Source organism: Aegilops tauschii, chromosome 6 (genome assembly GCF_002575655.3).
Source record: "Aegilops tauschii subsp. strangulata cultivar AL8/78 chromosome 6, Aet v6.0, whole genome shotgun sequence".
Taxonomy (NCBI): domain Eukaryota; kingdom Viridiplantae; phylum Streptophyta; class Magnoliopsida; order Poales; family Poaceae; genus Aegilops; species Aegilops tauschii.
In genome coordinates this window covers 16,301,652-16,373,740 of record NC_053040.3, presented here as the reverse complement: position 1 = coordinate 16,373,740, position 72,089 = coordinate 16,301,652, and the positions used below count along the sequence as shown (strand labels likewise).

Below are 72,089 nucleotides of genomic sequence, written 5' to 3'. Positions count from 1 at the left end.
AGTCTAGATGATTTTGCACAGTTGACTGGGGTCTTGTAACTGAATTCATACAACTGCTACACGGGCAGAGCACATCTGATTTCGGACCACCGTACTCAGCTCTGATAAAGTTCATGAAGTTTTCAACCCCCTCGACATATGCAGCGGAGAATCTTCGAGCAGAAGTTATCCAAGTCCTGTCCATCTGTTAGACATACAAATTAGTTCTTCTACTAGATATTACAGGAAAAACATATATGCTTTTTTATGAAGTCCAGAAAAAAATACCTAGGTCAATGTCTAAAGCTATGGCAAGATATTTGGACGAGCAGATCTAAGTAACGAAATATATGTAAAGCTAATTCAGCAAACAGATTTGAGTGCCAAATTATGGCAGGCTGTTTCGGCAGTCAATGAGGCCGAGCACACAGCCATCAAACTATCGAAGGCCATCGCAGCAACAAAGATCGAGTATAAAACGGTGTAGAGCTATTTCACCTAACATATTGGCTACTAGACCATGGCAATCTACGTCACAATAAATATATGGCAGGATATTTTAGCAACTAATCGGCCTTGGCATGCCATCTCAGCTAAGCAGATTGAGTGCAGAACAGGGCAAGGAAGCTTCTTAAGCAGAGCGTATTGACAGTAAACTACTTCGGCAAACAGTGAGATTAACAGCGTCTATCAGCTAACATTCAACGCTACACCGACATGAACGGGGCCTCAGTCTAGAATGCGCGTACCGTGGGAGAAGCTGACCATCGTGCGTCTCCACATGAACGTCGCCAGCGGTGGCGGCGTTGACTGTCGTGTGCCTCCACAAGAACGTAGCCAGAGGTGGCGGCGCGGCTAGAGGACGGCAGTCTACGAGAGTGTACTGTGGGAGCGAGAGGATCGCCGAACCGCGGCGCCGACGTATCGGCGCGGCGGGGAGGGCGGCTTTGGCGGAGCGAATGGAGTGGAGGGGGACAGGGGGGAGGGGGGTTTGGGGAATATTATTGGCTAGTTGGCCGAAGGGCGGTTGAATGGATTTGGGGGGAATTTTTGTGTGTGTGTGGGGGGGGGGAGGATTTTCGCGCAGTGGGCGGGGGGAGTTTGGCACATGGTCGGTTTCTCCAAGTGCAGTCCCACGTGTCAGTGAAGAGGCAAGCCGAAGCGCGTTCCGTTTGCGTGAGCCGTGTGCAGGACCGAACGTGTGTGGGGTGCAATGCGACCGCGACAGGAGTGTTGTGAGTGTATCGCCTTTTTTCCTTTTAAACTAGGTGCTTCGCCCCCTCAAAAAAAAAATTGTTGCTTCGCGCGATCCATCGATACTACTACTAGTAATCCGGTAATCCCGACTAAAACGGCGCGACCGGGTCTTTTCCCGCGCGATATGCTGGGAGGTTGGCTTAGTTGGTTTTTTAGGAAGAGTAATGCTACACCTACGTAATCCCAGTTACGTAATTAACGTAATGTGAAACGTGTGAGCTGTTATTGTAGATTGGGGGAGGGAGGGGCCCACCACCATGAAAATCAGGGGAGGAGAGAGAGAGGCAATTTACGTGAACCCTTTCGTAGGTTCCCGTAGATGTAGAAAGATGTGAAATGCGTGAATGTGTAGTGGACGTACTATTGGAGTGCCTAACATAATTTGTGTATGTATAGACCCTATGTGTTTATTTTACTTCGCATGTTAGATTTGTCTCGGTTCAATAAAAAGCAGAGTTGGTGATGATGGTGTGCCTGTCATCCTGCAATATAGGCCGTCCGATCTATATCTAACGGATAGGAAGGAAACTATGACAATTTACCCGCACTCCTCTCCACATTTGCAGATAAGGCTTTCCCTCGTTCATCCTTTTCTCCCACAAGATCTTGATCTTCCATGCAACGCACGGGCATCTTGCTGGTACTCCTACAATATGTATATTATTGTGAAAGTTCATATACACCGGCCGAGATTAATGCAAACACGACAGATTTTCATTACATTTCGAACTTTTATAGGACAGAAAAATAAAAGAAACCTGACCCTAAACCTATTCTACGGTGGCGACCGACGTCCTCCATCTGCGATCTCTATGTACGGGGGCGGGGTTCAAGACCCGTGAAGTGAAGGTGCGGTCTTCGGCGAGGAAGAGTAGAACACGGGATACGGACCGGCCAGTTGGCACACCATGCCCTGCCTGTTGGGGAACGTAGCAGAAATTTAAAATTTTCTACGTATCACCAAGATCAATCTATGGAGTCATCTAGCAACGAGAGAGAGGGGAGTGCATCTACATACCATTGTAGATCGCGCGCGGAAGCGTTCAAGAGAACGGGGTTGATGGAGTCGTACTTGTCGTGATCCAAATCACCGATGATCCTAGCGCCGAACGGACGGCACCTCCGCGTTCAACACACGTACGGAGCAGGGACGTCTCCTCCTTCTTGATCCAGCAAGGGGGGAGGAGAAGTTGATGGAGATCCAGCAGCACGACGGCGTGGTGGTGGAAGTAGCGGGATCCCGGCAGGGCTTCGCCAAGCGCAAGCGGGGAGGAAGAGGTGTCACGGGAGGGAGGGAGGCGCCAGGGCTTGGGGTGCTGCTCCCATGCGCCTCCCCACTATATATAGGGGTGGAGGGGGCTGGTTTCTTGCCCTCCAAGTCCATTGGGGCGTTGGCAAAGGTGGGGGAAAGAAATCTCATCATTTCCCTTCCCCACCGATTGTTATCCCCCTTTTTTAGGGATCTTGATCTTATCGCTTCGGGATATGATCTTATTCCTTCTAAGGTGGGATCTTGGTGCGCCTTGACCAGGGGTGTGGGGCCTTGCCCCCACTACCCACGTTCATGTGGGTCCCCCCATGCAGGTGGGCTCCACTTCGGAACCTTCTAGAACCTTCCCGGTACAATACCGAAAAATCCCGAACATTTTCCGGTGGCCAAAATAGGACTTCCCATATATAAATCTTTACCTCCGGACCATTCCGGAACTCCTCGTGACGTCCGGGATCTCATCCGGGACTCCGAACGACTTTCGGATTTCCGCATACTAATATATCTACAACCCTAGCGTCACCGAACCTTAAGTGTGTAGACCCTACGGGTTCGGGAGACATGCAGACATGACCGAGACGACTCTCCGGTCAATAACCAACAGTGGGATCTGGATACCCATGTTGGCTCCCACATGTTCCACGATGATCTCATCGGATGAACCACGATGTCGAGGATTCAATCAATCCCGTATACAATTCCCTTTGTCAATCGGTACGTTACTTGCCCGAGATTCGATCGTCGGTATCCCAATACCTTGTTCAATCTCGTTACCGGCAAGTCACTTTACTCGTACCGTAACGCATGATCCCGTGGCTAACTCCTTAGTCACATTGAGCTCATTATGATGATGCATTACCGAGTGGGCCCAGAGATACCTCTCCGTCATACGGAGTGACAAATCCCAGTCTCGATTCGTGCCAACCCAACAGACACTTTCGGAGATACCTGTAGTGCACCTTTATAGCCACCCAGTTACGTTGTGACGTTTGGTACACCCAAAGCATTCCTACGGTATCCGGGAGTTGCACAATCTCATGGTCTAAGGAAATGATACTTGACATTAGAAAAGCTCTAGCAAACGAACTACACGATCTTGTGCTATGCTTAGGATTGGGTCTTGTCCATCACATCATTCTCCTAATGATGTGATCCCGTTATCAATGACATCCAATGTCCATGGTCAGGGAACCATAACCATCTATTGATCAACGAGCTAGTCAACTAGAGGCTTACTAGGGACATGTTGTGGTCTATGTATTCACACATGTATTACGGTTTCCAGTTAATACAATTATAGCATGAACAACAGACAATTATCATGAACAAGGAAATACAATAATAACCATTTTATTATTGCCTCTAGGGCATATTTCCAACAGTCTCCCACTTGCACTAGAGTCAATAATCTAGTTCACATCACCATGTGATTAACACTCGAAGTTCACATCGCCATGTGACTAATACCCAAGAGTTTACTAGAGTCAATAATCTAGTTCACATCACCATGTGATTAACACTCAATGAGTTCTAGGGTTTGATCATGTTATGCTTACGAGAGAGGTTTTAGTCAATGGGTCTGCAACATTCAGATCTGTGTGTGCTTTACAAATCTCTATGTCATCTTGTAGATGCAGCTACCACGCGCTACTTGGAGCTATTCCAAATAACTGCTCTACTATACGAATCCGGTTCACTACTCAGAGTCATCCGGATTAGTGTCAAAGTTTGCATCGACGTAACCCTTTACGACGAACCCCCTTTCCACCTCCATAATCGAGATAATTCCTTAGTCCACTAGATACTAAGGATAAGTTCGACCGCTGTCATGTGATCCCTTCCTGGATCACTATTGTACCCCTTGACTAACTCATGGCAAGGCACACTTCAGGTGCGGTACACAACATAGCATATTGTAGAGCCTACGTCTAAAGCATAGGGGACGACCTTCGTACTTTCTCTTTCTTCTGCCGTGGTCAGGTCTTGAGTCTTACTCAATACTCACACCTTGTAACACAGCCAAGAACTCCTTCTTTGCTGATCTATTTTGAACTCCTTCAAAATCTTGTCACGGTATGTATTCATTTGAAAGTACTATTAAGCGTTTTTGATCTATCCTTATAGATCTTGATGCTCAATGTTCAAGTAGCTTAATCCAGGTTTTCCATTAAAAACACTTTTCAAATAACCCTGGATGCTTTCCAGAAATTCTACATCATTTCTGATCAACAATATGTTAACAACATATACTCATCAAAAATACTATAGTGCTCCCACTCACTTCTTTGGAAATACAAGTTTCTCATGAACTTTGTATAAACCCAAAATCTTTGATCATCTCATCAAAAGCGTTCATTCCAACTTCGAGATGCTTACTCCAATCCTTAGAAGGATTGCTGGAGCTTTGCATACTTGTTAGCATCTTTCAGGATTGACAAAACCTTCTGGTTGTATCATATACAACCTTTCCTCAAGAAAATCGTCGAGGAAACAATGTTTTGACATCCTATCTGCAAGATTTCATAAATAATGCAGTAACTGCTAATATAATTCTAACAGACTCTTAGCATCGCTACGAGTGAGAAAGTCTCATCGCAGTCAACTCCTTGAACTTGCCAGAAAACATCTTAACGACAAGTCGAGCTTTCTTAATGGTGACACTTACCATCATTGTCTGTCTTCCCTTTAAAATCCATCTGTACCCAACAGCCTTACGACCATCAAGTAGTTCTTTCAAAGTCTATACATTGTTTTCATACAAGGATCCTCTCGGATTTTATGGCCTCGAGCCATTCGTCGGAAACCGGGCCCACCATCGCTTCTCCATAGCTCGTAGGTTCATTGTTGTCTAGCAACATGACTTCCAAGACAGGATTACGTACCACTCTGAAGTAGTACGCATCCTTGTCGTCCTATGAGGTTTGGTAGTGACTTGATCTGAAGTTTCATGATCACTATCATAAGCTTCCACTTCAATTGGTGTAGGTGCCACAGGAACAACTTCCTGTGCCCTGCTACACATTAGTTGAAGTGACGGTTCAATGACCTCATCAAGTCTCCACCATCCTCCCACTCAATTCTTTCGAGAGAAACTTTTCCTCGAGAAAGTACCCGTTTCTAGAAACAATCACTTTTGCTTCCAGATCTGAAATAGGAGGTATACCCAACTGTTTTGGGTATTCTATGAAGATGCATTTATCCGCTTTGGGTTCGAGCTTATCAGCCTGGAACTTTTTCACATAAGCGTCGCAGCCCCAAACTTTTAAGAAACGACAGCTTAGGTTTCTCTAAACCATAGTTCATACGGTGTCGTCTCAACGGAATTGCGTGGTGCCCTATTTAAAGTGAATGCGGTTGTCTCTAATGCCTAACCCATAAACGATAGTTGTAATTCGATAAGAGACATCATGGTATGCACCATATCCAATAGGGTGCAGTTATGATGTTCGGACACACCATCACAATATGGTGTTCCAGGCGGTATTAGTCGTGAAACAATTTCCACAATTTCTTAATTGTGTGCCAAACCTGTAACTCAGATATTCATCTCTATGATTATATCACAGACATTTTATCCTCTTGTCACGACGATCTTCAACTTCACTCTGAAATTACTTGAACCTTTCAATAATTCAGACTTGTGTTTCATCAAGTAAATATTCTCAGCATCTACTCAAATCATCTGTGAAGTAAGAACATAACGATATCCACTGCGTGCCTCAGCACTCATTGGACTGCACACATCAAATGTATTACTTCCAACAAGTTGCTCTCTTGTTCCATCTTACTGAAAACGAGGCCTTTCAGTCATCTTGCCCATGTGGTATGATTTGCATGTCTAAAGTGATTCAAAATCAAGTGAGTCCAAATGATCCATCTGTATGGACTTTCTTCATGCATATATACTAATAGACATGGTTCGCATGTCTCAATCTTTTCAAAAACGAGTGAGTCCAAAGATCCATCAACATGGAGCTTCTTCATGCGTTTTATACCAATATGACTGAAGTGGTAGTGCCACAAGTATGTGGTACTATCATTACTATCTTATATCCTTTGGCATGAACATGTGTATCACTACGATCGAGATTCAATAAACCATTCATTTTAGGTGCAAGACCATTGAAGGTATTATTCAAATAGACAGAGTAACCATTATTCTCCTTTAATGAATAACCGTATTGCGATAAACATAATCCAATCATGTCTATGCTCAACGCAAACACCAAATAATTATTATTCAGGTTTAACCCCAATCTCGATGGTAGAGGGAGCATGCGATGCTTGATCACATCAACCTTGGAAACACTTCTAACACATATCGTCATCTCACCTTTAGCTAGTCTCCGTTTATTCCGCAGCTTTTATTTCGAGTTACTAACACTTAGCAACCGAACCGGTATCTAATACCCTGGTGCTACTGGGAGTACTAGTAAAGTACACATTAATATAATGTATATCCAATATACTTCTGTCGACCTTGCCAGCCTTCTCATCTATGAAGTATCTAGGGTAGTTCTGCTTCAGTGACCGTTCCCCTCATTTCAGAAGCACTTAGTCTCAGGTTTGGGTTCAACCTTGGGTTTCTTCACTAGAGCAGCAATTGATTTGCCGTTTCATGAAGTATCCCTTCTTGCCCTTGCCCTTCTAGAAACTAGTGGTTTTACTAACCATCAATAATTGATGCTCCTTCTTGATTTCTACTTTCGCGGTGTCAAACATCACGAGTTGCTCAAGGATCATCATGTCTATCCCTGATATGTTATAGTTCATCACGAAGCTCTAATAGCTTGGTGGCAGTGACTATGGATAACCATCACTATCTCATCTGGAAGATTAACTCCCACTCGATTCAAGTGATTGTAGTACTCAGACAATCTGAGCACATGCTCAACGATTGAGCTTTTCTCCCTTAGTTTGCAGGCTTAAGAAACTTGTCAGAGGTCTCATACCTCTTGACGTGGGCATTAGTCTGAAATCCCAATTTCAGTCTTTGGAACATCTCATATGTTCTGCGACGTTTCAAAACCGTCTTTGGTGCCACAATTTTAAACCGTTAGCATCACACACTGAACTATCACATAGTCATCAAAACGTGTATGTCAGATGTTTCGTAACATCTACAGACGACGCTCGAGGTTCAGCACACCGAGCGGTGCATTAAGGACATAAGCCTTCTGTGCAGCAATGAGGACAATCCTCAGTTTACGAACCCAGTCCGCATAATTGCTACTATCAACTTTCAACTAAATTTTCTCTAGGAACATATCTTAGTAGAACTAAAGCGTAAGCTACGACATTATTTGCAAAGACCTTTTGACTATGTTCATGATAATTAAGTTCATCTGATTATTTAATGAACTCCCACTTAGATAGACATCCCTCTAGTCATCTAAGTGATACATGATCCGAATCGACTAGGCCGTGTCCGATCATCACGTGAGACGGACTAGTCATCATCGGTGAACATCTCCATGTTGATCGTATCTACTATACGACTCATGTTCGACCTTTCGATCTCTTGTGTTCCGAGGCCATGTCTGTACATGCTAGGCTCGTCAAGTCAACCTAAGTGTTTTGCTTGTGTTCCGAGGCCATGTCTGTACATGCTAGGCTCGTCAACACCCGTTGTATGCGAACGTTAGAATCAATCACACCCGATCATCACGTGGTGCTTCGAAACAACGAACCTTCGCAACGGTGCACAGTTAGGGGGAACACATCTCTTGAAATTTTAGTGAGGGATCATCTTATTTATGCTACCGTCGTTCTAAGCAAATAAGATGTAAACATGACAAACATCACATGCAAATCATAAAGTGACATGATATGGCCAATATCATCTTGCGCCTTTGATCTCCATCTTCGAGGCGCGGCATGATCACCTTCGTCACCGGCATGACACCATGATCTCCATCATCGTGTCTTCATGAAGTTGTCTCGCCAACTATTACTTCTACTACTATGGCTAACGGTTAGCAATAAAGTAAAGTAATTACATGGCGTTTTCATTGACACGCAGGTCATACAATAAATTAAGACAACTCCTATGGCTCGTGCCGGTTGTCATACTCATCGACATGCAAGTCGTGATTCCTATTACAAGAACATGATCAATCTCATACATCACATATATAATTCATCACATCCTTTTGGCCATATCACATCACATAGCATACCCTGCAAAAACAAGTTAGACGTCTTCTAATTGTTGTTGCATGTTTTACGTGGCTGCTATGGGTTTCTAGCAAGAACGTTTCTTACCTACGCAAAAGCCACAACGGTGATATGCCAATTGCTATTTACCCTTCATAAGGACCCTTTTCATCGAATCTGATCCAACTAAAGTGGGAGAGACAGACACCCGCTAGCCACCTTATGCATCAAGTGCATGTCACTCGGTGGAACCTGTCTCACGTAAGAGTACGTGTAAGGTCGGTCCGGGCCACTTCATCCCACAATGCTGCCGAATCAAGATAAGACTAGTAACAGCAAGCAAATTGAACAAATCATCGCCCACAACTACTTTGTGTTCTACTCGTGCATAGAATCTACGCATACACCTGGCTCATGATGCCACTGTTGGGGAACGTAGCAGAAATTTAAAATTTTCTACGTATCACCAAGATCAATCTATGGAGTCATCTAGCAACGAGAGAGAGGGGAGTGCATCTACATACCCTTGTAGATCGTGCGCGGAAGCGTTCAAGAGAAAGGGGTTGATGGAGTCGTACTTGTCGTGATCCAAATCACCGATGATCCTAGCGTCGAACGGACGGCACCTCCGCGTTCAACACACGTACGGACCGGGGACGTCTCCTCATTCTTGATCCAGCAAGGGGGGAGGAGAAGTTGATGGAGATCCAGCAGCATGACGGCGTGGTGGTGGAAGTAGCGGGATCCCGGCAGGGCTTCGCCAAGCGCAAGCGGGGAGGAAGAGGTGTCACGGGAGGGAGGGAGGCGCCAGGGCTTGGGGTGCTGCTCCCATGCGCCTCCCCACTATATATAGGGGTGGAGGGGGCTGGTTTCTTGCCCTCCAAGTCCATTGGGGCGTTGGCAAAGGTGGGGGAAAGAAATCCCATCATTTCCCTTCCCCACCGATTGTTATCCCCCTTTTTTAGGGATCTTGATCTTATCCCTTCGGGATATGGTCTTATTCCTTCTAAGGTGGGATCTTGGTGCGCCTTGACCAGGGGTGTGGGGCCTTGCCCCCACTACCCACGTTCATGTGGGTCCCCCCATGCAGGTGGGACCCACTTCGGAACCTTCTAGAACCTTCCCGGTACAATACCGAAAAATCCCGAACATTTTCTGGTGGCAAAAATAGGACTTCCCATATATAAATCTTTACCTCCGGACCATTCCGGAACTCCTCGTGACGTCCGAGATCTCATCCGGGACTACAAACGACTTTCGGATTTCCGCATACTAATATCTCTACAACCCTAGCGTCACCGAACCTTAAGTGTGTAGACCCTACGGGTTCGGGAGACATGCAGACATGACCGAGACGACTCTCTGGTCAATAACCAACAGCGGGATCTGGATACCATGTTGGCTCCCACATGTTCCACAATGATCTCATCGGATGAACCACGATGTCGAGGATTCAATCAATCCCGTATACAATTCCCTTTGTCAATCGGTACGTTACTTGCCCGAGATTCGATCGTCGGTATCCCAATACCTTGTTCAATCTAGTTACCGGCAAGTCACTTTACTCGTACCGTAACGCATGATCCCGTGGCTAACTCCTAAGTCACATTGAGCTCATTATGATGATGCATTACTGAGTGGGCCCAGAGATACCTCTCCGTCATACGGAGTGACAAATCCCAGTCTCGATTCGTGCCAACCCAACAGACACTTTCGGAGATACCTGTAGTGCACCTTTATAGCCACCCAGTTACGTTGTGACGTTTGGTACACCCAAAGCATTCCTACGGTATCCGGGAGTTGCACAATCTCATGGTCTAAGGAAATGATACTTGACATTAGAAAAGCTCTAGCAAACGAACTACACGATCTTGTGCTATGCTTAGGATTGGGTCTTGTCCATCACATCATTCTCCTAATGATGTGATCCCGTTATCAATGACATCCAATGTCCATGGTCAGGAAACCATAACCATCTATTGATCAACGAGCTAGTCAACTAGAGGCTTACTAGGGACATGTTGTGGTCTATGTATTCACACATGTATTACGGTTTCCAGTTAATACAATTATAGCATGAACAACAGACAATTATCATGAACAAGGAAATACAATAATAACCATTTTATTATTGCCTCTAGGGCATATTCCCAACACTGCCGCCTCCCATGCCCTACTCATCCACGGAGGAGTCCCCGACCTCGGCGGTGCCGGACGTTGGACGGCGGCAAGTAGGACGCGTGGCTGATGGTGCTCCCGACGCCGGCCGCCAGCGTGGCCACCGCTTGTGCAGTCGCGTCCGCGTCCGACTACGCCGCTATTGCGTCGTGAGCGGCGACTTGAGCGAGGGCGGCGACCTCGAGCTTCATCCCCGAAGACAAGCTCTCCCGCAGAGCGTTCGCACTTGCGGTCATGGCGGATGTGGTGCCAGGTAGGAGGACGATGCGCTATGGTGTGGAGGTTAGCTGGGTGTTGCCGCTTTAAGTAGCGCATTCCGGTGAGGCCAAGCGTCCGGGTGCGTCATTAAGTCGCCAGAGTTGGTTCCTTAGGCACCGAGCCTCTTAACGACGACATACGAACGGACGGCATGAATGCGGGCAGCTGGCGCCGGCTGGAAACGCACCGCGCGACGGCGCGAGGGACGCGGGTTTTGGTGTGCCAGGGTAGTCAGCTGCGATCGTGGCAACGTTGGAGATGCCCTTTGCTCACATGCGATCCCCGCATGTCATTGAAAAAGCAAGATGACCCGGCATGGTCTCAGGTCCGGAGGATGCAGTTGGCCGCGCTACACCACTCCGCGGACGCGTCGCGGCGCCCCGTGCATCCTCAACGAGCCGGGTGTTGGGGTGTGTTTGGATTGTGGCCAAAGTGCACCTTACCAAAATTTTGGTCATGACCCAAAGATTGGTCTTTGTTTGGATGGTTGCCATTTTTTTGGCATGCCAATGAACTCTAGCCAAGTCTAGTTCATTTTTCTTGCCAATGTCGGCCAAATCATGGGCAACCAATACCTCAACCAAAATTTTGGTCATGACCCAAAGATTGGTCTTTGTTTGGATGGTTGCCATTTCTTTGGCATGCCAATGAACTCTAGCCAACTCTAGTTCATTTTTCTTGCCAATGTCGGCCAAATCATGGGCAACCAATACCTCAACCAAAATTTTGGCTACCCAATGCTTTGATGGGGCAACCTTGGGCACAAACCAAACATACCGTTGGTCGTGCCACAGCACTAACGCCACCCTCGGCACACTGAAACCGACCGTGTCTAGCGACGAAATGAGCGTGTCGCTCACCGCGGTCGCCGTGTCCAGAGGCGGTGCTGGAGCTGCGCCTCGTTGTTGGCCCCAACGACCCACATGAACGGTTGTCGGTGGCGAGGAGGTCGTGGGCCAGCTCCTCCATTGGACTAGTCTACGCTACGTCGTCCCGACGGGTGTGCCCCACATGTCGGTTTCCCTGTTTTCCCGTCCATATTCGAGCGTCAGTGCTCTGCGTTGCGCATTAGGCCTTTCACTATGTAGGCCAAGCGAGACAACTTATTGTTTATTTGAGCCGTTCAAGTATAATCATGTGGCGTTTGCTTATTTCTCATTCCTCTCCAACCCTCTTCTCCATCGATCATGTCGCCCTCCAGTCGAGTCCATCCTCCCGCATGCCTCATTTGAACATTCCGCCGAGTATCATTTGCATGTACCCACCCTAGTCCTCTTTCAATAGATCTCCGGACCCCGAGATGAAATCGAGAGGGAACGAGTGGGGGCACGTGATACCTAAGGCGGATTCAAAATTTTGAACCGGTGATCATAGCATTCGCAAATCATATATAAAGGGTATTCAATGTTCGTTTCGTTTTTGAACGTACAATATACTCCCCCTATCCTTTCTAGTTTACATATAAGTTTTATGTGTAGTCAAAGTATCTCTACTTTGATAAAAAAGGTATCAACATTCAACAACGCCCAATCAATATTGTTAGATTCGTACATACTCCTAGATTTGTACTCGAGATGGTTTCCAATTTGACTATTGACAAGATTAATAGTACATGAGATGTATAATGTGAAAATTATATCATTGGAAACTCCTTTCACATACGAATTTGACCGTATACTTTGTGTAAGTTGCATGTCATATATTATTACTCTAACATTTGGTCAAAGTTAGCCTCGAAAAACGCATTAGACCCTGTATGCTTTGTGTAAGTTGCATGTCATATATTATTACTCTAACATTTGTGTAAGTTGCATGTCATATATTATTACTCTAACATTTGGTCAAAGTAGTATAGTGGAAGTGGATCCTCTGACGTAGGTATCCCTGCCTTACCCTCCCTTTCGGTCACTTACTGGCGGACCCCATGCTTGCTAGGCCCCGCATGTCAGTTACTCAATGGGTTCGGCCACATCAGGGGATCCTCATCCGTAGTATACTCCCTCTGTTTTTATTTACTCCGCATAAAATGGAGGGAGTGGTGGTATAATAAATGACGCGGGCGGGGGAGGGGGAGGGACGTCGGTTTGCTCTCAACTGCGGTCCCACAAGCGAGCGAAAACGCAAGACGAAGCGCGTTCCATTCGGTGAGCGACGTGGAGGGTCCAGCGTGCCGGGCTGCAACGCGAACGCGACAAGAGTGATGTACAGTCAAAACCGATTGATCGGTCGTCACCGGAACCACTATTCACAACAGAACCTTCGCTGCTCGGCCTACGCCAGCCACTGCCCTAAAACCACACCAAATCTCCAGCCCATTCCCCCACCTTTCGATCCCCTAGCCCGCATCAAGCGTCCCCTAGTTCGCCGAAAAGCCATGGTGCGCCGCAAGATCACTTACTACAAGATGCTAACGCCGGAGCGTCGCGCAGAAATCACGGCGGCGGTCGGCGCCACAGACCTCCGTTCCCAAGCTCGCTTTGCGGCGGGCCAATCCCCGAGTTCTCTGGAGCCAAGCTACGAGGAGGAGGAAGCCGATCCAATGTTCATGGCGGAGGTCGCGGCGCAGAAGGCCCCCGATGGGTATGAGACGATGGACGTCGACTTCGTGCCGGCGTCCGAGTCCCCCATGGTGCAGGCGGACCAGCGGTTCAACATGGCGATACTAAAGGAGGACCGGGAGGTAGAGGCTCAACTCGACGCGGAGCGCGCGCATGCCGCTGCCATCGAGGCTCTCCTGCAGGCGGAACCGGATGTCGTGGATGTGAACCGGGTGGCGGAGGCTCAACTTGAGGCGGAGCGTGCGGATGCCGCTGCCATCGAGGCCCTCCTGCAGGCGGAACCGGACGTCCTGGACTTGAACCGGGCGGCAGAGGCTCGACTCGACGCAGAGCGCGTGGATGCCGCTCTCATCGACGCCCTCCTGCAGGCGGAACCGGACGTCCTGGACTTGAACCGGGCGGCAGAGGCTCGACTCGACGCGGAGCGCGCGGATGCCGCTGCCATCGAGGCCCTCCTGCAGGCGGAACCGGATGTCCTCGACTTGAACCAGGCTGTGCTCTCGTCCGTGCAGAGCACCCGCACGCTCCGCTTGAACGAGTAGCTGGAGGCCGAGGACAACCACGGTGCGGAGACACACGTCAGCAGCGATGGCTGGTTCGCGCCGGCAGCCAAAGATGACGAGGCCGTCTCTTTCCGCGAGCAGTGATAGTTTTTCATTATGTTGTTGTTTTTATGGATCTTTTGCTGTGTAAAAACAGATATTTGTTATGCAAGTCGCCTGACTTGGGTCAGTCTACCATTTCAGGCGGTTGGATGAATATCCTACGTCTCCTAATCCTTCTTTCCTTCTTCCTCACCTCTTCTTCTTCCCCAACAGACCACCGCACGGGCCGTACGGATACTCCCCAACATGCGGTTGGATAAACATACTCTATGAACGAAAATTATGTGTCAGCGATAGGATGGCTGAGTCTGGTTTGTTCACATGCGACAACACGTGTCAGTGAGGGTGCGTTCCCTTGGTTGGGTTTGCGGCGTGCAGGAGCGACTGTGTGAGGGTGCGGTGCGACCGCGGCGTGCAGGAGCGATCGTGTGAGGGTGCGGTGCGACCGCGACAGCCGTGCGCAAGTGTACCTCCTTCTCATTTTGAAAACTTTAGGCAAGCTTGGCAAAAATGTGTGGCGAAGTTTGGCAATGCAAGGCCTAGACCCAAACAGGATAAGTACGTACGTACTAGGAGTACTAGTGTTAAAAAAGAAAGGCGGGGTTTTCCTTCGCGGGATTTAATCGATACAAATCCTCATTTCACGTGTCAATTAATGCGTACTTTTTTCTCCAAAGACCAAAGAGCTAACCATCCCACTCCTCATCGCTTGATTAATGCAGCGCCATGCAAACCAACCTTCTCACTTCCGCATGCATGCAGGGGATATTAATGTCTTTGGTTGCTAACCCCATCAATTTTGCCTCGATTAGTGTTAGTGGCCCTTTGCAAATTGTAATTTTGATATACTGGCCTTGTGTAAAAAAAATGGAGGTAGTAACTATATTTGACTTCCTTCCCCATTGCGGTGACGTCGACAATATCTTTTTTTTGGTGGTTTGGCGAAGTGCGTTCGACGGAGAACACCATTGAGGGAGACCACGGTAAGTCGTTCGCAAGTGCCGCCTGCAAGCCGAGACAACCGCCTTATTTGCATCCAGGAAGTCCTTTACTAGTACTACTAGGAGTACTAGTGCGGTGAGATGGTTTCTCGAAGAAGACGATGGAGAAGCGGAGTCAGCGAAGAGTGAAATGATGGTTGCTTCGTCCGTGCTTTTGTGATTTGACGCCTCACTGCTTTGTGATTTGTGATAGAAGGGACAGGGGAGTAGACTCTGTGCTCTATACTGTACTACATGCGTCCAAGCATGGGAGAAAGAGGAGAGACGTTGCATTTTTCTATTCCTTCAATCAATCAATCAGGGAGCTTCGGTTCCATCTTTTTGGCTTTGGCAACACCGTCCACAATGGTTCCCACGATGCCAAAAGCTATTTTCACATTTGGCTACACATTGTGGATGCCTTTAACCGTACCACTTGGTTTTGCTCCTGTGTGCTATCTATACAAATCTCAATTATATTGATCTAAAAAATTATAGAATCAAGATTAGTAAAAAGGAGGTGATTTTGCCGCGCGGATGGCGGGGGAGGTTTCTTATTTGAGCAATGCTACATCAACGTAATGGTTTACGTAAAGTTACGAACTGATGTGATGTAGGACTATTTGATTGGATTAAAGGAGAGGATTAGGCCCACCCCACCTGAAAATCAGGGGGCATATATAGATTAGATGGAAAGTATACGTAGCAGCTACGTAGCCCTTTGTAAGTCTAGGATTAGGCTTCTTATTTTCGGAGGACGTTGTCCTGGCGGTTTGCTAACATGCGGTCCCACGTGTCAGTGCTTTACCAAGCCGATCCGCGTCCCACATGAGGCAGAACAACGGCAGAAGCAACACGTGGTTAAGTTGAAGAAGATGAGGGAGAAGCGGATTCAGCAACGAGTGAAATGATGGTTGCTTCGTCCCTCCAACTTAACCGCGGGAAAGGTGCAGCTCGTGATTTGACGCCTCATTGCTCATTACTACGCCGGCGCCATGACTGGGGTGCTTCACCCCGGCTGCTCTGCACTGTATTCCGGTATGGCACGTGGACCCGGTAGCTTGATGTCCCACATGTCGGCGAAAGGGACTAGAAGATTTATGAAAGCGAGCGCTCCACTCTTACGACGGAGGAGTAGACGACACGACGGCCCAGTGAACTGTCACTTGTAGTACTATAGTTTTGCTGTTTCGCACGATCCATCGATACAAACCCGATTAAACAGGAAAGGGCGGGATTTTTCCCACGCGGTAGATGATACTGGCAATACATTTCAAAGGCAATTTTAATGTATGCAAACTGAATAATTATAAGTAACAATATGATATCTAGTAAAACTAAAAACACATATGATTTATTGTGTTAGAGTGTAGCAGTAGTGCTGTATTGCATAGTTGTTAGATGTAACATGCGAGAACGTGTAAAGATGTAGTTTTGGAGGGCCTACAGAGAGAAAAGCGTAATACGGTCACCGAACTTCAGAATAAGCTGATTACGGTCACTATATACGTTTTGCGGTGATTATACGGTCACTTGCTCATAGTTCAGCATCGGATTGCACTCTGTTGACCGGCCAAATAGTCTGCGTGGCGCCATGTTGACTAGTTAAATTGACCACGTTCCTTGTGGGTCCCACCTGTTAGTTCGCATAGGCAAAAGGTCAGATAAACACAAATTTACGCAGGCGCGACAAGGCTCCAACCCGTGCGCGGGAATCACCTGGTTGTGTATGTGTCTCTCAGGGCCTGATGTGTGCGCATGCACGTGTAGGTTGAGCACTTGAGCGTGAGAGTGTGTGTTGGTCGTGTGGTGTACTGGTGTGTGCATGCATGCGTGCGTGTGTGCGTGTGAGTGTTGTGTGCGTGCGTGTGAGTGTTGCGTGCGTGCGTGGCTGCATGTGTACGTGTGAGTGTTGCGTGCGTGCGTGGGTGCATGTGTTTGTGTGAGTGTTGCGTGGATGCAGTTCGTGTGCATGCGTGCGTGTGTGTATAATCACCACACCAGCTCCTGTGTGTTAAAACAGACGGCTCAGCATACCAATACAAGGCCACCTTGTCCGCTGTGCCCGCGGTCATGACTTCGAACCACCGTCCAAATATTTTTTTGTCGTTTGTTTTCATTCTTACTAGCAAGATGCCCGTGCGTTGCACGTAACATCAAGATGCATTTGTATGACTTGTTTATCTTGTGAGAGAAAAGGATGAACGAGGGAAGGCCTTATTTGCAAATGTGGAGAGGTGTGTGGGTACCTTTTTGCAAAATTGCCATAGTTTCTTTCTTATCCGTCAGATATAAATCGGACGGCCTATATTGCAGGATGGCAGGCACACCATCATCACCAACTCTGTTTTTTATAAGAGTGTATTTTATGTATTTTATAAGAGTGTAGACGTAGAGTAGATACAAGTCGACAGGTGGGCATGATGGTAGTGAGGTAATGTGATGCAACACTAGAGGTGCCACGTGGAGCGTTTAACTGGTCAACTAGTCATGTCATGAGCAAATACAGAGTTGTACGGTGAGCTCGTGACTGTATAATAACCACTAAACGTAAATGGTGACCGTAATAAGTGGATTCTGAAGTCCAATGTCTGTATCGTGCTTTCGCTTCAAATACAATGATCGTCATTGCATATATCGCGAGAGAAAGATGAAACATGCGTGAATTTTCTGGGGGCTTACTTTTAGAGGACCTGGAGATAGTTTTGTGTGCATACGTGAAAGGGGCGTACAGGGGGGGGGGGGTATGCGATGGAGAGAGAGATGCTCTTCGTTTCTCTTTATTATGACTAACTTTGTATATAGTATAAAAATATACAAATTCACAGTGCGGAATAAATGTCATTGTGGGCACCATGCAATGCCAATTAGCGTTCGTACTCCTCCATATAACTTTGTAATGTTATATATATGTAGAAACTCTAAAATAATTTTTTGGCCATACTTTATTCAAAAGGAATGTTGTATGCGAAATAAACGTGAAGAGAGGGCTTTTTAGATCAATGGGGTACGTGATGTAACATGTGTGAATGTGTAGTTGATGCATTTGGCGGGGCCTAGAGAGGTATGTGTGTGTATTACGTATTCGAGAGATGCATGGATAGAGGGGCCGACGGGGGGGGGGGGGGGGGGGCGTGGGAGAGATAGCACGAGAAATGAGAGTGGTCTAGAGAGAGAGAGACGAATATGATGTCACGACAAGAGATTCCATTCCCTTGAGTGTGTATATGCAAGGGGGGAGGGAATAGAGGCACCAGGAGAAATTTTCTGTGTGTGTGGTGTTTGTGTTGGTATGTGTGGGTGTGAGAAGTTAATGAGACGTGGGGGTAGAGGGTGTGTCACCGCGTGAGGTCCGGTGGGTCGAGGTGAGGCCCTTCGTTCGGTTCCGACCTGCGCCACATTGGTCGGCCCGTGACGCATTTAGGAAGACCCATGGATGACTAGTCGTACAAGACAAAGATAGCAGAATTGTGAAGGACTCTATGTCCACTGACAAAGCCGGCTAGGATTTGTAACCCTAGGTTCTTGGACTAAGGTAACCCCTTTATCTCTGATATTACTATTCATCCAACCTAACTTTAAGGGGCATCCTACAGAATGCTCTGCCAGAATCATACTCGTCGATTAGGAAGAGAGGTGTAAGACAATGCGTGAGAGACAGGCGTAAAGATAATGTGCGTACATGAGACACGTAGGCAGGTCCATGTATATAGAAAGGGTCTATGAGGATTGTGCGTGTGTATGTTTGCGAGAGGAAGAGTGCTTGTGATAAAGGTTAGTGAAAACAGTTGTAAATGGTTACGAGAGGGAGGGAGGGTTATATCTAGAGCATGTGTGCGAGAAAGACACCTCGGGAGAGAGTGTGTGAGCATGTGTGAGAGACCACCGATGGAGAGTGAAACTACACGTAAAGGACTGCTCTACACATTGAAGAAAGATATAAATTGTATCCAAATATTAGGATGGGATCATGATATTTGCAATTCGCGTAAGGAGCGGTCATTGATCCATCAGACATCTAGATTCTATCGAATTTGAGCATGTCTATGTTATTATTCGACACAATTGATCCACATAGTTAGTATTTTGAACTCCAGACAATGCATCGCTTTAGCAATCGAATATAAACGTGAGTATAGTTCATGTTGTGTGTGTAAATCACATTATACATATGAAAGTTACACAATGGACATTATAAATAGCTACCTATGAACTAGCATTGATTTGAATTCAACTTAAGGTGGTTTAAAAAATCGAATTTAACATGAAGTCCATTCAATTATTTGAATTTGATATCATGGCATTTGTAAACCATACCTAAATTATGGGGGCACCAATCTTTGCTCTGATTTTGTACATAATAGCATATGTAGTCGTGTACAAAATAGATTCAAATTTAGCTCCTCCATTCCAAAATAATCGTAGTTATAGGATTTTCAAGTCTCAAAATTTCAAAAAGAAGCGGATAATTTAATGAGGTTTTCAAACATACAAGGTCAAATATAACGTTGTCTATTTAGGTCAATCCTTATAGTTCAAGAGTACTCTAAACGTGAATGCTTGTGTTTCAAAATTTCGAACGAAGCGCCAAAAGAGCCTCTACTCGCCTGAAACCGCGTGAGACCAATGTTTGGTAGTACAAGGAAATTACTTTTCTAATAACTTCGACCCGTGAAACCTACCGGCCCGACGTCCAAAGGTCTAAACCGGGGTAGGTTTATAGCTTCATCTAGACGCCACGCAACCGCATCCGAAAAACATTCATACACAATGGCCGCCTAAGCACACATGCGCGCGGCCGAAATCGCTCCCGCCCACTATTTGGGACACCTGGGATTACCATCCTACCCCCGACCCGCAGTAGGTCCGAAATTTAAGCGGGGGGCACAGTTTGTATATTCCCCAAATTTCAAAAAAGCGCGTCCCATCTTCTGTTCAAAAAAGCCAAAAAAAGCGCGTCCCAGACCGAAACATGGTTCCCCCCACCCGTCCGATTCCCCATTCGTACTCCGTGGGCACCAAAACTAGCTCTCCACCAGCCGCGAAACCCCGGCGTCCTCCGTCCGCCACCCCGTCCCACCCATCAACCGCCGCCCTCCTCCATCACGCCGGAGCCGATACCCCGACGTCGTCGTCCACCGCAACCTCAACCGCAACGCCCTCCACGGCTAGTAGTTGAAGCCGAGGCCGAGCCGTCCGTACCGAGCCAGTTCAACCACGCCGTCCTGTGCCTCACCGCTGCCACTCCAACTTCGCCACCCTCCACCGCACCGGAGCTGTTCCTGCTACGCCATCCTTCGCCGCCTCGGATCTGCTTCCCCTCCGCCGACATACGGCCACGGCAACACAGTCAACAATTTGGCCATGGGTTCGTCCAAGCCTGCACCCTCGAGAACATCGGTTTCCCCGGTAAAAAGAAGAAGATCGACGCGACATGTGGAGGTGACGACACCAGCAACCGAAAAAGGTACTCCTCTTCCCTTATTCGTGCAAATCTAACGTCTCTGCTTGCACGGTATTCATCCCACAGAAGACACTAGTTGACCGCTTCTTCTTGATACTAGATGTTCCTAGTAACTCGCGATGCACAAGGTTTCTCCTCATATACTATTTCACCTTAGCTAGAGGTCCGTCGCCCCCCTGAATTTCAATTTCTGGCCAGTTGATTCCCAATTAACGGAAGCATTCCCCGGAGTAACAGGCGCTAGTACGCCTATTACGTCGGGGAAGCAGCGCCTTGGTGTTTATCTTAGGGGCGTGTGCGGCCTAGAGCTACTGGCGCCCGATCTGGAGGTCGGTCGGGATTAAAGGGATGGCCTGGGGGCGCTGCCAAGCACGGCGGTGGTGTGAGGTCGATGGGAGGGCGGGGCGACGGAGGCAGGGGTCTGGGCCGGTGGTCGCTGGCGGTTCGAGAAAGATCGTCAACAGTGACTGGTGGGAGGTAGACGAAGGCCATCTGCCCGTTCCTTATAGATCGGACAGTTCATTAAAAAAATTGACTGACCTATTTATTTTCAGTCGACTGTTATCTTAGATATGACCACATGTGGTGGTGTGCTGGAGGAGTACCTGCATTTCTTGTGCTCATATATTACAAAATCATGCGGAGTAGAATCTAATTTTGTTTGCCATGCAATGTTGTAGAGCTATCATATGTCTCTTGTCATTTATTTTTCAGCCACCTGCTATCTGCTACTTTTACAGTGCACTAGTTCTGCACACACTTCACCCTTACTCTCACTATTGTGTTTTTATGCAAGGGTATTTCAGACTCTGCTGCCATGAGAGAAGCCAAAAAGAAAAGAGAAGTCGCTCCAGCTTTGTGTGCGGTTAGGCAAGACACGTTACAGCGCTATAAAGGGTGTAGTGTCAGCAGATGGAGATGGTAAACGTAGCTCTGGAGTTGATGACCTCGCTCGCAATGAACCACCATCCCAGGTGCTTGCTTTAACTTCGCGGTGTCATATGTGGTTGCATGTTCCATATGGTGCCTAGCTTGTATTCGAAAGGCCGAAGTCGGTAAGATAAGGAGAGATATTTTTTTACATGAACCACCATCCCGTGAGCACCAGAAGACAAATAGCTAGTCAGGGCACTGGCCGAGCCAGTGACAAGCCCAGCAAATATAGGCATCACCTGGAAGCCAACTAAAAAGCTGCGATGGTGGCGAAGCAGCCCGCCTCCCACCAGGCTCTCAGGTCCTAGATGACCATGCTCACCACTCCAGCCGGATGTCTAGCTTGGATTGCTTCCAATTTGGTTAAATTGCATCTGCTTAGCTTACACATTATACCTTTGAATATGACATGCCTTTCTGTTTTTGGTACATACTAGTACATCTATGTATTAACCATGTTCTTACATCAAACTAATGTTCTTGTGTATCCCTCATCAATCACTTATGACGAGGCAGGCAGGCAAGGGGACTACTCCTCATTTAAAGAATGCAGCGTCAGCCTCCCGACATGATTCTCAAGAAACAGAAATGCTAGATGAAGATAGTGAACGTAGCTCTGTAGTTGATTACAACATTTCCCCTACACTAGCATCGATCGCAGGTGCTTGCTCTAACTTGGCAGCGTGATATGTGGTTGCATGTTGCATATGGTGTCTAGATTGTAATTCTTCCAATCTGGTTAAACTGCATGTGCTAGTCTGCTTAGCTTATACATTATACCTGTTAATGTGACATGCCTTCCTGTATTTAGTACATAGTACATCTGTCTATTAAGCATGTCCTTACATAAAAATATTGTTTTTTTGTATCCCGCATCAATCAACATGACGAGACACCTTTAGTATATGCAGTGCGATATTAGTTGCATCTTTCATATGATTTATAGCATGCGCTGCTTCTAATTTGTTGAAATTCCATTTATGATGGGACGCTTTTAACTTGGCAGAGTCATATTGGTTGCATCTTTCATGTGGTGTCTAGCTTGCATTGCTCCTTATTTGCTGGAATGGTTTCTGCTTAGTTTACACAAACAGTTGTGAACATGCCATGCTGTCCTGTTTTTCGTACATATTCCATCCTGGTATCATGTGTTTGCCTTACATCAAAGTAGTGATTGTCAGTATCATGCATGAATGAGTTCTGAAGAGAGAATTTTATTGTTTTTTCTTGTTGGTTTTACTTGACAATTCAAAATCAATAAAGTGGAAGGAAGTTAGCAATGCAGCGGATAAAGGTGCTCCTTCCGAACGGAGGGCCTCTACAGTTTCTACTCCTCCACACCCCCAAGATGATTTCCAAGACAACACATGCATAGACACTCAACAAAGCTGTGTTTATGATGAGCACGTCTCCCCTAGTGCAGCATCACCGGTGCTCCCTCTAACTTGGCACTGTTATATGTGGTTGCATGTTATGTGTGATGTCTAGCTTGTATTGCTTCTAATTTTGTTGAATTCCATCTGCTTACTTTACACATTATACTTGAATAAGACACGTGTTCCTGTTTCTAGAACATACAATATCTGTCTATCACACCATGTTCTTACATCAAATTACTACTGTTGTGTAACCTGCAACAATCACTTATCATAAGACACGTTTGACTTCGGAGTGTGATATAGGTTACATCTCACATTATTTTCTAGCTTGTACTACTAATTTGTTGAAATGGCACTTATGACGAGACAGTTTTAACTTGGTAGAGTGATATTTGTTGCATCTTTCATATGGTGTCTAGCTTTCATTGCTTCTAATTTGTTGAAATGCCTTCTCCTTAGTTTACACATCATAAGCTGTGAATATGCAATGCTGTGAATATGCAATGGCACTAATGACGAGAGACCTCTAACATGGTAGTGTGATGTTGTTTGCATCTTGCATATGATTTGTTTCTTGTACTGCTTCACATTTGTTTAAACGCCATTTATGATGAGACACTGTTAACTTGGCAGAGTGATATTTGTAGCATCTTTCATATGGTGTCTACCTTCCATTGCATTGCTTCTAATTTGGTGAAATGTCTTCTTCTTAGTTTACACATCATAGTTCTGGTTATCTCTTCCGTCCTGTTTTTCATACATATTACATCCTCCTATCATGTGGTTGTCTAACATCAAAGTTCAGTTCGTCTGCATCTCGCATCAATTTGTTCTGAAGAACTAAATTGTTATTCGTTTTTCTTGTCGGCTTGACTTAACATGGCACAGAGAAAGAGGAAGAAACATAGAATGGCAGGGAATGAGAAGCGGATGAATCCTGCAGATTCTGCTGGTACTGATGGTGCAATAGAAGGTCAAAGTCCAACGGAAAATTCTACAAACATGGCATCCCATGCTACACGAGTTGCAAAAAAAGCCAAACAGAAACAAATAGCTGCCACCAAACAAGCAGAGACAACCCTAGTTCTTGCAACACCTACCACAGTACTACCAGCTGCACAACTTACTCGTGCGTAAACTGAGCTAGCAGCACGTTCCCAAGCTCCCTTGCCACCTGACACTACTTCCCAAGCACTCTTGACACAAGACGAGTTGGCAATATCAGACGAACCTTGTGAGCTTCAACAGCAAGAAGGTAGTTGCTGGAGTCAAGTTACAGTTGCATGCTTCTTTATATGTAGTCTCACAGTTTGATGTACACTAACACTTCCTATGTTCGTTGTTGGACTAGCACCTAGGCGCAAGAGGAAACAAACATCAGGGATAATGCTCGATAGGTTAACTAAATCTAGAGGAGGAAGAATGGAGATCCGTTTTGAGGCAGGTTTAAAAAGGCCACGTGATGCTACAGAGTCAGCCAAGTTAGTATCAGAGGCAGCGGTTGCCGTTAGGTGTCATGTACGTATCCTCCCAACATGGATTCAGTACAGGAATGACAAAGACGAAACCCAGTTCAACACCTTCCTCGACCATTTATCTGTAAGTATGGTTATGTATGGAAACTAGTAATATCGTCTTGCTCTGTCCCATACTTTCTAGGTTGCTGATAATGAGACTCCCATAATTTTCAACAGATGAGGTTCAAGTTGGATAGCCAAGATGATGCAACCAGACAAGCTTGCACCCATGTTTTCAAGTTTGCTCTGCGACAATATCGGTATAACTTGAGGAAAACTCACTTTGAAGGCAAGGCTAACAATGAACTTTCCCAAACATCTCCAGTGGAAAATATATCGGATGAAGACTGGAGGGGCCTTGTTAAACACTGGTCTGATCCGAAGTATCAGGTACATTATATATATGTGATCAGATCACATGTTGAAGTCCTATTTATGCATGTGCCACACAAATCTATCTTCTTGTAGGTGAACTATTCAAAGAATAAGGCCAACCGTACGAAAGTGAAATTCCAAAAGACGACAGGATCTCGTAGCTATATTGCACACTGCGAGGCTCTTGTAATTAGCTGCTGTTTCACTCTTTTCGCTGTACCATATTATCAGATCTATATTGACTTGTTCGAAATGCAGAGAAAAGCCCGCAAGGACCAAAAAGTACCTAAACCAAATGCTGTGGAAATCTTCAAGGACTGTCACACCAGCAAGAAGAAGGGCATGACTACACCAGTCAAAGCCGCTATTGTAAGTCCTTAATCCTCATGCCTTTTAACTACTACTTACTTTGACTTGTGCCTTGAACTGCATGGTTTGCAGCCAATGTCTATTACTCTTTTCAATTTTATACACAATTGTCTTAGCGTATCATTGCACCTTACAAGGTTTAAAAGAGAGGAGTGATGTTCCTTTGATCTTGACCCGTAATCTAGTTCCGTGCTGGACTTGCCCACACAACGTTACAATTGCCTGTTTGTCTGTTCTCAGTTGTTTTGTGATATGAATGATGTCATACTATGCTTACCGTATTATAAACTTCGTCTCTTTATCCTTAGCCCTCAATACAATGTGAAGAAATAGACAATACATTAGCAATGGTACATGGTCATATGTTTGTAACCTGGTTTTATTATGTACTTTGCAATAAAATACAACTAATATTTTACATGGGTTCACCAGAATAAGTTCTGTATATAGACCAAAGCTATTTTGTTTGGTTTTGCTGCCTCCTTAATATCTTCTGTTCTGGTACTACTAATGTAAAACCTCAACTTTTCAGCAAGCTATGGAAAAAATGGTGGAACCGCCACCTTCTGAAGGTGGCGAGGCACCTATAACCGCAATGTCAGCTCTTGCTGCAGTGGGTCAGTACCTGTCCACTAACAGTGCCAAAAGCACGTTCCTGTGTAATACTGGGTTGGTTGTTAAGGCAATATCGTCCAAACTGCCTCATGAGCAAGATATGCAAGCTCAAAGCAATGTTGTATCTGCGCTCCAAACACAAGTCCATTCCCTAACAGAGACCCTTTGTGAAACAAGGAGAAACATTGCTCAATGTCGTCAAGATATTCATGGTTTTGAAACCAGACTATCAGACATTTGCTATGTTGTTCAGGAGCCTAGGGGAAATGAAGGCGAGGGTTATGGTGCTCCATCGGACAATACAGCATGAAAACGTAACAGTCAGGTCAAATGAACTGAGCTTCTGAACTTCTGGTGGTGCATTTATCTGCTAGACTATTAAGTTTTATGCTAACCATCCTTTTGTTATATAGTTGTAATTTGTTTTGGTGTGATACAAAATTTATTCTTAACGTGCAGCCACCGGCTGAAGAAAACAGCAAGCCATTTTTGTATAGTGTAGGGTGTTCCCTATATTTGCACTGGTGGCGATCTTTGATGCCGAGTGGATGTAATCTGTGCAATCGCCTTAATAGCCTAGCGTTAGTTTCGGCCTTATTTATTTCCTAGTCTTCTTTTTCCCTGGTTTGCTAGTGGCCGCAACTACCATGGGCCATATACGGGCCGTAGGATCCATGGGTCTCCTACGGGCCGTCGATAAATGGGCCTTAATCGGTGGGCCTCGGGCCGTCGGATAAATGGGTCTACATGGGCCGTAATCAGGCGTAATTGGTATCGGCCCAGCACGGTAACAGGCCGTAGGACAGCAAAGGCTTAATTCTGTCACAGGCATAACGGGTCGTTAATGGGCCAGAATATAGGACGGGCTGGAAACGGCGCAACGGGTTAACAGGCCAGAAACGGGCCGACTCTTGCCATGGGCCAAATTTGGCCCATTAGGGTAACAGGACAGTAACGGGCTGACTCTTGCCATGGGCCAAATTTGGCCCATTAGGGGAACAGGCCAGTAACGGGCCGACTCTTGCCATGGGCCGAATTTGGCCCATTAGGGGAACAGGCCAGTAACGGGCCGGAAGTAATCAAGGGCCGAAAAGGAGCCCAAGAACGTATGGGCCGTCAATAGGCCAAAAGCTAACACGGGCTGGAAACGGCCCATGTAAATCACGGGCCGTTAACGGGTATAAAGAAAATTACTGTTCATTATGGGCTAGAGTCACCGTGGGCCTGTAAAGGGCCGAAAGATACGAAGGCCTCATATGGGCCGAAAGACGTCGTGGGCCATACATGGGCCGAAAGTGAAATGGGCTGGTGTTATTCGACGGCCCACATGACGCTGTTGGGCCGATTTCTATTAGGGCCTAACGGGCCCTGAGTTAATGGGCCGTAAAATGGGCTATTTGCGAAGAGACCGTTAACAGGCTTTTCATGGGCCAGCCCGTTAACTTTTGATCAAGTCAAACGGGCCGGCTTTGTAAGCTAAATGGGCCAGTGGTGGGCCGTGGCACGTGTCGACATATCATAGGCGCCTATCTGACCCACTGACGAGCTGACACGTGTTTCGTCCGGCCAATAAGAATTTTACAAGTGGAAATTTCCCATTGGTCGAGGCTGTTAACGGGTTATCAGATCCAAAACCCGACCCGATAGCTTAACGGCGTTCCGTTACGGTGGATGCCACGTGTCGGTCACCCTTGACGAAAGCACTTCTGTGACGCGCGATTTATCGTCATGGAAGTGGACACTTCCGTGATGATAATTTTGGTAATGTCATGGAACACTTCTACGACAACACAGGTATGACTATCTTGATTCTGTCATAAAATCGTCATGGATGTACATGCATGACAAAAAACGCGACCTACTGTGACAAACACGTATCACCACGGAAGTGTATTTTTTTTGTAGTGTAATATTGATGCGGCAGGCAAAAAGAACTGACGATGCTAGTATGTATTGCAACAAGTTTCTTAGTTTTCAAGTTGTTTCGGAAAAGGTAATAAAAGGTTCAATGACATTGTCCATTAAGTTAGCCTCATACCATCACTTTTGTCATTTCATCTCTTTTTCAAGGGGTTAAATTTATCTTCAACAAAGATGACATGCAAAGTCCTGACATCGAGTACTTGTTTTGCGTAAAAAGGCCAGGAAAGATGAATACGATTGTGAATTACAAGTTTCTTATGTAGTACTACATTTATTAAATTACTCATTTTTGTTTACAACGGTAGTTATATCTATTCCATTACTCAGACACTAAAGAACTGGTAAAAGATTTGAACTTCAGAAACCATCTGTTCAAGTTTGTTGGAGTTGTGAGAGAAAGATCCATATCTACTACAACCGAAGGTACTCCATATGACATGTTTTTATTACAAAAATGTATCAAGTACATTTACCCTTAAATGTCAGCTAATGGAATTTGGAACTGTTTCCCCCCATGATTAATTCTATGAATATGGTTGAAGTAACAACCTATGTATGCATGAAATGTTTACCTACATTTCCACAAATTTGGTTTCTGATTCTTATTGTTATCGGGGACATATGATACATGACATTGCCTTAAACATTTTGCTTATTCTTGATCCTTTAGTGTGAATTATAGAAATGATTTTTTTTCAATACTACGAGTACTTAATAACTTTTATGTGCTTATATGTAATGTCAATAATGATAAATGTCTAAGATACATGTAATAGTGCTATATCGACGTTTCCACTCTTTATGATGATATGATACAAATCTTCATCCCGAACACTTTGTTGTTGTCTAATTGAGTGAATAGACCTTCAGATATGGTTAAGTAGTTAATTATTTAACCATGTAAAGCATAAAACCTACGGATCGAAGCGTGTCTACCTTCTCAGATAGTTGAAGCAATTTATCTTTTGTTATCATCGAGTGTTCGCGTTGGCCACCGGTTTGTGAAGGTCATACCATTCCTGTCCTAGTGTACACAAGAAGCCTCTTGTCTCTTAGGAAATTGGTATAAATTCATTTACTCCAAACTATGTATTCACAAACATCACATCATCGGTGTGTTTTGATGAACTAATGATACAAGTGAACTAAAACCCAGGATGACATTAAGCTTACTTTGCATGATTGGATATGCCAGTATGTCAGTTACACCAGAGTACGAGACCATAGAGGCACGTGTTGCCGCCCCCGTCAGTCTTGTGGACATCTAAATAAAATAATAAATGAGAAAAAAAATTGTGTAGCTCAAAATATCTATGAAAATTTTGTACTGCGTAAATTCCTGAGATCTACACCAATTGGTGCACGAATAGGTACATCTAAAATTGGATTCAAGAAATCAAGACATAAAAGTAGATAAGACCTATTATCACTTTACTTATTACTAGTGCCTCTTTCTGGATCCGACGCCCCTGTGCATGCCAAGGGTGCCACTTCCCGCGTCAGCCATGGCTCTGTTGTGCCTGCTATTCCGCAGTGGCGAGGTGAAAGTGCAAGTGTCACTTAAATTATATTTTGGTGTGATGACAATATGGTTAGTGGAACTAATATCGGTTGCTAAAGTTTATCTCAGTATATTAGTTTCAAGTTATTCTTGATGGAGGTGTGCGACCCAATTCAAAAAGATCAAAGGCGTGGTTTACCGGCGGCTTGAAGGTTTTCTATTTTGATTCGATTCGAGTCGTAGGAAAGACCGCACTATTAAGAGGGGTCTTTGCGGATTTATGTCGTGTGGGAATGCCATTGCCAAAACTTATACACGAGCCTTCCCACTCCTACCACCAAATATCTGTAGTGTGCTTGCTGTGGTACCCAGAAAGTTTGCAATAGAAGGTTTCTGGATACCCCGTGGGCACGGGGTCTTTTGACCCCCGTGCACATGGGTAGTCAGGAATTTTCTGGGTACCCCGTGTGCACGGGGTACTGCGTAACTCCATGGGTACCCAGTGTGCACGGGGTCTTTTGACCCCCGTGCGCATGGGGTGCTGCGTAAGTTCCTGGGTACCCCATGCACACGGGGCTGACTTAGCCCATGCGCACGGGGTCCAACGAGCAGAAATAGTACCCAACCAAGAACACTATAAATAACTCCCTTCTTCCTCCTCCATCCCTAACCCTAATGTCTTGTTGAGCTCCACCATCGCTACACCTCATTTTGCTCAATACTCTCAATGCCTCCACCCAAACTTGTTGAAACTTTGGGGATTGGGAGAGCAAGATCAGATCTACACTCTGACCAAACCAAATCGCGTTCCCCGCATAATTTCTCCACCGTTTTCCGAAGACTAGTAAAATAGGCGGATTCTGGAACCCCAAGGATTCAACGGTATATGGATATGGAAAATAATCTTGGAGCTTGGGCTCCTAGGCGGTTAGAGGTTCCTCCGGAAGCTTCCTTGCTTGTGGTGTGCTCCGGAGAAGTTTGTAAATGTGTGGTGGTCGCCTTCAAGACCAACCCAGAGTGATTCGAGGCTCATCCATTGGGGGTGACTCGAAAGATATTACGGTGAGCCTTCGGTGGCGTTCTGCAAGCTTTGGCTCCGGCACGGCTCTAAACGGAAAGTAGCTCTTCCCCAATGAAAAGTGAACTTGGGGGAAGAAATCTATGTCATCGTCTCACTTGTGGTTAATTCTTTCCCGCACTTTACTTTGCCTTGTATGCTTGTTGGCTTGCTAATTAGATTGTTGCCTAGCATATTTAGCTTTAAGCTTGCTTGTCATATAAGTTGTGTTCACCTAGTTGCATATCTAGTGAACCCTATTTATCTACTAAACCTTAAAATTGACAAGAAAGATTAAAATTTGTAGTCTCCTATTCACCCCCTCTAGTCGACTGTATCGATCCTTTCAATTCATATCAGAGCCTCATGCTCTAATTTAAGGTTTTACATCCTTAGAGGATATGGATGACATAGGGAATGTGCGAGGTGTCACACCCCTTGCGGAGGATGGCGAAAACCTACCCCCCGCCATGCCCGATGCACTTGTTGCTCCGGTCATTGGTCCCGCCGCCCCATTAACCCGGGTGCCCCCTTAACCGCGGCTGACATTCTTTCAATGTTTGTGGACCTCAAAACCGCCATGTTGAAAGTAGTTCGTTCCTCGGTCAGTGAGGAAATTGGTGCTCGCTTAAAGCCCTCAACATCCACATCAAACTCATTAGATCCAAATCAGAGTCGGGAAAATACTGTCCTTTCAAAACTCTTGTGCACAAGGAATCTGGCTTGGTAATTAGGCACCATCCATGCTTCCCAAGCAGAGCAAGATTGAATTGTTGCATATCTCGAAATCCCAATCCTCCCTTGCATTTTGGCGTTGCAAGGTTCTTCCAGGAAGCCCAATGCATTCCTTTCTTGTTAAGATAGGTACTCCAAAAACATTTCTCCATTGGTGAGGTAACACTCTTACAAAAAAAATTAGTCAACTAAAACATACTCATGGGGTAGATGGGAATAGCCTGAACCACCAATTTCAACAATGTTTCTCTGCCGGCGCATGCTAGCAATCTTTCAGACCATCCCTGAATTTTCCTTCTAGCTCTCTCAGCAATATAATCAAAAGTTCCACTTGTGATACGACCCACTACCGTAGGGAGTCCCAAATACCTCTCGCTAAAGGCCTCAACATGGATGTTCAGAGCTGCCTTCAGCGAGTTCCTCACCGCATCGGTAGTGTTAGAACTGAAATATATTGCACTCTTGTCCCTATAACACATTGACTAGATGCATTGCCATAAAGCTGGAAAATATTGTTAAGTCTTACTGCACTTTGATCCTTCACACTTATGAATATCAAACTATCATCTGCACAAAGGGCTACCGCCTTGCTTGAGCAACCTCGTCGGTTTCCACTCCAGCCACGACTTCCGCGATGCATTGACCATTATGACTGTGTGTGTGTGGGTGGGGGGGGGGTGCCATTGGCTTACCTTCAAATTCTTCTCCAGTCTCATTGTCTGTGTCGCTACCATTGTGACCGCGGGGGGATGTTGAGTATAATGTTTATTTAGGAAACATAGGATAGCATAGGATTTATTCCACCTTGCCTTGTACTCCAAGATGATCCTGTATTCCTATATATATACCCACGAGGCTCAAGCAATAAACATCAATTCCACCAATTCTTCTCTAATCCCTTCTAACAGGAAAGAGAAGTGGGATTAACCGTAGGCTGCTAATGCCCATATGCCTCAGATTGGAAGCCCATACACATGTACTTCTGCCAAGTTTTCTACTCACCCAAGATCTGAATAACAAATTCCTGAAAATTTGTCTTGTAGACTCCCTAGACTCTGAATCCTACTTTCCCTTCATCGATTAGGTTTCTTGGTGGTACAGGTGGATGGAAAGACATAAAAGGAGACAGTTGCATGTTCCATGGTTTTGAGAGAGAAATGTAGGAGGAGATGATGATAATACTATCCGCAGATTGATCAAATAAAGAAGCAGAGCAATTATTCGATCGCACACACTCTATTGGGCCAGGGTATTTGTGGTAGTGGGTATGGAAAAACAACATATCGGTGACTTAATAGAAATAACACCAATATATGTTACTCCTGCATTTGTTTTGGTGGAGGAAGAGGATATGGCACATAAGATTAAGAAACCATGGAATCAATGGGGAAGTAACTGAGAAGACAAATCAGGTTGTGTCTCTCCTTTGCTCTTTGTCAAATATGAATCCTAAAAAGAGTATACATGAATTAGACCATTTCCTCAGAGTAGCCCAAGAGTATATATGCATTAAATTTGAGACAATAACATATACAAAAGAGAATAATTTTGGTATATTGCGTTAGAGTATGGCATGGTTATGCCAGATTTGAAACCGCGCACTCATGATTAGTTTATTATACATTGCAAGAGAAAATACATCACATCTTGCCAGTATTACATTCCTCAGTTTGGTAAACAAATATAAGTAGAAGGATGGTACGAAAATATGCTGGAAATTCTAGCATTTCAACACCAAATTGCATTACATCTTGCACAACTCTGCCTATCCAGTATCCAACATGTAAATCACCAACTCCCTTGTTTTATCTACCCAGTATCCAGCATGTGCCGCAGTTCCCCTGAAGCATTGTTCAGTACAAAAGGTCGGCCATTCCTGATGAGGCCACCAAGCTAGTTCCACCAACCATCCCATTGTGGCTCCTACTCTATGGAGTTCCACAGGGAAATTAGATGCTAAGATGAACTAACAAACCCACAATCTACCATATAAGATATGCAACACAAATCCCGTCCTAGCTGCTTTTCACATGAGGTAAAAGCTCTATCTATTTTCATCAACGAAAACATGAGAAAATAAAGCAAAACGTAATGTAAACTGTTTTGCCTGTCTCAAAGCATCTACAAGGAATATAAACCATCAAATCACAGGATAACCAACTCTAGACATATGTGTATAACCAATGCATGGTGTCTCAAACATATGACACAAATTTGAACATCACATATAGCTACAGGCACACATGCCTACACCACACTCTGCAGCACAGGCCGCATAACTTCTAGCCCCTTGGATTTTTTGGCGTATATATGCTGATAACGAAGAACAAATAGCTCCTCATCCTGCACGAAGTCAACAAGATAAATAGGGAAACTGCCATTAAGGTCGATCGGAGCCTCCCCGTCGTCTCCTCTTCGCGGGTATGTCACGTCCCTAAAGCATGCATGGTTCGCATTTCGTCCAATGCTGCCAGGCTCGCTAAATGAACTAAAGAGCTAGGAGACCCAGTACAATCAAATCAAGCAACAGATGATAAGAACATCTAGATTCGTTAGAAAGTGCAAGCTGAAATCCCAATTGGAATCTGTCGCACACGCCTGGCCATGCACCCCTCTAGCACTCCTCGACAACTTCCCCATGCCTAAATGGAACCTGCTATAACATTTTTTTGTCATGGCATGGCAATCAACACAAAATGATGCAAAATAAGAAAGAAAGCAATAATTGAAGTTGTGCTAGCACATTCTAAAGGTGGCTCAATCTAAAGAAGCATTGAATGCAGACAAAAAATGAGTAGTGAGTGGTACTGCAATACATGAACCACAAAAAGCACTTTGTTTCAGCATTCGATCACACCTCAGCTAAAAAAATCACATCCTTCGGGAATATCAACTTATTTTAAACCTCTCCAAAACTTTTTTCACTAATTATGTTAAGGCGGGGCCGAGAGGGGGGGGGGGGGCAGCGCTCCCTCCCCGAAAGCGCATGTAACTCCGCCATTGATCTTAATGTTGCTTGTTTGAACTCTGTTACACTCCTCTGACACCATAAATCGGGGGGGGGGGGGATAAACCACCAAACCACCGGATAACCAACTCCATACATATGTGTATAAACAATGCATGGTGTCTCGAACATATGACACAAATCTCACATATAGCTACAGGCACAAAGGCCTACACCATATTGCCCTTGCACAGACCGCACAACTTGTAGCCCCCGTGGAGTTGGTGGCATAAGCGGGGGGCATGGTAGATATGCTGACAACGAAGAACAACTAGCTCATCTTCCTGGACGAAGTCAACAAGATAAATAAGGCAACTACATTAAAGTCGACCAGAGCCTCCTTATTGTCTCCTCTGGGCTGGTATGTCACGTCCCTAAAGCCTGCATGGTCTGACATGTCGTCCAATGCAGCCAAGCTCACCAAATGAGCAAAAGAGCTAGGTGAGCCAGTACGATCAAGAAGTAGATGATAAGAACATCAAGATTCGTCAGACGGTGCAAGCTCAAATCCCAATTGGAATCCGCCACAGGCGCCGGGCCATGCACCCCTCCAGCAATCCCCAACAACTTCCCCATGCCTGAATGGAACCTGTTGTAACATTTTTGTCATGGCATAGCAATCAATACATAATGATGCAAAATCAGAAGTACAAAAAGAAAACAATCATTAAAGTTGTGCTAGCACATTCTAAAGATGGCTCAATCTAAAGAAGCACTGAATGTGAGAAAAAAATGAGCAGTGTGCGTTATTGCAATATATGAACCCTAAATAGGAGATAAAATTAGAAGTTCAAATAACTTAAGACCGTAAAAAACACTTTGTTTCAGCATTTTGTCACACCTCAACTAAATAATAAATGCAACAAAATCACATCGTTCGGGAATATCAACTTAATTTAAGCATCTACAAAAAAAATTCCTTCACTAATTTTGCTAATTGGGGGGGGGGGGGCAGCGCCCCTCCTTCCCCAGAAGCGCATGTAGCTCCGCCATTGATCTTTATGTTGCCTGTTTGACCTCTATTACTCTCCTCTGATACCATAAATCAGAGAGAGAGAGAGAGAACAAATAATGGGTACTGTGTGCTACTGCAATACATGAACCATGAAAAGGAGATGAAATTAGAAGTTAAATAAGGTAAGACCCGAAGAAACACTTTTTTCGTCATTCATTCGCACTTTAGCTAAAATTGCAACATAATAGCATCCACTTGGAATATCAAGTTGGCAAGAGCTTGCACCCAAACCAAACAAAAGGCTATGACGAGCAGGGATGACATCTAAATAACATACATTTCATAAAACTAAGTTAGGTTATCTCCAAAAGCAACTTAACATACATTGAGTACTCCTGCAAGGTACAAAGTGCATACTTCAACACACCAGGAAAGCATATGCAGATTGCATATCTTGGTAAATACAAGTAACCTATTAAAGACCAAACAAAAATAAGGTGGCCCTTTCATTAAACTTACCAGAACAGAAGAGTATTCTGGGAGAGGAACTTCCCAAGTAAATCTATCCATCGTACCTGAATTAAATTCATACAACAGAAAAACTAAAGTGTTTTAGGCTTTTAATTTTCCAATTGCATGAATTCTGGCTATAAGATACCATATGAAATATATTTCACTTTCGTTTTCACCCAGTTCACAAATTTATGATCAACTAAACTAATTAATCAAAGAAAAGGAAGACAACTTCTACAAGGCATGAAAGGTACACTTGTGTATGCTTAGAAACGAATCAAAGAGCCTCTATTTGACTTGAGAGAGAGAAGTGGGGAGAGGGGAGGAGAAAGAGAGAGAGAGAGTACACTTACTGATAAATTCAGTAAATAGGCTAATGCGCCTATTTGCATGCTATTTATGGCTGAATTGTGCTATTTTCTATAAGTACTTCTGAGTGTTGCGGGCTTGGTTTAGTTAAACGGATGAAATATCAATTGTTTTATGTAAATTACATCCAAACTTTGTTGAATTCCGTCATGTTTGATGTAATTCGTCTGGTTTGTTGAAATCCGGTTTGAAATGTATGCATGCATGGTTGGATGGCCGGCTCCCGCATAATTGTCCGTGGACGGATACTGTGTCCAATTTGGAGGTTAGCGTTGTAGATGCCCTTATACTCTCTATATATAATGCACCATTTGTCATCCGGAAAAAAACAATTGCTGACAAAAGTTGATTCATCTAATGGATTCCACCAAGTATGTCTGCATTGTTAGAAAATCAGTAAAATATGGCTATTTGGTAACGCTAAGTAAGCCTGCTACATAAAGTTTTCCATTAATTCAGCTCTTAGGAAGAATAAACCTCATCAAATGCTGACTCCTTGTCATTTATCATGCAGCCCCGAATATGAACATCACTACATTCAGAATACTCCAAGCTATTTGTTATCAGTCCTGATATGGTAGTAGATGCACACGACACGTTATCAAGAGGAAGAAATGAAATATTTGTAAGAACATAGGGGGTGTCACCAAAATGTCATGCTGAAGCGATCAATACCACACAAGAGCAAGCATCAACATTTGCCACCACCCTTGGCAACACATGGACTTCAATAAAAGGGCCCCTAAAATCGATGGTCGTACAAAAACTAATATTGTGCAAGCGACGCCCTCGCATTGGAGGCAAATGTGCTATCTCAAGCATGAATGAGTTCACAATCAGGAATTGCACTGTAGCACTGTGGGACAAATAGCCATGGCAAACAACCGTCCCATCTTCTATTAGTTCACCTTGTAGTTTCGGTACAAGACCATGATTGGAACAGAGGTCAAGGAACAAATCTGCAATCCTCGCAGGAACTGACGTATCGGCTATGAAAAGCAGCCGGACAGGATAAGCCAAAATGAACCTGGAAGAGCAATGTATATCCTGCATCCGCTGTGCGTAGAAGCGCAAGAATCCGGACCGCAAAAAAATTTCATGATAAAAGATGAAAGGAATCTTTTGAAATACCAGAGGTCTGGCAGACTTGGCTAAAATAAGGTTCCTAGCGGAAGCATCGTTAGAACATAAATTGGACTTCATTGCCTTACTTGAGACTGGTAGGGATAATTTTACATCACAATTTCTTGGCACCTTATCTGATGGTGTTGACTTTGACTGGCACTGTCTACCTCCAAGAGGAAGATCCGATGGGATCTTACTTGGGGTTAAGTGCGAGACGTTAGAAGGTCGAAACATAGTGCTAGGGGACTTTGCCGTCAAATTCAGAGTGCACTCAAAGGTTGACGGGTTTCAATGGGTGCTAGTTGTAGTATATGGAGCCACGCAACTGAAGCTCAAACTAGACTTCCTAGCAGACCTTGTGCGGGTTTGTGGGGATGAGAGATACCTATACTTGTCAGAGGTGATTTTAACATTATCAGGAGGAGAGATGAACAAAATAACTATAATTTTGATGGCAGATGGTCATTTATGTTTAACACGATTATTGAAAGTCTAGAACTGAGAGAGATAGAACTCGCAGACAGAAAGTTTACTTGGGCAACACACACTGTCGAATCCGAGTTATGAGAAGTTGGATCGAGTTCTCGCAGTTATTGAATGGGAAGAGAAGTTTCCTTTGGTGACAATCCAAGCATTACAGAGAGCGATCTCTGATCATACCCCGCAGCTTGTTGACTCTAGGGATGCGACACATGTGGGAAACAGGAATGTCTTCTTTTTTAAATTAGCATGGTTTGAGAGAGATGGCTTCTTTGATCTCATAGCCTAGGAATGGGCTAAGGCCACAGGAGGAAGGAAGAATATTGAGAAATGGCAAAATAAGATTAGGTACTTGAGGCAGTTCCCGAGGGGTTGGGCTAAAAATGTAAGCGGAATTTATAAGATGGAAAAGGACAGGCTTATAAACCTTATAAATGAGCTTGATATCAAGGCTGAATCCACCCTTTTAGATGTGGATGATTAGGCATGTAAGATGGAGGCCAAGCAGAGATTGCGAGAGACTCTTAGAGAAGATGAGATGAAATGGGCACTTAGAGCTAAAGTGCGAAAGATCATCCAAGGGGACAACAATACCTAGTTTTTTCATATGATTGCAAATGAAAAACATAGAAAGAAGAAATAAATTCAACTTGAGCATGATGAGGGCACAATTGTAGGACACGAGAACCTTGTATATCTCTAGTTATTATAAAAAAATGTTTGGGGCTCCCGAAGACAATTTTGTGTCTATGCACAAGCACATGATCGAGGATATTCCTCAGTCCGGGACAGACGAGAATGAGATTTTATCCGCACCATTCACAGAGAAAGAGGTGTTTGAAGCAATATCACACATGAATAATAATAAGGCGCCTGGCCCGGATGGCTTCCCGGCAGAATTTTAGAAGAAATGCTGGCATATTATTAAAGGCGATCTAGTACCAATGTTCCATGACTTATTTAGTGGCCATCTGCAGCTAGTCCACCTAAACTTTGGGACGGTTACATTGTTGCCAAAGAAGGAGGAGGCGATGCGCATTGAGCACTTCCGTCCAATTTGTCTGCTTAATGTGAGCTTTACTTTTTTTTACTAAAGTTGGGACGAACCGGCTGACACGGATTGCACATAGTGTGGTGCAACCAACTCAGACGACTTCCATGCCGAGCAGAAACATGCTAGAGGGTGTGGTGGCATTACATGATGCTGGGGAACACAGTAATTTCAAAATTTTCCTACGCACACGCAAGATCCATCTAGGTGATGCATAGCAATGAGAGGGGAGAGTGTTGTCTACGTACCCTCGTAGGCCGAAAGCAGAAGCATTATGACAACGCGGTTGATGTAGTCGTACGTCTTCACGATCCGACCGATCCTAGTACCGAAAGCATGGCACCTCCGCGATCTGCACACGTTCGGCTCAGTGACATCCCGCGAACTCTCGATCCAGCTGAGTGTCGAGGGAGAGCTTCGTCAGCACGACGGCGTGATGATGGTGATGATGAAGTTACCGACGCAGGGCTTCGCCTAAGCACTACAACGATATGACCAAGGTGGAATCTATGGAGGGGGGCACCGCACACGGCTAAGACAACTGTCAACTTGTGTGTCTATGGGGTGCCCCCTCCCCCGTATATAAAGGAGTGGAGGAGGGGGAGGGCTGGCCCTCTATGGCACGCCCAAGGGGAGTCCTACTCCCACCGGGAGTAGGATTCCCCCCTTCCCTAGTTGGATTAGGAGAGCAAGGAAGGGGGAGAGAGGGGGAAGGAAAGGGGGGCACCCAATTAGGATTGGGCTTGAGGGGGGCGCCCCCCTTCTAGGCTCCCTTCTCCTCTCTACCATTATGGCCCAATAAGGCCCATATACTTCCCGGGGGGTTCCGGTAACCTCCCGGTACTCCGGTAAATGCCCGAACTCACCCGAAACCATTCCGATGTCCAAACATAGCCATCCAATATATCGATCTCTATGTCTCGACCATTTCGAGACTCCTCGTCATGTCCGTGATCAAATCCGGGACTCCGAACAACCTTCGGTACATCAAAACACATAAACTCATAATATCGATCGTCACCGAACGTTAAGCGTGCGGACCCTACGGGTTCGAGAACTATGTAGACATGACCGAGACTCATCTCTGGTCAATAACCAATAGCGGAACCTGGATGCTCATATTGGTTCCTACATATTCTACAAAGATCTTTATCGGTCAAACCGCATAACAACATACGTTATTCCCTTTGTCATCGGTATGTTACTTGCCCGAGATTCGATCGTCGGTATCTCAATACCTAGTTCAATCTCGTTACCGGCAAGTCTCTTTACTCGTTCCATAATGCATCATCCCGCAACTAACTCATTAGTCACATTGCTTGCAAGGCTTATAGTGATGTGCATTACCGAGAGGGCCCAGAGATACCTCTCCGATACTCGGAGTGACAAATCCTAATCTCGATCTATGCCAACTCAACAAACAGCATCGGAGACACCTGTAGAGCATCTTTATAATCACCTAGTTACGTTGTGACATTTGATAGCACACTAAGTGTTCCTCCGGTATTCGGGAGTTGTATAATCTCATAGTCATAGGAACATGTATAAGTCATGAAGAAAGCAATAGCAATAAACTAAATGATCAAGTGCTAAGCTAACGGAATGGGACAAGTCAATCACATCATTCTCTAATGATGTGATCCCGTTAATCAAATGACAACTCATGTCTATGGCTAGGAAACTTAACCATCTTTGATTCAACGAGCTAGTCTAGTAGAGGCATACTAGTGACACTCTGTTTGTCTATGTATTCACACATGTACTAAGTTTCCAGTTAATACAATTCTAGCATGAATAATAAACATTTATCATGATGTGAGGAAATATAAATAATAACTTTATTATTGCCTTTAGGGCATATTTCCTTCAGTCTCCCACTTGCACTAGAGTCAATAATCTAGTTCACATCGCTATGTGATTTAACACCAATAGTTCACATCACCATGTGATTAACACCCATAGTTCACATCGCCATGTGACCAACACTCAAAGTGTTTACTAGAGTCAGTAATCTAGTTTACATCGCCATGTGGTTAACACCCAAAAAGTACTAAGGTGTGATCATGTTTTGCTTGTGAGAGAAGATTAGTCAACGGGTCTGCCAAATTAAGATCCCTATGTATTTTGCAAATTTCTATGTCTACAATGCTCTCCACGGAGCTACTTTAGCTAATTGCTTCCACTTTCAATATGTATGCAGATTGTGACTTAGAGTTATCCAGATCGGTGTCAAAGCTTGCATCGACGTAACTCTTTACGACGAACTCTTTATCACCTCCATAACCGAGAAATATTTCCTTAGTCCTCTAAGGATAATTTTGACCGCTGTCCAGTGATCTACTCCTAGTTCAAAATTGTACTCCCTTGCCAAACTCAGGGCAGGGTATACAATAGGTCTGGTACACAACATGGCATACTTTATAGAACCTATGGCTGAGGCATAGGGAATGACTTTCATTCTCTCTCTATCTTCTGCCGTGGTCGGGCTTTGAGTCTTACTCAACTTCACACCTTGCTCACATGCAAGAACTCTTTCTTTGATTGTTCCATTTTGAACTACTTCAAAAACTTGTCAAGGTATGTACTCATTGAAAAAACTTATCAAGCGTCTTGATCTATCTCTATAGATCTTGATGCTCAATATGTAAGCAGCTTCACCGAGGTCTTTCTTTGAAAACTCCTTTCAAACACTCCTGTATGCTTTCCAGAAAATTCTACATCATTTTCGATCGACAATATGTCATTCACATATACTTATCAGAAAGGCTGTAGTGCTCCCACTCACTTTCTTGTAAATACAGGCTTCACCGCAAGTCTATATAAAACTATATGCTTTGATCAACTCATCAAAGCATATATTCCAACTCCGAGATGCTTGCACCAGTCCATAGATGGATCGCTGGAGCTTTGCACACATTGTTAGCACCTTTAGGATTGACAAAACCTTCTGGTTGCATCATATACAACTTTTATTTAAGAAATCCATTAAAAAATGCAGGTTTGACACCCATTTGCCAAATTTCCTAAAATCGGCAATTGCTAACATGATTTGGACAGACTTTTAAGCATCGATACAAGTGAGAAAATCTCATTGTAGTCAACACCTTGAACTTTGTCGAAAACATTTTTGCGACAATTCGAGCTTTGTAGATAGTAACACTACTATCAGCGTCCGTCTTCCTCTTGAAGATCCATTTTATTCTCTATGGCTTGCCGATCATTGGGCAAGTCAACCAAAGTCCATACTTTGTTCTCATACATGGATCCTATCTCAGATTTCATGGCCTCAAGCCATTTTGCGGAATCTGGGCTCATCATCGCTTCCTCATAGTTCGTAGGTTTCGTCATGGTCTACGAGCATGATTTCCAGAATAGGATTACTGTACCACTCTGGTGCGGAACGTACTCTGGTTGACCTATGAGGTTTGGTAGTAACTTGATCTGAAGTTTCATGATCATCATCATTAGCTTCCTCACTAATCGGTGTAGGCATCACTGGAACTGATTTCTGTGATGAACTACTTTCTAATTCGGGAGAAGGTACAGTTACCTCATCAAGTTATACTTTCCTCCCACTCACTTCTTTCGAGAGAAACTCCTTCTCTAGAAAGAATCCATTCTTAGCAACAAAGATCTTGCCTTCGGATCTGTGATAGAAGGTGTACCCAACATTTTCTTTTGGGTATCCTATGAAGACGCACTTCTCCGATTTTGGTTCGAGCTTATCAGGTTGAAACTTTTTCACATAAGCATCGCAACCCCAAACTTTAAGAAACGACAGCTTAGGTTTCTAGCCAAACCATAGTTCATACGGTGTCGTCTCAAAGGATTAGACGGTGCCCTAGCATTCTATAAATCAATGAAGGGCTATCTCATACTAGCATGGTTCTTAAAGAAAAAGAAAAACACAAAGGACACCAATCATGTAAACAAAACAAAAACCGAGGTATACCGATAATTGTTGAGGAAGAAAGATGGGATGCCAACCGGGGCATCCCCAAGCTTAGATGCTTGATTATCCTTGGAATATTTACTTGGGGTGCCTTGGGCATCCCCAAGCTTGAAATCTTGCCTCTCTTTATTCTTCTCACATCGGTAACTCCTCGTTCTTCGAACACTTCATCCACAAAAACTTTGTGAGATCCATTAGTATACTAAAGCAAATCACTACCATTAGGTACAGTTGCAAACTCATTACAATTTCATATTAGCACTTTATCTACTGTATTCCAACTTCACCATGGTTCATACCCCCCGATACTACCCATAGATTCATCAAAATAAGCGAACAACACATAGAAAACAGAATCTGTCAAAAACAGGACAGTCTGTAGTAATCTGGAAGTTTAGTAAACTTCTGTAACTCCAAAAAATTCTAAAAAATATGACAATTTAAAAAATTTGTACAGAAGTAATGTGCAAAAATTTTCAGACCCATTTGACTTTCCTGTAAAAAAATTAAATCACGCGCTACAGCGAAAGTTTCTGTTTTTGTACTGCACATAGTAAACAAGCAATCTAATCATCCTAAAACCAAAGCTTGGCACATTACTTTTATAATACAATGGTTATATACAATGAGATAATTATTTTCAGAGAAGCTTCCATGAATTTTTTTACATTGTTTCCATGAGCATGAACACAAGTGTTGAAGGTCGACCCTCACTTCTCCAATGCATAACCTTCCAATCACTTCTCTTATTGAAAAACTTTTTAGGCATGAGAGGCAAGTATTTTTTTTGCATTTTCATTCTTCTAAAAAAAATTGTATGTTTCACCCACAACTAAGTAGAAACAAAAAGGAAAAACAAAATCTACTTAGTGAAGAAAGCAAACAAGCACACACGAGAATATCAACCCCACGCTATTGCTCCCCGGCAACGGCGCCAGAAAAGAGCTTGATAATCCCCAAGTGCAGGGAATCATCGTAGCAATTTCCAAAGGTGGAAGTGATAAGTATGGAGTGTCGAACCCACAAGGAGCTAAAGATAAGATCAATATTCTCTCAAGTCCTATCTGCCACTAATACGACTCTACGTACACCGAACGTTTGCTTCCAACTAGAAACGAGAAATAAAACTACGTTGTGGGTATGAAGAGGATAACTTTGCATGATATCGGAGAGCTAAAACATAAAAGTAGGTGCTGTTATCATAAAGTTAGAATATATTACTAAATATTATAAATAGCGAGTGTGGAATAATGATGGGTCGGTGTGCGAATTATCCTAGGCAATCGTTAACAAGACCGGTAATCACTATTGCAATTTCATATGAGGAAGAGGCATAAGCTAACATACTTTCTCTTCTTGGATCATATGCACTTATGATTGGAACTCTAGCAAGCATCCGCAACTACTAAAGATCATTAAGGTAAAACCCAACCATAGCATTAAAGCATCAAGTCCTCTTTATTCCCATACGCAACAACCCCCTTACTCGGGTTTGTGTTTCAGTCACTCACCAACTCACTATAAGTGAATCATGAACGTATTGCAACACCCTACAGCGGGAATCCCTCACGCTTGTGCGACACGGAGGGCACCATAGGACAGCACCAAAATAAAACATACAACTCATACCAATCTAGATCATCAATCAACCCAAAGACAAAGGATATCTACTCAAAACATCATAGGATGGCAACACATCATTGGATCATAATATGTGGCATAAAGCACCATGTTCAAGTAGGGATTACAGCGGGGTGCGGGAGAGTGGACAGCGTAAAAGAGATGAGGATGGTGATGATGGTGGTGATGTTGGTGAAGACGATCACCACGGCGATGATTCCCCTCCCGATGGCACTCCGGTGCCACCGAGAGAGAGGAGGAGATATTCTCCCCCTTGTGCTTCCTCCTCCATGGCCTCCCCCCTAGATGGGGAGAGGTTCTCCCTCTGGTCCTTGGCCTTCATGGCGATGATGGCCCCTCCGGGATCCTCCTCCATGGCCTCCGGTGATGATGTCCCCCTCCGGCAGGGTGCCAGAGAGGGCCTAGATTGATTTCTCGTGGCTACAGAGGCTTGCGGTGGCGGAACTTCTGATTTAGGTTATTTTTTGGGGGTTCTATATTTATAGGAATTTTTGGCGTTGGTTTCACGTCAGGGGGGGTCTCCGAGTCGTCCACGAGGCAGGGGCCCATGCCCAGGGGGGTGGGCACGCCCCCACCCTCGTGGACATCCCGGGACTCTTCTGGCCCAACTCTTTTGCTCCAGGGGCTTCTTTTGGTCCATAAAAAATCAACAAAAATTGGCACGTCAAAATTGGACTCCGTTTGGTATTCCTTTTCTGTAAAACTCAAAAACAAGGAAAAAAACAGAAACTGGCACTGGGCTTTAGGTTAATAGGTTAGTCCCAAAAATCATATAAAATAGCATATAAATGCATATAAAACATCTAAGATGGATAATATAATAGCAGGAATACTTCATAAATTATAGATACGTTGGTGACGTATCACATATCATTGGCTAGGACGAACGGTTCGTCAGTGTACCCAAGATTGTTCAGATCCACTGTTGTCATTCCGTACTGTAGGTCTACCTGTACCCCGCCTCCTGACAGATTGACCCATTTGCACTTAAACAAAGGGACCTTAAAATCATGTCCGTAGTCAAGTTCCCATATGTCCACTATGTAACCATAATATGTGTCCTTTCCCCTCTTGGTTGCTGCATCAAAGCGGACACCGCTGTTTTGGTTGGTGCTCTTTTGATCTTGGGCGATCGTGTAAAATGTATTCCCATTTATCTCGTATCCTTTGTAAGTCAATACAGTCGAAGATGGTCCCCTGGACAACGAGTACAGCTCATCACAAACAGTGTTGTCACCTCTGAGACGTGTTTCCAACCAACTGCTGAAAGTCCTGATGTGTTCACATGTAATCCAGTCGTCGCACTGCTCCGGGTGTTTAGAGCGCAGACTGTTCTTGTGTTCATCGACATACAAGGTCACCAAGGTAGAGTTCTGTAGAACTGTGTAGTGTGCTTGAGACCAAGAATGCCCGTCCCTGCATATTATTGAGTCCCCTCCAAGCGTGCCTTTTCTAGTCAGTCTCCCCTCATACCGCAATTTAGGGAGACCTATCTTCTTAAGGCCAGGAATGAAGTCAACACAAAACCCAATGACATCCTCTGTTTGATGGCCCATGGAGATGCTTCCTTCTGGCCTAGCGTGGTTACGGACATATTTCTTTAGGACTCCCATGAACCTCTCAAAGGGGTACATATTGTGTAGAAATACGGGGCCCAGAATGACAATCTCGTCAACTAGATGAACTAGGACGTGCGTCATGATATTGAAGAAGGATGGTGGGAACACCAGCTCGAAACTGACAAGACATTGCGCCACATCACTCCTTAGCCTTGGTATGATTTCTGGATCGATCACCTTCTGAGAGATTGCATTGAGGAATGCACATAGCTTCACAATGGCTAATCAGACGTTTTCCGGTAGAAGCCCCCTCAATGCAACCGGAAGCAGTTGCGACATAATCACGTGGTAGTCATGCGACTTTAGGTTCTGGAACTTTTTCTCTGGCATATTTATTATTCCCTTTATATTCGACGAGAAGCCAGTCGGGACCTTCGTACTAAGCAGGCATTCAAATTCCTTCTCTTCTTTGGTAAGAGTGTAGCTGGCAGGACCTTCATACTGCTTTGGAGGCATGCCGTCTTTTTCGTGCAAACGTTGCAGGTCCTGCCGTGCCTCAGCTGTATCTTTTGTCTTCCCATACACGCCCAAGAAGCTTACCAGGTTCACACAAAGGTTCTTCGTCACGTGCATCACGTCGTTCGAAGAGCGAACCTCTAGGTCTTTCCAGTAGGGTAGGTCCCAAAATATAGATTTCTTCTTCCACATGGGTGCGCGTCCCTCAGCGTCATTCGGAACAGCTAGTCCGCCGGGACCCTTTCCAAAGATTACGTGTAAATCATTGACCATAGCAAGTACGTGATCACCGGTACGCATGGCGGGCTTCTTCCGGTGATCTGCCTCACCTTTGAAATGCTTGCCTTTCTTTCGACATTGATGGTTGGTCGGAAGAAATCGACGATGGCCCAGGTACACATTCTTCCTGCATTTGTCCAGGTATATACTTTCGATGTCAGCTAAACAGTGCGTGCATGCGTGGTATCCCTTGTTTGTCTGTCCTGAAAGGTTACTGAGAGCGGGCCAATCGTTGATGGTTACAAACAGCAACGCGTGCAGGTTAAATTCCTCCTGTTTGTGCTCATCCCACACACGTACACCATTTCCATTCCACAGCTGCAAAAGTTCTTCAACTAATGGCCTTAGGTACACATCAATGTCGTTGTCGGGTTGCTTAGGGCCTTGGATGAGAACTGGCATCATAATGAACTTTCGCTTCATGCACATCCAAGGAGGAAGGTTATACATACATAGAGTCACGGGCCAGGTGCTGTGATTGCTGCTCTGCTCCCCGAAAGGATTAATGCCATCCGCGCTTAAACCAAACCATACGTTCCTTGGGTCACCTGCAAACTCAGCCCAGTACTGACTCTCAATTTTTCTCCAGTGCGACCCGTCAGCGGGTGCTCTTAACTTCCCGTCTTTCTTACAGTCCTCACTGTGCCATCGCATCAACTTGGCATGCTCTTTGTTTCTGAACAGTCGTTTCAACCGTGGTATTATAGGAGCATACCACATCACCTTCGCAGTAACCCTCTTCCTGCGGGGCTCGCCGTCAACATCACCAGGGTCATCTCGTCTGATCTTATACCGCAATGCACCGCATACCGGGCATGCGTTCAAATCCTTGTACGCACCGCGGTAGAGGATGCAGTCATTAGGGCATGCAGGTATCTTCTGCACCTCCAATCCTAGAGGGCATACGACCTTCTTTGCTGCGTATGTACTGTCGGGCAATTCGTTATCCTTTGGAAGCTTCTTCTTCAATATTTTCAGTAGCTTCTCAAATCCTTTGTCAGGCACAGCATTCTCTGCCTTCCACTGCAGAAATTCCAGTACGGTACCGAGCTTTGTGTTGCCATCTTCGCAATTGGGGTACAACCCTTTTTTGTGATCCTCTAACATGCGATCGAACTTCAGCTTCTCCTTTTGACTTTCGCATTGCGTCCTTGCATCGACAATGACCCGGCGGAGATCATCATCATCGGGCACATTGTCTGGTTCCTCTTGATCTTCAGCAGCTTCCTCTGTTGCAGCATCATCGGGCACATCGTCTGGTTCCTCTTGATCTTTAGCAGCTTCCCCCGTTGCAGCATCACCGTATTCAGGCGGCACATAGTTGTCATCGTCCTCTTCTTCTTCGTCGTCTTCCATCATAACCCCTATTTCTCCGTGCCTCGTCCAAACATTATAGTGTGGCATGAAACCCTTGTAAAGCAGGTGGGTGTGAAGGATTTTCCGGTCAGATTAAGAATTCGTATTCCCACATTTAGGGCATGGACAACACATAAAACCATTCTGCTTGTTTACCTCGGCCACTTCGAGAAAATCATGCACACCCTTAATGTACTCGGAGGTGTGTCTGTCACCGTACATCCATTGCCGGTTCATCTGCGTGCATTATATATAATTATGTGTGTCAAAAGTAAGAAAATTAGACAAGTATCTATGTAAAGTAAGATTTTTTTATTTCAGAAAGAAGATAAGAACAAGAGGCTCACCACGGTAGTGCCGGCGACGAGATCGGCGCGGGCGATCGACTGCGGTGAAGACGGGGACGGGGCGTGACGGACCGCTAATATAAACCTAGACAAATCTCGGGAAAAATGGAGCTCGGAGGTCGAGCTTTGAGAGGAGAAAGCTTAACTAGTGTGGCTCGGGCATTTCATCGAACACCTCATGTGCATAGGAGGTGAGCTAGAGCACCCAAATGCCCTCCCCTCGCCGTCGAGCAAAAAACATATCACTGTGGAGTGCTCTGCGGCAGCGATGGGGTATATATAGGCAACTCATTTGTCCCGGTTCGTGGCTGGAACCGGGACTAAAGCTCCCCCTTCTGTCCCGGTTCGAGCAACAAACCGGGACCAATGGCTGTGGGCCAGGAGCGAGGCCCATTGGTCCCGGTTCGTGCCTAGAATCGGGACAAATGGGTCCACACCAACCGGGACCAATGCCCACGAGGCCCCGGCCGGCCCCCTGGGCTCACGAACCGGGATGAATGCCCCCCATGGGTCCCGGTTCGTGCAGAACCGGGACTAATGGGCTGGCCAGGCCCGAACCAAAGCCCTGTTTTCTACTAGTGCCTAATCCCAATCATCATGTTTGGACGAGGGCCTTCATCAACATCAACTGCGGTCTCTATCAAGATAATGGAGGAATCATTCATGGAGCTCGGGGGCTCAACGTCAACATTGCCCTCGGGCGGCCGTGTTGTTTTTTCGAACAGCGAACTTGTATCCGCTACCACCACCTCCTCGAGCATCGCTTTGACGATTCCTTTGGTCGAATTGTGCGGAATTGAGTCTACAACAACACTGTAAAATGTCGCCGCGTTCCGATGGAGCAATCTCCGCCGGTCTCTGATATACTGGAGCCAGGTCGAATCTGGACGGGAATCTGGACGAGTTTGGAGCGTGGTGTCCAGCATCTAGCTCGGACGTCCTTTGGAAGAACCAACCGTTGATCGGCTGCGGAATTTCTATATCTACCACCCCTCAAAATTTCGGCTCGATCCGACTGTCCAAACTCCGGGATCTTCCGATTAGTGCATCACTTTTCAGATATGTTTTCTGCGCGAGAACGAATCCGACCCGAGTTCATCTTTTTTATGAACGGGATTTTGGACATCCTTTTTGAAGGAAGTTTTGTATGGGGTATTGTGTTTTGTTCCCAAACACATCCCACTAATTCTAAAGACTTTTCCAATATGATCTTCACCATCGCGCCGGTGTCAAACCAGCCCGACAACGTAGCCGACCTGCGCTAGACACGTCGTCGCTTTGTTGAGCCGAGCTCAACTTCTTCGGATCATCATCTCGGCAAGCCGAGCAAGAGTTCGACATCGCGAAGGATAAATCATCACCAACATCGCCGCCCCACGGATTACATGGAGCGGGCACACCGGCATCACCGCACGGTCACTTCATCAAGCCGGCATTGACCACGTCATGAGTTATGACCTGCATCGGCATGGCCACACCGTTGCTTCTTCGCGCCGATGTCCATCACGCCGAATTACTTCAACACCTCGGTTGACATGGCAGCTGCAACGTCTCCAAACCGACCTACTTCGTCACCTCGTCTGGACCGGGGGTTTCGCCATCCCTTCATCAACCTACTCCGGGGACATCGCGTCGTCAGCCGACCAGCTTCGTCACGTTAGCTGGACCGGGGGCTTTGCCTCGGCGAGCCAACCTTTACCAGCATCGCCATGCTGTCGCTTCACCACCCATCAGGCAATGGGTATGCGGATCGAGTCCCAATTTTGGGAGTCACTTTTGTTCGGACTGCTACAACAAATAAACCAGGTGTTATTAATCCTAGCAATTTTTGCTTGTTTGGGTTTATTTTTTCAAAGGAATTATTACTCTGGTTTGTTCCATCATCTGTACACAGATCTATCAAATGGTGGCCGCATTAACGACGGTCGCGTGGTGGTTCGGTGAGTTTCCGTACATAGTTCGGCGAACGCCGCATCTGGAACTCGGACCGACCTGTGAATTCAGGCTTTGCCACGCCTTTACCGCATCACGCCGACGCCCTGCATCGACATTGACTTCGGCGCCAGGCCACATATCTTTAAATAAATTATTTTTCATTAAATTAATTACGCGAGGATTTTTGTTATTTATATTATTATTGTTGTCCTGCACTATTTTACATGTGCAGGTAATGGACTTCGACTGCGTCACGTGGTCTCTTCGGCAAGCCGACGTCGTCGTCCCAATCGGCGTAAATCGGCTCACGTGATCACCTTCTTGGTCGAGTTGCCATACCGACGTGTTCGGTTGCCTCGAGGACTTCGGCATCGCCGAGAAAGCTCTACCTCATCGAGTGTTCGGCGCACAGACCATAATTTCTTTTATTACTCACTTTGCATAAATTATTTATTATGCAACAATTTTTTAATTTATTATTATTACTATTATCTCCGATTTGCACTATATTTTGTGCACAGGTAAATGATTCGGGGCGGGCAGTGTTGTCACCTCGGCGTACTGACATACCACGTCACCTCGGCTGGACGGGGGGCTTCGTCAACACTTCATTAACCCACGCCGGGGACTTCGGCGCCACTCTGCCGGCCTGCATTGGCCATGCTATGTCACCACTTCGGAGTGCCGAGCTCTTTGCTCCGCCACCTCAGGACCGGCTTGGGGGATGGAACCTTGTCCCGCATCAAGCTCGGACTGCGTCATCAATGCCGAACACATTAACCAGCTAAGTCGCTTTCATGCTCAAAATTTTAAATTTTTAACTTGTGTTCGGTTCGACCATGCTCACATATGTTGTTCGTTAAGAAAAACTCCCCTTACCCATGTTAACTGGGGGCTCTTAAAATTTACACGAGCCGTTCTATAATAATGTGTTTTCTTCTTGGTCATTGCAAAGTCTTTCTCTACAGCTCCTTTTTGACTCGAGTGTATGGTCAATAGCCGGATAGCCTAGCTTCTCTCTAAAGCCACTCGAATTTAGTTTGCTAAACTGGTCTCAGAGAAGCACTCCGCCTTCGGGATAAGGAGCTTGAAGCCGTAGGCTGACCCGCTCGAAGTCTTGAGATCGGATGTGTCATGTTAAAGCACGACAGAAGCACAATTTTTTTAAGACCAATTTTTGGATTGGCACCAAATGACTCGGTTTAGTCCGGACGTCAAACTTTTACATAAGTTTTTGGCTTTTTGAGCCTATGGCACTTTTAAACTATTTGTGTGTTTCCAGCATAAGTCTCGTAGTGCAACGCCGGAAACCTTTAGAGATTCTGCAAAAACATTCTCGGATATTGCTATATATGCATCGGTTTCGAATTGTGTCTTTGGTCAATAGTTGGGTTGCCCGGCTCCTGTGCTTGCCTCCTATGTTCCGCTTTGTTCGGCTAGGTGTGCAAAGGGAGAACCACTGCGATTGTGCTTCCAGCTCGCATGGTTAAGCACCTCAGTGGAGAAAGCCGAAAACTGACTGTCACAATAAACGTAAACTAGTCAGCGATCCAATGACTATGTTAAATGACGGGCCGTTCATAACATTGGCCGAAGTGTTTTCGGTTTGACCTCGGCTGTCGCCGAACACTAACCGGGGGCTAGTAACTGGCCTCCCAACTTTAAGCTCCTATGACTAAGTGAAAGTTATAAAGCCCACATATCTGATTGCCTCGTTTTCACTAACACAACCGCGCTCGGGCACCGAGACGTCGGCTAAGGGTTGTTTTGTTATTGCGAAAACACCCTGCGTAACATCTACAAGGGGGCGGAAGCCGAAGATGGGCCACTTTCAAATGATAAACAGTCGCAACGGAGTCAAAATAAACATATCATTAGCGTTTGCAGCCTTCCATAATCATCGTTATAAAGCCATAAATATGCATCAATTTGACTTAAGATTTTGGCCAAGATGGGTTGCCTGGCTCCTATGCTTACCCCTACGTTCTCGATTGTTCGGCTAGGCGGTAAAGGGAGCACCTCTGTGATTTTTACTACCGGGTCATCCGAGTTAGTACCTCAGACTGGGTGAAGTTGAAAGCTAGCAATCTTAAAGGGTAACATTGGTCGGCAACGACGGAATTGAAAATTTTGGTTCATTAATACCATAGAGTTCGGGAACTTCCCCGAACTAAATCCTTAATATTTTCCTCCCACATTGATTGGAGGTGAGGTTTCATGATCATGATCAACATGAGAACCCAAAGAAAGGAACCGATAGCAGGACTATTTTCTTTGGAAGATGTTTCTTACGATTAAGTAATATAACATATCTCTCCGCGTACCTTTGTTTATAAAACTATATGACCGGATTGCCTTGTTTGTCTAAACCTTTGCCCTTATAAAGGCTTTATAAAGTAGGACAAACACTCCCCAGCTACTGGCCGAGGAGGTTGAAGCCGATGGTCGGTCAACAAAGTTTTGTACAATGCGGATCCGAGCATTAATGATGTAAAGTACTTGGGTACATAGAGTCATTACACTTAAATTGTGAGCAAAAATCAATTTTTTCGCAGCCAATCTTTGAGACAATCGAGCAGCTAACATAACGCTCTCATAGTTCCTTATTGACATTGATTTCTATCTATTAAGTCCCTTGAGGCCGATCTTGGCGAGTTCAGCTTTCGTTAGCTCTAACTCCTTTATGAGATCTTTATTCTCTTTCCGAAAAGTTTGTGTTAAACACAATAAATTTTTTCTGTCAAACGGATATCGATCCTTAATTCGGCCACCCATGCCCACATTAAGGCTCTGGGGCTACTGGGCTTTGCGCTCATTATTTATAAATATTAAAGGGGCACATCGATCCCCTGATCTGGTGTTGCCACCCGACCAGCGGCTCGGGGGCTACTGCATTGCTTATTCAATGCAGAGAATTCAAAGTGCTCAGTGTTCGGCATGACCGAACTATGGGCAAGCGCGTCTTCGGACAACAATAAGTACCATCTGGGACTTATCCGACATCAAGCTAATATATCACGGCAACTTCTCACAACCCTCTCTCAGGGGCCTGTTCGCCAATCATTATTTCTAATATATTACACTGCGTTTCTATTCCTATGTATGCTGCCGAGCTAGGAGTTGATCCTCAGGCCGATTTTGCAAATTGACCTGAGTCTCGGCGGCTATTAGGATCAACAGTTTTATGTTTTCCTTCAGGTGCATCTCGGGTTTTATACCGACACACACCTTGAGGGCTACTCGATATACATATACTGGCTATATATCTCGGCAGAGAATAAATTGCACCAATAAAAAATATTCACAAAAAATCAGCCCGCGGTCGGGGTGGTGCACCACCTCAGAAGCAGTCGGACATAAAGCTCGGGCGCCAGTGGTTGGCTCCATAGAGGGCATTTCCGGCATTAAGCTCGGCTGAATTCGTTCAATCTTTTAAAAGACCGAGGTAGTTTACGACACCTCGGACACTGACCATCGTTGGAGCTCGGATTCGAATGGCTCGTTCCATAGAGAACTTTTCAGTGTTAAACTAGGATAACCTCCTTCAAACTTTTTCTAGCCAAGGTGATCTACGACACCTGGATGTAGTCCGGCGTTGGAGCTCGGATATAGTCAGGCGTTGGTGCTCGGCTGCAAAAGATATCTCGAATGCAGTCCGGCGTTGGAGCTCGGATGCAAGAGGACACCGCCGCACGGGAACAACTTCAAACCCGAGGTGTGGCGTAAAAAATAACAAGGCATTGATAAAGGCCGAGAACTTAAAGGGGCTCCTCGGATACCCGACGTGTAAACTCTTCGGATTCACCTCGGCGATCCTCAAGATCGAAGATGAGAAGATTTGTTGAACCAGTTTTCAAGACCGACGACTGAAGATGAAGAACAGTTCAGAAGAATCGACGAGCGTCCCCAACTTGAAGACCTGTTCAGGGGGCTACTGACGGTGTCCTGGACTAGGGGTTACTCACCACGTCGTCTCCCGATCAGTTGGATTGGGCCAAGGACCCCCATGGCCGTTTACTCATGGGCCAGTTCGGACAGCCGAAGTATACACGAGGAAGATTTCACAAGACTTGGTGATCAAGACAAGGACTCCTCTCCACCGGCGTATTCCACTAGGACTCTTGTTATCCTAGGCCTCTGGTACATTATATAAGCCGAGGCCGGGCTAGTCGATAGGGATATGCTAGATCATTATGACATTACTCATCATACCCTTAGGTCTTAGACCACAACATATGATCTCGAGGTAGATCAACTCTTGTAACCCTATATTCATCAAGATCAATCAAGCAGGAAGTAGGGTATTACCTCGATAGAGAGGGCCCGAACCTGGGTAAACATCGTGTCCCCTGTCTCCTGCTACCCATCGATCCATGACACGCAGCTTGGGACCCCCTACCCGAGATCTGCCGGTTTTGACACCGACAGCCCACGCTACAAAGGTGCTTTCCTCATCATGCTTTCTACACCAGCGGTGTTCTGTATGTCCATCATCGACAGTCCCGCCGGATACATCATTGTATGCTTCCTCATCGGCGTCTCACTTGCCACCTTTGCGTCGTGCCAGTATTGGATTAGCACCATGTTCAATAGCAAGATCATCGGGACAGTCGGCGGCTTAACGGCGGGGTGGGGAGACATGGGTGGAGGTGCCACACAGCTCTTCATGCCTTTTGTCTTTGATGCCATCAAGGCATGTGGTGCAACACGTTTCACCACGTGGCGCATCGCCTACTTCGTGCCAGGAATGATGTTGGTGGTGATGGGCTTGCTTGTGCTCACTTGGGACAGGACCTCCCCGATGGCCACATGAGGAACCTCCAAAAAGATGGTGACATGAACAAGGACAAGTTTTCCAAGGTTCTCTGGGGCGCCGTCACCAACTATCGAACCTGGATCTTTGTCTTCATCTATGGCTATTGCATGAGCGTCGAGCTCACCTCAAACAACGTGATTACCGGGTACTACTATGATAGTTTCTACCTCGACCTTCAAAAAGCAGGCATCATTGCCGCCTGCTTTGGCTTGACAAATATCTTTGCACGCCCCATGGGCGGGTACCTCTCCGGCCTTGGTGCCCGCTACTTCGGCGTGCGTGCCCAACTTTGGAACATCTGGATCCTCCAGACCGCTGGCGGAGCCTTCTGCCTTTGTCTTGGTCGTGCATCAACCCTTCCCACCTCCATACATAGCATGCATGGTCCTGTACTCCTTCTGCGTCGAGGCTGCATGCGGCGCCGTCTATGGTGTCATCCCCTTTGTCTCCCGACGCTCCCTCGGGCTTGTCTCTGGCATGACAGGTGCAGGCGGTAATGTTGGGGGTGGTCTCACACAACTCCTCTTCTTCACTTCATCGCAGTACACCACTGGCAAAGGGCTCCAATACATGGGCATCATGATCATGGTGTGTACGCCCCCTGTCGTGCTCGTGCACTTCCCGCAGTGGGGCTCCATGCTCGTGCTTCCCAGCGTTGACGCCACTGATGAGTACTACGCCGCCGAGTGGACAGAGGAGGAGAAGGGTAAGGGCCTCCACATGGCCGGCCTCAAATTCGCCGAGAACAGCATCTCCGAGCATGGTAGACACAATGCCATCCTCACCATACCTGCTACCCCACCTAACAGCACGCCACAACACGTGTAAGCCATCAGATTTTTACCTCAGTGTATACGGCGTGCCTATAAACACGCCGTATACGTAGATGCCCCTGGGAAAGAGGCGGGGCACCCCATTTGGCAGGTGTGGTTTCCGAGACCACGTGTCTTTTTGGCGCTTATCCAACCCCCCATAAGAGGAGGCCTTAGTCAATAGTAAGAACTGGGCTTGTAATATGTTTTTTTTTTCTGATAAAGACTTGTAATATGTTATGAGAAAAGGTAAAAGAATAGTTCACTTATCCAAACTCACGTCAGAGGAGGCCTTAATCCATAACACGGGCTTGTAATGTGTCATGAGAAAAGGCGAAACAATAGTTCGGTTTGTGCCAAAATATGTATATGTTACGAGAAAGATCAGTATGAGAACATGCATCGTTTCTGTTACCCCTTTGGATATCTCACTTAATCTCTTTGTTTACTACTTGCGTGCTTCAGTGGTTTGATTACTATTTTTTGTTGTCATCAGACAACTTGTTTCTTAATTAACAGGCAGATTACACAGAGATTAGGAAAAAGGGTCCAACACAGAGATTTGGTATATTTATTCTAGTATACTTCCTCGACAGCAAAGTACAGAACCATTCAAAGAATCGACTCTAGCAGTCAAACACATGACATCATTAGTTTTGATGTTCAACATGCAAGCGTACGGCGGTTGCTATGCATGAAAGTGTACGGAGCACATTTTCTCTAATATTATGGGTGATATTTCTCTAAGCAAAGTCAATAAAGTTGTTGTGTTCTAGAGAAAATGTGTTTTCCTAAAGAACAGGAGGAAACAAAACATTAATACAGTCGGTTATCAGAACCTCTACTATTTCACAATTCAGCACACAAAGAGTTTGACATGAAAGAGTGCAGATCGACACAGTGACTCATATGGACAATACTGGATTAGAACTTCTACTTAAAAATTTTCCTATTATTATTTTTAATAAAAAATATTTCTTTTCTGAAATACGTACAACCATGCCTATCATTCATTCAAAGAAAGGAGTGGAAGAGCGCTTGTCCACAGTTACAACAATTTTCTTAATCAAAAGGTTTTCCCAAATGTGTTGCCAAAAAAGATGTTGCCGATGCAATTAGAAATTGGAATTTATTTTCACATCAAAATAATCAAATACTCTTGTTTGGGTAGACTAAAGAATTGCTTCTAACGAAATAAGATCTTGTTTCCATTAAAACAAGAACCATTATCCTGCGTGCACATGCTTCAAGAACAATAGGGACGTGTTTCCACGTAATACAAATCTTCTCAATTTGCTTCCATCATAAGCAAGTCATGCTTCCAACGCTACAAACCATGCTTCGATGTCCTCCTTTTCTTCCACAAATCTACGGATGTCAGCACCGATTAGCTACACGAGAGATCAGGCAAGAGGGTAGCACCATTGAGTGGCCAATGTTATTGACCCGTGGCCATAGAGTGCGGTCCTTGCTAGTTTGCTTCCAAGCCGATGACAAGAACACAAGGCATTAAGATGCTCAATCTCATGACGCACACCATGCCCAGCATCAACCAGCGCCATTCCATCTCACTATCGTAGAGCATGTTCTTCAGTTCCCATTGGGGTTGCAACAATGTATGATGCACGAGTTGATTGATTTGAATACAAACACGACACCTACAAAAGAATATGAAGCAGGAAAATGGAGCAAACTGAACACAACGTAGATGCAGAAATATGAAACATACGAAGCAAACTACCACAGGGGAGAAGCTCAAGTATGAAAAGTAAGCAAATTTTACACAGTGAGGAAGCACAACTATGATGCCTATGAACTATGAAGCTTGCAAGGCATGCGGCCTTGGGTTTTCTTTTCACTTTATTTTCGGGTCAATGTTGTTCGGCTGCTAGATTTTGCATTCTTAATAATATATATGGCTATATGCATCATCATACAGAGGCTGGGAGTTATCCTCTTTCCAAAAAAAGAAAAGAAAAAAGTGAACTATGCGGCAAACCTGACATGACAACGAAGCCTTCACATGTGTTTTGTTAGAAAATCCCAGTCTCATAAACAACGATTAAAACCTTTTTCTTTCATTATACATCATTTTATTTTTATTGTTTTTAACATGGAAATCAAAACACACATACATTTGCTTTACATTAGCTTTAGCGGTCTTATAGCCGAAAATATAATGGTAAACATGATTCCATGCACACCCACGTGAAAAATAAATTAGAAGAAACTACAAAATTTAAAATATTGTGCAGTTTTGGGGTATCAAACTTGGTCGACCATTCTATTCACGTGTGAAGTTTCATGAAGTATTGACACCCCTTGTATTCTTAGTGAAGAAAATACAAATGATACCTTAATATTCATCAATCCGTGTTTTTAACATGAATAGTAAGGTCCCATCAAACAGTGCCACCAAAATCAAAGCATTCTGGGCTAAAATGACAGAATTGAAGTATTTACACCCGTGGTCATGAATGATACAAAAGTATACATAATTTTGAACTTATTGTTTCTAACATGCAAATCGAAATACTCATGCATTTATTTTCCATTAGCTTTAGTTGTTTTGTAGCACCTTTTTGTACATTTCTTTCAACAAGGTTAACATTTTATAGCACCTATTCCTACATTTCTTTCAACAAGGTTCCCATAATGACGCGCGAGGCTTCAACTAATTTATATCCGTACTTGTTACGGGAGTGCCGGTCTGGCTCTAGGGAGCAAATACTCCCGGGTGAACTGTAAATTTAAAATTTAAAAACCTGATTTTTTTTTATGTAGATGTTTATATTATTGTAACAAGTGTGCTTGCCAATTTTCATGGGAAACGGAATAGCAGTGCTTCATCAACGGGAAAAAAATTATGTGTAAATTTTGAAGGTAACATTTGTCGTTCGACTTACTTTTTTTGTACAAGTCAAAATGCTTAAAGTTTCCCCTGAAAATTTGCAGGTACTAGCAATTTGGTGTGACAATAAACACATCTAATTGTTTTCATTTTTTTTTTACATTTGCAAAATACATTTTGGGCGCGCAGGAGCACATGCTTCCTAGAGCCCAATTGGATTTCCCACTTGTTACCACTTATATTCACTTCTATATATTCTTAGCAGTTAGTAGTAGACATTAGATGCACGGAGCCTGACTTTTGACGACGACGACGACGCAGCCACCATACAGTTGCATGCATGTGCACGTAGTCACACACGTCGTTGCTATACTTGGTACTTAATTACTTACACGGTAAGCTACACGACACGGAATTGGAATGTCGTGCTGACTCCGCTAGTGCTGCTGCTGGTTACCACCTGGTCTAAGTCAAAGATTCATTCTAGAACCTGTCAAGTTATATAAATCAAGGTGAGTCAAAAAACGTATCTCGTCGATCGCGACGCGAGTCACTTAAAGGAGGAGGTACCTGGTCGTATACACATCACTCATCCGTACACTTTTATGTGGTTGTGTTTGTACTCCCCAGCTAGTCGTATATATACATACCAATACATTTGGGTTGCAACTCTTGTACACGATCAACGTAGTAATTATCGTACCATGCCAACCCTGATAAGCTCAACTCGACAGATCATATAATGTATCATTATAATTTCTCAATTACGTTAGAAGCCAATAAGCTGTCAGGTCGCCATTAATTACTTGCAAGTAATTCTTGCTTTAGCTCTGCTGTTCCGAGAACACATAAACTATACACACTAGCTAGCTAGATTCCAAAAGAAGAAACTCCCAGCACGGTTTCACACAGCGCTTTCACCAGTGTCCTCTAAATATTGGTGAATTGGTCCTCACCTAATTAACCTTTGTTTCGAGCTGTCATAAACCTCTAACGAAATACACCACTCCATCTTCTATACTTTGGATATTAGGTTGGGACAAGGCGTTGCTCAACAATTATGTTATTAGTATATTTATGTGACATCTCCTCTGTAAAGAAATATAAGAACATTTAGATCACTAATAGATCTTATATATTTTTACAGAGTGAGTACTTATATATGACTATATATCATAAAAGTTGCATATTACTATATTCACTTAACAAAACTTAATATCTATGTACATAGGTAGAGGCTGTAGAGCGAGTGTGGCATTTTGGTGGCCGAGCTACCTGGAGGCCGAAATCTGTGCCATCTAGGATAGTGTTGTGATGTGTGCTGATTTCTTTTCTCGTGGATATACGCCGAGTATTCAATTCCAATACAATGGTGCCATGGGCTGCAGTGCTGCGATTGTACATGGGTCACGGGTACACAGCGTGCATGCATGTCATGTTCAAAGGTGCCGTGCCAGGCACACGAACAGCATCTAGGCATCATTACTACCCTCCCTCCCTCTCTGGCGAATAAACAAACCTGCACCATCGATGGAACTTTCTTCATGTACACTGTTGTTTGATGCCATTGATGCAAATATGTTTGTGGAGGTCCGTTCCTTCGTCATATTTGATATTCTGGATCAAGAGATACTAGATTCACGAACCTCTCCGGATCATCATTTTTTTGGTTTGATGGGTTAAAAAAACTAGCCAAATTATGGATAATTCAAATTGTTCTCGTCATGAATAACCTTTGCCCTCATTTTTTTCGCATGCATCATGTACACACTTTCCCCCATTATTTTTGGATCACATTTTTTTTGTTTGATGTGTTAAAAAATCCTTCAAATTGTTTGACTTTTATATCAGCGATTTATTTGAAAAATAGTCGTCCCCTAGTAAGAATTCCCTTAGCAATTGAACGATGCATCCTTGTTATGTTCTTCGATGTCATAGCATCACTGCCTCCCATGTCAACACCATGCCATTTTGAGTGTACTAATCAGTGTTTTCCAGAGATTAAAACACCAAGGAACTCTCATAGCAAAAAAAAAACTAATTACCGGATACTAGCGAGACACAAGATAAATCACGCATACGGAATGATGTTTTTTACCTTTTTTTTTACCAAAGTTTGCAGTCCGTATGACTATCAGTACGCTTCAGTTCTTAAGCCAGCCACACTTCCTTGTGTTTTGATCGCTTCATTTTTTTTTCTTCATCCCAAGCATAGCTTTGGTCTTGTATAACTTTGCTATCTGCCAGCAGGATTGTGTGTGTGTTATTGTTCATTGTGCATGTATTCCCTTAATGCTACATTATGAATCAGTAAAAACCGGCCTTTATCGGAAAAAAAGCCAGCCACACTTAATACCGAGTGTTTCTTAATCAGCGCAAATAAGATGCACTCTAGTATATTATGATGACATTTTTGAAAAAAAAAAACATGTAGAAAGGAGTACTGCCCTACCGGATGCTATCTGATTATATACTTTTTATAAATCGATTACATGCATCAGCTAACTCATTGATTTTATTTTATTTAGTTTTTATGAAGCACCGTGTTATGTTGCTCAGAGATTTGCACCAAAACCCGTTTGTGTGCTTCGTATCATCACACTAGCTGTCCCAGAGCATCACGTCGCTACTAGCACCAGCATGCACGGCATCAGCGGCGCGAACCCTTTCCTTGTTATCGCGCTCAGCAACTCAAGCATCTGCTTTGACGCACGCCGCAGTTGTACGCGTGGGTCTATATTAATGAAAGTACATGTGTGCCCGCACTGCTGCGCCGACTGTGTACGTGAGCTGGCGCTGTTTATTTGCCCGCAAATACGGGCACTGTGCAACAGACTCGTCTGAAAATACGGTAGCTGCATACCCGCTCAGCGCTGATCAGGACAAGTACTGACGGATGTGATAACGACCTCCAGGTGGCTCGGCCACCAAAGCGCATTTTCGCCGTAGAGCCACATATTCCTATATATATGGAGCCAACGAGTTAACATGGAACGGCACGAACACCACTGTGCATGTTTTTTGTAAATGACTGTGGTTTTGTTTATATTAGCTACTCCCACCTTTCATGTATATAAGAACAATCTTAAAAATCACAAATAAAAGGCCACATTCTCGTCCCTCTACCTTTCTCAAGAGAAATTGAATCGTTTTTCAATCATCAAGCATTCATTCAAAATACTTCTCTTTCAAAAAAAGAAAAATCATCCACTGCATGTCTTAGTTACTCTCCATTTATTGGCATGCTTGGCATTCACTACCTAGGGTGTGACGCCCTAAAACTTCCATTAATCACTACTTTTCCTTTACTTGTTGAGAAGGCTGATCATAGTACTCCCTCCGTCTAGGTGAGTAAGTCATCTTAGGTTGTGCACCGTGACCAAGGAGGAGGGAAAAACGAGAGACCTTAATGTTTATTTGCTAATTACTAGCATTGCATGCAATGAACTAACCACTGCATGTCGTGTTTGGTAGTCTCAATTCATTAAAAGCATGCACACCCCTCATCTCTTATTGGTTGATATGTCAATAAACAAGAAACGAGGTAGAATTTAATGCACCGCGCCTAAGTGTTTTAGGATTATTTGGTTTTTGTAAGATGACTTACACACCTAGACGGAGGGAGTAGGAACTATCATACACCAGCAAAAAATAAATAAGTATCATACATCACACTACATGAAAAACACACGTCGCCTAGTATCTATACATATGATGTTTGTTAAAACATGGGTTCACGGCCAGTATCATGCATATGATGATGTGTGAAATATGCACATACCTAAAGATACGAGAAAAAAAAATCCAATTGAAAACAAGTTGTGCATACGGCAGCTCCATGGAAAACCTTTTTTTTTTCAAAATTTCAGTGCGAACTTGAGAATTTACATGTTTTTATAGCATGGCATTCCCATCATAATGGACTTTGTTTTAGAACCTGTTAGAACCAATACATGGTTTTCACCGGCAACCCTGATAAGTTCAACGAAACAGCCTGATAAGTTCAACGAGACAGATGGACGCTCTTACTAATTAAGAAGCAGAAGAGGTCAAACATGTGACTGATGTTCTGCGTTAATTTCAGCAGATCAAGAGAAATGGGGACAAAAGGAAACGTCAGGAGAGGACAGAGAACGTGTCAAACTGAAGTAAGGACCGTGCATGCTATAAATACATGTATCCTTCTAACCTCTTGAGCACCCAACCATTACAACCTAGAGACTTAGCTACCTAGCTCTCGCCTCTTCAGTCCGCGGTGCAGCTCTGAAGAGAGCTAAGTACCAAGGAAAGAAGAAGGCTTCGGGCCTCAACAGAAGAGGACATGGAAATGGAGATCGGCTCGACAGGCGCCACCGCAGCATCCACCAACTTCTCGCTGCCGGTGGACTCTGAGCACAAGGCCAAGTCCATCAAAATCTTCTCCTTCGGCAACCCACACATGCGTGCATTCCACCTTGGATGGATGTCCTTCTTCACCTGCGTTGTCTCCACCTTCGCCGCCGCGCCACTCATCCCCATCATCCGCGACAACCTCAACCTCACCAAGGCTGACATCGGCAACGCTGGGGTCGCCTCTGTTTCTGGCGCCATCTTCTCAAGGCTGGCCATGGGCGCCATCTGCGACCTTCTTGGCCCACGCTATGGTGGTGCTTTCCTCATCATGCTTTCCGCACCAGCAGTGTTCTGCATGTCCGTCATCGACAGTCCCGCCGGATACATCACTGTACGCTTCCTCATCGGTGTCTCACTTGCCACCTTTGTGTCATGCCAATACTGGATCAGCACCATGTTCAATAGCAAGATCATTGGGACAGTCGGTGGCTTAACAGCGGGGTGGGGAGACATGGGTGGAGGTGCCACACAGCTCATCATGCCCTTCGTCTTCGATGCCATCAAGGCATGTGGTGCGACGCGTTTCACCGCGTGGCGCATCGCCTACTTCGTGCCAGGAATGATGTTGGTGGTGATGGGCTTGCTCGTGCTCACCTTGGGACAGGACCTTCCTGATGGCAACCTAAGGAGCCTCCAGAAAAATGGTGGCATGAACAAGGACAAGTTCTCCAAGGTTCTACGGGGCGCCATCACCAACTACCGTACATGGATCTTTGTCTTCATCTATGGCTATTGCATGGGTGTCGAGCTCACCTCAAACAACGTGATTGCCGGGTACTACTACGATAGTTTCTACCTCGACCTTCGAAAAGCAGGTATCATTGCCGCCTGCTTTGGCTTGGCCAATATCTTTGCACGCCCCATGGGCGGGTACCTCTCTGACCTTGGTGCTCGGTACTTCGGCATGCGTGCCCGACTCTGGAACATCTGGATCCTCCAGACTGCTGGTGGAGTCTTCTGCCTTTGTCTCGGTCGTGCATCCACCCTTCCCACCTCCATAGCATGTATGGTCCTGTACTCCATATGTGTTGAGGCTGCATGCGGCGCCGTCTATGGTGTCATCCCCTTCGTCTCCCGCCGCTCCCTCGGGCTCGTCTCAGGCATGACCGGTGCAGGCGGTAATGTGGGTGGCGGTCTCACACAGCTCCTCTTCTTCACTTCATCGCAATACACCACCGGCAAAGGACTCCAGTACATGGGCATCATGATCATGGCGTGCACGCTCCCCGTCATTCTCGTGCACTTCCCACAGTGGGGCTCCATGCTTGTCCCTCCCAGCGCGGACGCCACCGAGGAGGAGTACTATGCCGCCGAGTGGACGGAGGAGGAGAAGGGCAAGGGCCTCCACATGGCTGGCCTAAAGTTCGCCGAGAACAGCATATCCGAGCGTGGCAGACGCAATGCCATCCTCGCCGTACCTGCTACCCCGCCCAACAGCACGCCACAACACGTGTAAGACGTTAGTGTTTTTTTTTACCTCAATGTATACCATGCGCGTATGCATACATACGTACGCACCATCCCATTTGCCGGTGTGGTTTCCCAGACCACCTGCCTTTTGGGCGCTTATCTAGGCCTTAGTCAATAATAACTGGGGCTTGTATCATGTATGAGAACTATCAATATGGGAATATGCATCGTTTCATCTTACCACATATACCAGGTGATTATTTCATTGTACTTGTAAGGGCTTGTAATATGTTACGAGAAAGATGAATATGAGAGCATTGGTCACTGTTCTTGCATAATGCATGAGAACACAACTCTTCCACACCAAAGTGCAAACACTACTCGACTCCACGAGTCTCTCCCTTACGCATGCAAGCGTACGGCGAACTTAGGTACTTCTTCCACACCAAAGTACAGGACCATTCAAAGAGCGACTCTATCAACAACAATGGTGGCGGTGCATGCTTGAAAGCGTGAGGAGTACTATAATATTCCGAGTGATCTATAGCCTGGGCTCTCAATAGCGACATGCATAACACTTGCATTTTCTCGAAGTCAATAAAGTTGCTGTGCTCGAGGAAAAAAAGAGTCAGGTTTGCCAAAAGAACAGGAGAAAAAAAAATCAAAGGAGTCGGTGATCCGAATTTCTACCTTTAGATACATTCAGCACGCTAAGATTTTGACCTGCGAGAGTACGGGTCGATCAACACGTGGTTCATACGGACGGGACTGTTTACTAGCTATTTTGACGACGAAGACAGGACTGAATCTAACCGCAGTCGCTCCGAGATTCTTAAACTTGAGCAGCTCTTTATATATTACAGTATGTTTACTAGCCTTTCATCGTCCTTCAGTATATTTTATAATTTTATACTATGCACTAATAAACACACTTTCTACTGATCTATGTGTAGTTTGTACATGTTCATGCGCTTCTCTAGGCAGCTTCTAAGATGTATATAGTTTGTATATTTGTCTATATCGAAATGAAAAATAAGAATACGCCAATATCATAATGAAGGAAACATGGAGGTCGCATCGCTAACCAAGAGCCATGGACAAGTGTTGGATCCTCTTACACACACGCATGCGTTTCTGTTGGAAAGTGGCGGCCAAAGTCATCGTGCTAGGTCAGGTGTGTCCTTCTCATCTCAAATGGGTGTAACGTGTACACGTTTTTGTGGTCAAGCTGTAGCGTCATGGCAGTGATGCCTGTGTGGAGACTCTAAAGATGTATTCTTGTGAGTTATTTGACCTAATTTTGTGAATTCATGTGCTACTAAAGTCTTAGATTTTGACCTAATCCGATAGATACGGATCCCTTGGGTGAGAGAGGAGCAACACTAGTCCCCTAGTCTACAAGCAGGTTTACAGTGTGGTGTTCCATATTAGCTGGAGGTGATAAGCTTGTGCAAGATCTCTCGTGGTTGTGTTTGATCATCTTCATTGGCTGGTTGTCTGGTGGGTTGAAGATAACAACGTGTATAACTTATTTCATGTGGTAATTGAAGCATCAAAAGACCGTGATCAAGCATGCGATAGAACTCATCGACATTGTCTTTGGGCCAAAGATGATCTAGAGAATAGGCACAATCCTTGGATGTGTGTGCCATAGTGTGTTGACCAAAGAGCAAGCGGCTTTTGGGTGTGATTAATCTTCACGCTTCAAATTCAGGGCCTTTTTCTTAAATAACTACATGAGTTTTATCAGAAATGTGATGTGTCATAGGTTGCTCTTACCTGTCGAACTTATTATCAGGTTGTGGTTCCTCATGCTCTTGGTCGTGTGGGCTCATTTGGGTGGTGTGATATTTTCTCCCTTTCGCCCACTTACCGTGGCATTACTCTGTGCATTCCAGAAGATGGCTCTTCTATTTGAATTGAAAAGATACTCAGGATGATCTTTTGGAAAACAAATTTTGAGGACTCTTCTCATATGTCGGCAATCAAAATATTTATCTTGATTGTATGCTTGCGGAGACAGATCTTACTTTCAGACTCCCTCTCTCCACTCAAGCCTATATGGAATTTTAACAATCGGAGGGATTATTGTGTTTCTAGAATAACGTGGGGCACTATTGCGTAATCTCCGTCTAGGATCCAACGTTTCATGTACGATGATCTTCAAGTGCCATTTTTTCTTCATAAAATTTGGAAATATGAAAGCCTCTCTAAGATCAATGTTTTCTCTTGGCTTTTTGTTGGGTGGATCGCCTTAACATTCATGATACATTGATAGGGCAACACTGGCACCTGAATTCTTGTCCTGATTTATTGCTTAATGTGAACTCTTGCCACCTTGGAAACTGAAATCATAATTTCATTGAGTGTGCTTTTGCTTTGTTGTTGTTGGTGGTTTGTGGGTATTACATGGTCTTCTTCCACCTACTTGTCCCATGCCATACAGGATGCTTCTCTTAAGGCCCGTGCTTTTTGGAGGCATCCATTTTTGTCCTATGGAACATTTGGAAGGAGCGGAACAGCTTTTATTTTAAGCATGCCGTGCCTTCTTTTCCTTGGTGCAACATTTATTTAATTAATGACTACCCCTCGTGGCCCATAGGGTTAAAACTTCTTCCCTGACTTGGTTAGACTCCTTGATGCAAAGCTCTCTGTGGGGATCCTTGCCCATGTATACTTTGTGCATATGTTTATATAATTAAAAAAAATAACCACGAGGGCTTACCGCGCTGTTCTTGGCCTAAAAAATTGTGTATAATCATTCATGCGAGTATAATTGTGCATGTTAAGGCTAAGTATTATTATTCTTACTCCGTGTCTGTTTTTTAGTTGCTTTTCATAGTGATTTGTATCATACATCTAATAGGGAGAGGATTTGTGGTGCACAGGTGTGGGAGCACGCATATTTTTTCCCCTCTTATTGCCTCGTGATTCGGAAATTAGTTTGGCCTTTGCATGTGCTTTAGCCCTTAATTCCCTTAGATAGGGCCCATGCGTTCAGCTTTTCACAGCTTTTGGTAGCTCCACCCATCCCACCTCTCATGTTTTTTCTTTTGACTTTCTAATTTAAATCTATATGTTTTGAACCAAAAGTCTAATTTTTGTTTTGTTTGCATATTCGTGTTCCTTGCGATGAGGACTTTGAAACAAGGGCACTCTTGAATACATTTTGACAAGTTTGGAAAACTTCACGAAGTTTTAACTACTAAAAGTTGATTGGAATGAACGATAAATTCACCAAGTTTGAAAAACTGAAATTTATTTGGTACATGTCGTGGGAACAGATCTGACAATAGAGTATAGGGGTACGTATAGGAGGGCAGAGTCTAGCTACGGTGTGGTTGTACACTTGGATTTACGAGTTCAGGTCCCTCTCGGAAGAGGTAAAGACCCTAAGTCTCGGTGCTGCGGGAGCCTGTTTATCTGGAGTGTTGTGGTACAAGTGGTGCGAACCCTTGTGCAGGGGTGGAGCGATGGCTTATATAGAGTCCGTTGGCCCCTCGTGAATGCTCCGTTACTCATGGGTTCAATGGAGAGGTTAAAGGTTGCGGGTGTTGCAAGTAACGCCTGCATTAGATGTTCTTTATGGTGGCGAACTAATCGTCTGACCGTTGCCCTCTCAGGGTGACTCTTGGTCTTCTGTCGCCCAGTGACGCTTGGTACTCTGAGTGGGTAGACGGTCGAGTGAAGGTAAGGCTTTCGAGTGGATCCTGCGTTCGAGTGACTTGTAGGTTGCAGGCATTCCAGTCGGCGACTCCTTCCTAGCTTTGTAGGCCTTGGATTCTTGTATGTGGTGTCCTTAGGTAGGGTATGTAGACCAGGCCACCCTACCCCAAATACATGTCCTCGTCAATAGCCCCCGAATGGATCGGGTCCAAGTGAAAAAGGATTAGAGTGGAATCTGATTGGACTCAATGCCTCTGAGGTACTTTCGAGCTCCGCAGATCCGGCGCTGCTTTAACTCCTTGTCAATCGCCTCGATAGATTCTGGCTTGTTGTGTGACCGAGTGAAACGAACGACGGGTCGTTGAGCATCGGGTCGGACTCGAATGAACAAGGAGGTCTTCGACGCAATCGATTGTTCTGCCAAGTCCCGGATTTCGTGGGATTCGAAATTTTGGAGAAGCGCATGGATCGGCAACATCGCGGTAAGTGGGGTGAGACTCCTCGATTTTTGCTCCTCCTTTATCGCCACGTACTGTGCAGTCTCCGTTAGTGGGATGTGCTGGGATCTCGCTGGCCCAGGGGTTAGTGACTCAGGTTCGTTGTTATAAGAAGCGACGCGACCGAGGGGCGAAACAGTGCTCCTTCTCTTTCCTCCCTTTCCGCTCGTCTCGCCACCTCTTTCGCCTCCACGCCGTGCGGCTCCGCTCGACTCCAACGACCGCCGCGGAGGTGTCGAAGATCAAGACGGCGAAGCTGGAGCGCGCCAAGAAGGCCACCAAAGCGAAGAAGGAGTCGAGCTCTCGGATCGCGCCGCCGCCGGGCTGGATCCAGGGCGACTGGCTGCCGTCGACGGCCACGGCAGAGGACATTGACGGGCTCGTCGCTGACGGCCTACTGGCAGGGGTCTTGGAGGTTGCCGGATGAAGGGAATGTCGAGCCTGCGCCGCGCCTCGGAGAGCGGGTCCTCCTCGTCACCCACGTGGAGAGAGGTTTCTCCCTGCCCCCCATCCATTTTTCCGAGGGTTTCTAAATTTCTTCAGTGCTCAACTCCATCAACTTCCCCTGAATGCCATATCATATCTTGTTGCCTTCGTTTCCATGTGCGAAAATTTCTTGGGTTGTCATCCTCACTAGGTGTTGTTCAAGCACATCTTCACGTGTCATTCTCAGTCGGTCAAGAAAGTAGATCCGAGTGACGCGAGGACCCACGTGATCTAGTTGTGTGGTGGTCTAGGTATCCTGATGAGGTAGGAGTGCGTTCCCCGCAATGACCTTTCCCGAGTCCGTTAGAGGTTGGCAGTCGACCTGTTTTTATTGCAGTGACGTTCCATCTTCTGGTTCATCGACTAGCCTTCCCCCTTTCACGTCGGCAAGGATCAATGCCCCCCGCTTGCTGACCGTGGCCAAGGAGGAGAAAGCTGAAGTGGGAGTCTTGGTAGAAGTTGTAGTCGAGCTAATCCGAGGCGGAGTGACGGGCTTGGATCTGTTAGAGGTGTTCCTCAGTCGACGGATTCAGCCCCTGCAGGCACGAAACCATCCCATGTGGCAGTATACAGGTCCAGACGATTCCACTCGGACTCATCCAGAGGACGTCAAGGACGAGACCGTGAAGCAATGGCTTAGCAGTACCACCGGGGCTCGCGACAATCCTCGTGGATCCAAGTGGGTCTTGCCCTTCGACGCCGAGCACCCACCAGGGAAGGTGAGACGTACTTTGTCGAGTGTTTTCTCTTTTGTTTCCAACATCCGACTGGATTGATATGCCGACTGACTTTGATTTTTGTACCTCGCAGGATGTTGGAAAGATGCTTTCGCCCGTGCCGAACGGAGAACAACTCGTTGAAGGTGCAGAGAGTGAGGGCGGCAGTGCTGGGGGCAGTTATGCCGAAGACAGTGAGAGCAGCAGTGACGACACAGAAGAAGGTGAGGAGGCCGAGTCTTCTCCGTCGGCCGAAGCGCGCACCGAGTGTCGAACCAAATTGAACCAGGATCCGCCTGCATGCCAGGGCAAGGTCGTGGCATCGAGTGTCAGGAACCCGAAGCGCACTCGGACAGCGACGCCAGATCCGACTGCGAAGACTGCGAAACAGGTTAAGGTCCCCCATCGAAACCTCGGAAGGCTTTGTCTAGAATAAAGGTCAGCGTGCCTATCGCTTTGACGTGAGTGTTGTTTCTTCCTTTCTTACTATTGCAGATCTTCATACTTTTGCTGATCGAGTGAGAATTGTGTGCCAGGGCTGCTACTTCGTCAACGTCTCCCATGCAGGTTGATAAGGATCATGCGGAGATGGATACTGCGGACGCGGCCACTTCCCGGCAAGGTATGACCGGTTATCACTCAACTCTGTCCCACTGGTCGATTCAACGATCGATTGATTTGTTGTTGTCGAGTGACTACAGAGCTAATGGACATCATCCACGTTGCGGACGACGACGAAGACGAGCCTCAGAAGGATACGGGAGGGGAGGGTATGACCCCGACCGTCTCCCGCAGCTTCACTCGGAGAGTGCCGTCGAGCAAAACGTCCCGTGCGCCGCCTGCAGCTGTGTCTCAGGAACAAGGTGGTTCGTCTTGAGCTAGTGCTGACTCTGCTGCCCCTCTGTCGACTGCTTTACCTTTGGTACCTACTCCTCCGGCTTCGGGGCTGATTGGTCAACCTCAAGTGCTGGTTCCTCCGGCTTCGGGGCCGACCGATTTGTCTCAAGGGCTGATTCCTCCGGCTGCGTCACCGACGCCTCCACCCCACGTATTCACTTTGCATCATGTTCCGGAAGACCAAACTGGGGCTAGCAAAGAGGCCATAATTCAAGCCACTCTGATGATGCAGCGCCTGAATGAGCCGTATGAGGCTAGCAAGCTGGCTTATGATGTTGGTACAGCTCTTCAGGTGACTGTCCGAGTAAGTGCGATTGTAAGTTGATTTCTGATTGGTTTATTTCCTGTCCATCTTAACTCTGTACACCCGCTGGGTGTTTTTGACTTATGATGCCAGTACACATTTGCTTGTAGACCTTGACTCGGACCGGTCGGGTCATCTCGAGTGAAAATTTATCTAGTGGGGACACGCTGAGTGCACCCACTAGGTGGAGTCCCCAAGGACGCCGTCGAATGTTTGAATCAGGGGGGTCTTAGAACACGTTTGCTTGTAGTTCTTCACTCAGACCGGTTAGGCCGTGCCGAGTGGAAATTGATCCAGTAGGGGGCACACTGAGTGCACCCACTGGGTGTAGTCCTCTAGACCGCCGTCGAATGTTTGATTCGGCGGGGGTCTGAAAGAATTATTTGGTATCAACTGGATTTGCTCCTCTCCACTTGGGAGTAGAGAAATATTTGAAAATCTTTTCTCATCGTCGACTGAATTGTTTCTTTGTTGATCTCAAAAAACCTATGAGCTCGAGACTAAGTATGCTGCCCTGGAGAAGGAGACGCTCCAGCTCCGACTGGATCTGGAACTAGTGAAAAGGATTTTGGCTCGTGCTCAGACGGGGGTGAAGACCATGGGAGGTAACTCTTGTCGACCGTGTGCACCGTCGTTCTTTCTTTCCATCCTTTGAGTCGAGTAGTTTCACTCGAACAGATATGCGTAGTGAGAACCGTCGGCTTCAAGCGCGACTCAGGAATGTTGTTTCTTTAGACACCGTGAAGCAGGCTCTGGAAGATAAGGATAAAGCACTCGTGGAGGCGTAGAAGGCGGCTAGGGAGAAGGCCGAGGCCACTGAGGAAAAGCTAGCCTCAGTTGGTAAGTTGGAGGAGGAGAACACATCTTTGAAGGTTGTCGTTGAAGAGGCAAAGAAGGAGGTCGCCGAGCTTAAGAAAGAGCAAGCCAAGTGGGCCAAGAAGGTTGAACAACAGGCGAATGCCATTGAATCGGAGAATATAGCCCTGAATGACAAGGTTGACCGGCTCACCCAGAAGAGGGATGCGCTGGAGAAGTATTTGGGAGGCTT

At 45.3% G+C, this 72,089-nt stretch overlaps 1 protein-coding gene and 1 pseudogene across 1 annotated transcript; both read left to right on the top strand.

Moving 5' to 3' along the window:
- Window positions 1–34,810: 34,810 nt before the first annotated feature.
- On the top strand, window positions 34,811–55,838 carry LOC109785032 (high-affinity nitrate transporter 2.1-like; annotated as a pseudogene).
- A 7,156-nt stretch (window positions 55,839–62,994) lies between these two features.
- Window positions 62,995–64,542, top strand: LOC109785028 (high-affinity nitrate transporter 2.1-like). The gene has a single exon (XM_020343637.3). It carries the CDS (start codon window positions 62,995–62,997, stop codon window positions 64,519–64,521), a length of 1,527 nt encoding a protein of 508 aa, XP_020199226.1. The 3' UTR covers window positions 64,522–64,542.
- Window positions 64,543–72,089: the final 7,547 nt, after the last annotated feature.

What these genes read in the sequence shown, in the direction of transcription:
- LOC109785028 (XM_020343637.3), top strand. Translation starts at nt 62,995, where the DNA reads ATGGAAATGGAGATCGGCTCGACAGGCGCCACCGCAGCATCCACCAAC.